The sequence below is a fragment of the Muscardinus avellanarius genome (genome assembly GCF_963383645.1).
Source record: "Muscardinus avellanarius genome assembly, chromosome: 6".
Taxonomy (NCBI): Eukaryota; Metazoa; Chordata; class Mammalia; order Rodentia; family Gliridae; genus Muscardinus; species Muscardinus avellanarius.
In genome coordinates, this window is record NC_137791.1 from 82,467,036 (window position 1) to 82,539,124 (window position 72,089).

General features: G+C 36.3%; 1 protein-coding gene across 1 annotated transcript; it reads right to left on the reverse strand.

Annotated features, from left to right (window-relative positions):
* Window positions 1-13,288: 13,288 nt before the first annotated feature.
* LOC308264091 (odontogenic ameloblast-associated protein-like) lies at window positions 13,289-52,394 on the reverse strand (the record flags this gene model as incomplete). Its single annotated transcript, XM_080697226.1, has 11 exons — window positions 13,289-13,459; window positions 15,270-15,302; window positions 44,048-44,209; window positions 44,640-44,711; window positions 46,168-46,209; window positions 47,954-48,049; window positions 50,152-50,199; window positions 50,880-51,110; window positions 51,650-51,697; window positions 52,213-52,254; window positions 52,344-52,394. The coding sequence occupies 11 exons, from the start codon at window positions 52,392-52,394 to the stop codon at window positions 13,289-13,291; spliced, it is 996 nt and encodes a 331-aa protein (XP_080553352.1).
* Between the last annotated feature and the right edge of the window lie 19,695 nt (window positions 52,395-72,089).

Consider the following 72,089-nt stretch of genomic DNA (forward strand, 5'->3'; position numbering starts at 1 on the left):
GTTGCCAGTCATATATCTGAAAAAGACTATTCATACCTTACTAAAGAATGAGCCTTTTATACTTTATAGAAATATAGAATTTTGAAAAGTATTACTTATATTTTTAATCAACTAATTTCACTAATTGAAATTAAATCTATTATTAAAAGAAAAAAGCCACAATGCTGTCATGTTTCATTTTTTTGTTATCGAATAACCTGTAATTCAAGTGAATCAATACCTAATATGGATTTCCTTCCAGAATTACAACTATTGCTTTTTCAAATTTAGAAAAATGACACCTCTTACATGCCAAAGTAAAATTCATATGTAAAAACTTTTAATTAATATATAGTAATTTGAATTTGAGCTAAAGCATATATTCTTTAGTATGCTTAAATTTCAGTAATGTATGTGAACCATTTTGGATGTATGAATTATTATTGAATTGGGAAAAATTATTATGTTTCTAGGACTTAGAGTTTGGATTCTGACTTACAGTGTGGATCATAAAGCCACTAATATGGTAAATGTTTTGTTAAGATGTATCCAAACAAATACTTTGCCTAAAAATTTCAGGACATAATATTTTATTTTACTTGAGTTTTCCTGGGAATAATGTGCACTTGGCTTCATTTTTTACTGTTGAAGGCATTAGCAGATTAAGATATTTACAGGAATTGATGTAGAACTGCCAACATATAAATGAAATAATATCATTATTATAGACACTTCTGTACTTCTGTCTGTTTCTTGGAACTATTTCCCAACTCAGAAAGTGGAACATTGTTCTGAATTCTAGAATACTTATTCAGGTTCTACAGAGTAAGACGAGTCTTTTTGTTTCTCAGAATAGATGGTTCCTGCTCTTCAAGGAGAGAAGACAAAGTTTCTAAACTGCTAAAACAAGCTGCAAGAAGACCAGCCATTCTGTCTGAGCTTTTGGGGCATGCTGTTTTCCTTTGGTTTTCAGGGTTAAGTAATAGAAGGTTAAGGTCTGATCAATTCCCAAATTATTGAGATGTTCTATTCCACATTGTAATTAGTTATCCATTAATTTATGATTGATACTGCTTTCCATCTGAGTGTTAAATTGTTGATTTCATTAATACCAGAGGCTAATAACATATTTTTTAAATTTATTTTTAATTTTTATGTGGAACATATTAAAAATGGCATACATTCAGATTGTGCTTGGTGCACTCTCTCCACTACATCCCTTTCCCTTCCAAAAAATGAGTGTTCATGTTAACCATGCTATATTCATACTTTTATACATATTTGGATGTAGATCCTCCATTAATCAACCTCAGCCTTCTTCCTCTCCTACCCTTCCTTACTAGCTTTGCTGAGGTTTCCCCTACATTATCTGGAGTCACTCTGGTATTTCTAATACTTTCTACTTTGGGTATATTAGAATATATGTCCCTTCTCTTTCTGTGCTTGGCTGATCTCACTTAACATAATGTTCTCCAGGTCTTTCCATCTTCTTGCAAATGACATGATTTTCTTCTTTATAGCTGAGCAGAATTCCATTGTGTATATTTCCCATAATTTTGCAATCCATTCCTCTGTTGATGGAGACCTAGGTTGGTTCCATATTTTGTCTATTATGAATTGTGCTGCTATGAACATGGGTATGCATATGTTGCTGTAGTTCTTTGCTTTCAACCCCTTTGTACAAATGCCCAGGAGTGGTATAGCCAGTTCATATGATGGATCTATTCCCAGTTTTCTAAGGAATCCCCACACTGATCTCCATAGTGGCTGAGCTAGTTTGCACTCCCACCAACAGTATAACATAAAATACCTAGGAATAAACCTAACCAAAGATATAAAAGACCTCTACAATGAAAACTATAAAACATTAAAGAAAGAAATTGAAGAAGACCTTGGAAGATGGAAAGATCTCCCTTCTCATGAATAGGCAGAATAAATATCATCAAAATGGCCATTCTTTCATAAGTGATCTACAGATTCAATGCAATCCCTATCAAAATACCAATGACATTCTTCATAGACCTAGAAAAATCAGTCATGAATTTTATATGGAGAAAGAAAAGACCCAGAATTGCCAAAGCAATCCTCAGCAATAGGTATGAGGCAGGAGGAATCACAATCCTGGACTTCAAATTATACTATAGAGAAATAGTAGTAAAAATAGCATGGTATTGGCACAACAAAAGGCAGACTGACCAGTGGAACAGAAGATACAGAAACAAACTCACACACCTATAGTCAACTGAGCTTTGACAAAAGGGCCAAACTCATGCGCTGGAGAAAAAACAGCCTTTTCTACAAATGGTGTTGGGAGAACTGACTATCCATTTGTAGAAAGATGGAACTAAATCCTTACCTCTCACTGTGCACAGGAATCAACTCAAGATACATCAAAGAGTTAGAAATTAGACATGAGACTGTAAAGTTATTAAAGGAGGGCACAGGCTCAACACTACAACATATAGGCACAGGCAGTAACTTTCTCAACAAGACCTCCAAAGCACAGAAAATTAAAGCAAGAATTAACGAGTGGGATGGCATCACACTAAAAAGTTTCTTCTCATCAAAGGAAACCATCAAGAACCTAAAGAGGAAGCCCACAGAATGGGAGAAGATCTTTACCAGCCACTCTGATAGAGGGCTAATATGCAGAATATACAAAGAGCTCAAAAGATCTACACTAGCAAAAGAAATAACCCAATCAAGAAATGAACAACTGAACTGTATAGACGCTTCACAAAAGAAGAGATACAAATGGCCAATAGATATATGAAAAATTGCTCAACATCATTAGCCATTAGGAGATGCAAATCAAAACTATGCCGAGATTCCATCTAACCCCAATCAGAGTGGCAAGCATAAAGAAATCAAGTAACAACAAATGCTGGCAAGGATGTGGGGAGGCTAATAACATTTTAAACAATATTATTTTATTTTATTACTTTATATATTTTGTTGGTGCATTGTAGTCATACGTTTTAATGGAGTACAAGATGGTAGAGGCATACATGTACACATCACTCATTTAGCCCTTCCATAATTCCCACCTTGTTCAACAATATTATTTTAGAAGGAATAAATATTTCAAGAATACATGGAATTGCTAGGAATCCTTTTCTCCAACAAGAGGAAAACATTTTTGCAGTAGAATAACTACTTCAAACACAAATCTGGCTTTTGTAGGAAATTCATAGAACTGGGCCTTATATTTTGGGCATGTACATTATTTCAGGTAATTTTTCAAACATTAGGGATAAATTTTTAAAGAAAGTAGGCAAACATCCCCGCCCTTGTGGCTCTTACATTCTACTACTTATTTGACTACTAGTGTCATTGGACATTTTTTATATATATTGATACAAGGCAATGTATAAAAGGTAAGTAGAGTTCTGAGTGACAGTAGCTTAAGTTTGAGATGAACCAAGTGCACTTTAAGAAGAAGCTATGCAGCCAGGCGTGGTGGCGCAGGCTTGTAATCCCTGCGCTTGGGAGGCAGAGACAGGAGGACCACGCAGATTCGAAGCCAGTCGCGTGCGCTGGTTTAGGAGACCCTGTTTCCAAATAAAAATGTAAAAATAGGTCTGGGAGTGTAGCCCGGACGTAGAAGGGCTTCCAGGAACCCCAGAACCACCAAAAAAAAAAATAAATAAATAAAATAAAAAGAAGGAGCTATGCAAATGTGCTAATGTTTTCTAAAGAAAAGAAAAAAATGGACCAGGACCCCCATACTTTTATCTCCCAGGAAAATGAGACGATGCTGAACAAATCCCCAAAGGCTTATGATTTTTGTAACCTGAAACAAATTAACCAGCATTTGTCTTGTAATATTTATTTTAGGAATCAAATTCAGCTTCTGAAACATCCTTGAATTATGAGAAAAGGACCAGTAGGGTTCTTTGGCTTGAAAGAACCAACAGTTACAGAAAGTCTTAGCATCATGTTGAAGAATCTTTACATAAGTTTTATGGTTTATGTCAAGCCTGAAAACTCAGGAATATTTAGATCCTGATAATAGTGTGTATTAATACAACCATTAACATAGTGGGGCTAGGTAGAAGGCTAATGCAAGTATAAAAATTCACAATTCAGGCAATGTAAAAATACTTTGTCATAAGTGAAATGAAGATTATTGACTTATATTCACTCTTTTACTGATAACAATCTCTTATATTCTATTAGCATTTCTAACATCTGATATATACTTATTCCTTCGAGTAATATTCATATACATGTATACATGGAGTTTTATTTTTGTTTCATTTTAATTTTCAGCCACCTCATTAATACCAGGCCAATCTCAAATATTGTGTTCTTGAAGTACAATGTTTGTGGTAGTAGTTGCCACATAAATGATGAATTTAGCTTTTTATGTGCTTAATTATTAAGGCATCAGAAAATTGACATTCTAGTGTAGACATTTGTATGTTTCAGAATCTTTGCTGTATGTGGAACTCATGTGAAAAATAATGTAAGATGCTCTTAAAAATTTCAATAGTAAGCCAGACGTGGTGGCGCACACTTGTAATCCCCGCACTTGGGAGGTGGAGACAGGAGGATTGCGCTGGTTTGAAGCCAGCCTTGCTGGCTTAAGAGACCCTGTTTCCAAAAATATATATAAAATAGGTTTGGGAGTGTAGCCCGGAGGTAGAAGGGTTTCCAGGAACCCCAATACCACACACAAAAAAATTGTCAATAGTATAGCAAACTAAAATACCAAAATTTTGATCTCCTGTAGCAAATTTACTTACATCAACAACATACAAGCATATCCAGTTCTTACTATGTATTAGACAACTTTGAGAATGTAATAAGTACAATCTTTGCTTTCAGAGAACATCTAAAGAGATGGTGCTTTTTCTTAAACACTTACAGAGAAATTATTTTGAGATTGTGAGGTGACATTTGATGTCATATGGAGCCCAGATAACATTATGTTTTAGCATTAGTGCACTCATAAATTCAGGATTTAGTAATTTTAGGGTCCTAAGTCTTCTGGGATCATTATAATAACACATGAAAGGCAAAGGATAAACAAAACAAACAACAGTACCCAAAACAGCAACAATAACAACACAATTTATGTAAAGCATTACTTCTTCAGCATGATGCTAAGACTTTCTGTAACTCTGTCTTATATTTATTTCAATATATTTTATGTTTCTCCAACATTACTCAAAATAAACTGGTCAATTATCTTCATGTAGCTCACTCCAGAGCTAATGTTCATATGCTCTTTTTTAAAAAATGCTTTTCTCTATCTTTCTGTTTGCTTTTTTGTACTTTTATTGTTACATTGTAATTTTACATTATATTGATCATTCAAAGTGAGACAAACACATATAGGTCACTGGGTCTATTCCTCAGCATCCTACTCCTCTCCCCATGCCTCCCTCCCCACACAACTTGGTGGGATTGATAGTGATACTACATATATGGTCATTACGTTATTGGAATTATTTCCTTCCTTAAACCACATTTTCCCCCTCCCTATCTTCTTCCCCAAGTCCCAACCCACTCTTCTACTGGTTTTTCTCTTTGTTAGTCTTAAGCCCCTTTTGTTTCCTATTTTCTTTCTTGCTCCTTCATTCGAGGAAAAAGTATTTTAACAGTCTTGGACATTGTGATTAGTCTTTCTGGCTTGTAATATTTTCCTTTTTGTCTGTTCAGCTCTTTAGCCACTCTTAATTTCTCTTGTTTTCTTCTGTTTTCCTCAAGCTCTAGGTTTGGATAGCTTCTGGGGGCTTTTTATAAGTCTAGCATCACTCTATCATTTTATTCTTTATTAGTATCATCCTTTCACCAATAATCCTCTTGCCTTATTCTACTCCTATTGCCTTAAATACTATCAACATACTGTTGACTTCATTTCAGCTATTTTAGCATCTCTATTGGTATTTGAAGTGGACATCCCAAATTTATCATGAACAAAAGAAAATGGTTATTCTCCAAACACATCACATTTCAAAACCAGTCTTTTTTCTGCTTTAGTAAGTAAATCTTTGATATTTCTAGTAGCTCAAGAGAAAATCTGATGACTAAACTTTTGTGTCTTTACCTCAACAATCCATTAGAAAAGTATAAGCCTTAACAACGATCCCTGAGTCTGCCACTATTTTCTAATCTTACCTTTGTTGTTCTAGTTCTAACCAGAGACATCTCATACCTGCATCTTCCCAGTAGCTCCCGTTTTGTTATTTTTACTCCTATTACCTTACAATAATTGTTTACAAGTTTGTAAAGCTTTAATTTTTGAACATATGTTTGATATGATCCATCCCCTGCTTAAGTTTTTTCAAGGGTTTTCTGTGGCACCTAGAATGCATTCCACACTCCTTATCAGGGCTTAAGTTCCTATGTGATTTTTATCTCACTATCTCTTACCTTGTGTTGTGTCTTCTTTCACCATATGGCAGCTTTGATGATCAATGTTTCTAGGATGTGTCAAAGTATTTCCGGAATCAGGAACCTCTCACTTCCCTTCACAATTTCTGGAATCTGCTTATCCAAGTACTTCTCATTAATATCTCCTTTTTATTATTTAGGCTTCAGAACAAATGTCTCCTTTTCAGAGAAGCTCCCCTTGGCCTCCTTTATAAATAGTTACTTCTCATTCATTAATCTTTTATTTAACCATTTTTATGATGTACTGCAATATGAATTTTTACTTTTATATTTCTTCTTCCTCTAGAAAACAAGTTACCCAAACTATGGGGAATGTATGGCACATGTCAGACACTAAAATATTTGTTGAACAAACGATTATATGGACTATTTATTTCAGTTAAAGATTCCTGCCTCACCCCACAGTACTGAGTCAGAATTTTGAGGGGAAGAATGTTTCTTGAAATCTACACAGTTAATAAGCACCCAAGTGATCTTTTATGCAAGATGAAAGTTTGGGAATCATTGATGTTCTTATAGGATGAGGCAGAATCTGGTCAGGAAGATGAAGGAAATAGTTCAAACAATCCTATGTACATTTGTGACACTATCAATATGAATTCCTCTATGATGAATGGGGAGGGAGAGGGATGGGACAGGATCTGGAGGGGAGCGGACCAGGTGATGTGCACATGTGTCTTTCTTTTCTTTTTTTTTTTAGAAAAGGAAAAACATTTTTAATATGAATCAAGTTACATCCTGTTAAACGAGCACTAAAAAAGCTCAGTTGTGATCACTTCTAACACCAGCAGCTGGACTGCACAGGCGCCAGGGGAAGCTCCTCCCCACACTCTGTTAATAGCCAGCGTAATGTAGCAGTACAATTATTTCACGTCACATTTAAGGAGTACAAGGATCAAGATTGAAAAGTACAATTGCAAATCCTTAAACCTTCTACACATACTGCCAAGACATACTGCACATACTGGGATGGGAGGACTGAAAATTATATATATTTTTTATTTTTTATATTTTTGCGGTCCTGGGGATTGAACCCAGGGCCTTTCTACCTCCAAACTACACCCCAGTCCTTCTTTTTATTCATTTTTGAAACAGGGTCTCACCAAGTTGCGGAGGGCCTCACATGTTGCTAAGACTGGATGCAAACCTGGAATTCTTTATACACTAAACCTCAATATGATGTATGGTTACGATGCACCAATAAAAGCATATTTTTTAAAAAAGAATAACTTCTTAAGGGGGCAGGAATATAAGCTATTTTCCCTGGAATTCTAATTGACTTCATACAAGGGTAGTGTATGTGGATGGATTTTTTGGGGGATCCCTTTTCCAGTGAGCACGTTAGATCTGGCCTTTGCTGACTGTTGGGGAATCTGGACTCTATCAGGGCTCTCATCTAGAGTAACTGTAGCTAGATTTCAGACAGCCCTCTTCGTTTATTTCATTCCTATACTGAAGATCTGCATAATGGAAGGAAACTCGCTGTCTTAAGAGAGGAAAGGAGGGCGCATGTCATTGCCTTGCCATCCACCTGGTTCTGTTGTCATTAGCTACCTTTAGTTGTCCTTAGCTGTTCCAAGGTGTTTGGCTAGAAGTTTCAACTTGGTCTGGGCATCATTGGATTGATCTAGATTTTTTGAATTCTACTATTTACTGGGTATATTAGCTGTTTGCATGAATAAATATCTAATCAGGTGATATTTGATTTCTATTTATGTATGAAATTGAGCAGAAATATTATTTACTAAATAAGAATATTAAGATATTTAGTCCTTTCTCTTTTGCTTCTCAGGTTGGTTGTTTCTAAGAGTAAGAGAAATAGAGTCTAAAGTATTTTGTTTCCATCTTTTGTTCTTTCCTACTTACCCAATGAAGATAAATGTCATTAAAAATACCCAGTGAAAGCCAGGTGTGGTGGTGCACATGTGTATTCCCAGCATTTGGGAGGCCAAGACCAGAGGATTGTGGTTTTTGGACCGCCTCAGCCTCTTAGTGAGGTCCTCTGAAACTTAGTGAGACCCTGTTTTCAAATAAAGAATAAAAAAATAGGGCAGGGGTGAAGCTCGGAGGTCCAATGCCCCTGGCAGAAAGATGTGACAAGAGGATCACAGGTTTGAGGACAGCCTCAGCAACGTAGTGAGACTCTTGGCAACACAACAAGACAACAAAACAAAAAACTCAAAAGGGTTGGAGTTGTTGCTTGAGGTAGGATGCCCCTGGATCCAATCTCTAGTTTGACAAATAAATAAAAGAAAAAAAGTGACAGGGTCTTCCCAACAGAAAACCACAATGACATAATGTATAAAAGTTCTAATCTTTAGACTTAAAAGCACAAAGACTTGAAAAAATGCAATGGAGAGAAGACAATAAGTGACTTACAAAGTTGGTCCTTTACATTTCATAACAGCTAACATCAGTATTTGGCCATTGGGGCTCTGACTACCTGCATCTCCGTGTCCTCCATTTTATATTTCCCATTGTCTGCCTTTCTCTGGTCATCCTATGGCTTTTAATACATCAACTGCTGAGTATGTACATAAACTGTAGAATTAACTTACTACATTATATTGAGGAATGTTTGTTCTTCTTGCTATCTCTCCCATAGTTTTAACTGGGGTAACTGACTTTAACACTAAGGAATCATTATTCAAAGACTTGAGGAAACTTCAAGTTCCCCAAATTGGCCAAGGGAGGCAGTGGTTTTCCTATTCACGTCACGCCATATGGTTCATTAGGCTGGTGTTGTATTTCAGCCAGTTTATGAAGGGATGATGGCAGAATTCCCATCATTAATGCTAAAGGTCTCACCTATAAACAATTTGACCTTATGACGGAGACGTGTAATCTTTGTTCAAAGAGAATTTTCCTGATTTCCTGATAGTGTGTGGAGTCAAAGGGATCCATTGTGTCACAATGAAAGGCTTATTGTACAAATAAATTCTTGTCGGATAACTTCTGTCATACACTAAATGGCAGTTCATTTTTGTCATCCCTGCTACCTTTTCCTCTCTCAGGGCTTTGCTTTCCAAGTGTTCATCATGGGATTTATGGGAACTGGTGACTGGGACATATTGTTCCTTCATTGTAAAGTTAATAAAACTTTGGGAATAAATATTTGACAAACTATAAACCTATGAACTTGGTTTTATTCAGAACTAATAAAAATGTTTAGTTCTTTAAAGACATATGAGTGTACGTGTATATATACATACATATACACACACGTACATATACATTTATATCTTTATAATGCTTGTATTATCTTGAGATTTAAGACTTTTATCCAAACTTGATATTTTATGTGCTCTACAATTTTTATAGCAGTTATAGCCAATAAATTACCTGTCTGGTTTTACTAATGCAAATGGATAGAAGAGAACAGAACTATTGACATTTGAATATTGATTCTAAGAAGGTTTTATTTTCTTACAAGAAGGAACATTTTACTCACCTATTGACATATGTCAGAGATATAAAAATGCAAATATTTTGAGAACTAAAAATTTGAAAATTTTATTGATATAGTCCCCATTAAGCATTCACTGAGTATTTTCAACTCTGTCAAGTACTATGGGAATAGTTATTTTGTGCTATTCCAGGAGCTTAAGTACAATACAGAAATGTAAGTGAATTATTTTATTAGATGGTAAAATATAGTAAGATTCATGAGCAGTGAAATTAAAATATTAGGAGAGGGAGTAAAATTGGTAAGTGATTCATTCTATTTGGAGAGATAGGAGCATTTTTCATGAAGATCATGACATTTAATTTGAGCCTTGGAAGATAACAGAGAAACTGAGGAAAAGACACATCCTTTGGAGCAGGCACTATCAGTGAAGGCACAGCTGCATGAGATGAAGGCCAGTGGTAGGGTGGCAGTGTGCCGGTGTCTGTGCTATGGCTGTACGGGGCCCCGGGGGGTTGCAGAGAAATTTAAAAAGAAGCTTGAGGTTAGTATGTGGAAAGCCTTGGTCGCCATGTGGAGGCAAATTGATTTTATATTGCAGGAGAATAGAGCCTTGCAGGGCAGTTGACTAGATTGGAAAGAGAGTTCCCCTTATATTTTGAATGATAAATTGGGTGGCAATGTGGCAGTTAGTTTCCCAGAGGAGGAGATGGGTGGCAGTTATTCTTATTAGTGGAGGTTTAATTTTTCTTTCTGAAATGAAGTGAAAAAAGCCTAGTCTTTGAACTTGTCTCTGAGAGTTCTCGACTCAAAATTTCTTTCTTTTTTTTTTTTTTTTTTTGGTAGTACTAGAGATGGAACCCAGGGGCTTTTCTACCTCCAGACTATACTCCCAGACCTCTTTTAATATTTTATTTGGAAACAGGGTCTCACTAAATTCCTGAGAGCCTCACTAAGTAGCAGAAGGCTGGCTTCAAACCTGTGCAATCCTACTGTCTCAGCCTCCCAAGCTCTAGGATTACGAGTGTACGCCACCACGCCCAGCTTCAGAATTTATTTCAATAAGTATTTTGCTGAAACGGAAGCATGGGAGTCAGGTAGACCTGAATTGGCATTTTTCTGTTATGCATTAGATCTATGACAATGTAGGTCCATAACACTTTTTTGATCTTCAATTTCCTCATGTATGAAATACAAAAGACAGAACCTATGTGAAGATTTGGTGATTACTGACTTGAAAAAGCACTTCATAACCTGTAAAATGATATAAATGTTGTTTTAAGGATCTCACCCATTATCAATTTCTTGAAGTTTGAAATAATTCTTTTCCTCCTCCTTCTTTTGTGGTACTGGGGATTAAATATAAGGCTATACTACCTCTGAGCTACACCCCAAACCTATTTTATTTTATTATTTTTGCTGTTACTAGGAATTGAACCCAGAAACATTCTACTTTTGAGCTACATCCACAGAACAATTTTATTTCTTATTTGGAAACAGGGTCTCACTAGGTTGCTGGGAGCCTCACTAAATTGCTGAGGCTGTCCTTGAATCTGCGATCCTCCAGTCTCTGACTCCCAAGTACTAGGATTACAAGCATGCACCACCACACCTGGCTCTACTTTACTTTTTGAAGCAGGTTCTTGATGACTTGTTGAAGGCCTTGCTAAGTTGTTGAGGCTGGCTTTGAACCTGAGATTTGCCTGTCTTTGCCTCCCAAGTACTGCAATTACAGGCATGTGCCACTACAGCCAGCTTACTTCTTTGGTTATAACATTCTTTACCATGATATCAAGGTTAATGTCCCATTGTATATAAGTACAGAATTATTAAAATGTTTTTGTGATACTGGGAGTGGAACCCAGGGGCTTTCTACCTCTGAGCTATACTCCCAGACCTATTTTATACTTTATTTGGAAACAGGGTCTCACTAAGTTGCTGAGAGCCTCACTAAGTAGCTGAGGCTGGCTTCAAACCTGTGTGATCCTCCTGTCTCAGCACTGGAATTACAAGTGTATGCCACCACGCCCGGTTTATTCAAATATTTTATTTTATTTTATTTTTTGGTGGTACTCGGGGTGGAACCCGGAGGCTTTTCTACCTCCAGGCTATACTCCCAGACCTTTTTTATATTTCATTTGGAAACAGGGTCTCACTAAGTTGCTGAGAGCCTCACTAAGTAGCTGAGGCTGGCTTCGAACCTGTAAGATCCTCCTGTTTCAGCCTCCCAGGCGCAGGGATTACAAATGTGCTCCACCATGCCTGGCTTATTCAAATATTTTAAAAATTAAATTAAATTAACCTCTGGTTCATGCCAATACAATCAGTGCAACTACACAACATACACTGTGGAATAGACTTTTATTCAGGATATTTCTAGGGCTGCTTAATTTTGGTTACCCCCATCTCATGCTTATTCTAGAATGTTTAAAGATTGAGACATATACATTAAAACCTGCTCAATTTTAAATTTCATTACAGCTGATAATGCACATTTAGAAATTAAGAAACCAGGATTTTTCTTTTATGTCAACTAAAGAAGACAACTAAAGACATTAGAGAATATTATATGCTACTTCAGTTACATTTATTTTTTATTAAAACAGTAATGTTGATTCCTCAAGGAAGTGGCTCACATCCAATGCTACAGTAATCTGAAATAAATGACAGGGATATGGTTACTAATCCATTGGGTCATTTTGCAGGGAACTTGTATTTTGCATTTTAATGACAAATATTGGCATAAAACTTTTATCTAGTTCACGGACTGGGAAATTTTCTGATCCAGATTCAGTAGACGGAGGAAAAAGGCAGAGGCTTTGTAGTAGGCATTAGTTGAAAGTTTTTGCTTCTTAAGGCAGTCCTACAGGGTCTAATTTAATCTATACTTCCTCAAACCATCTAGTAATTGACACACCATTTATCTGCTTTGTTTTTGAAATGTTGAAATGACAGGGTGTTTTTATTGTCAGAACATGTGGCCTTTAGAATTTTATTATAATGTCACATTCAAAAGATGGGTTTGGTGTTTAATATTAGAAAGTTATACTTTCTCCTAAGGAATGAGATAAAGTTTACCTTAGACTCCAGGTCTGTGATCATCTATTATGATCTCTAACTTAATTACAATTTTGCCTTTTTTAGCCCCCCCCCCAAATCAGCCCAATGTATGCAATTGTTGATAATAGTAGAAAACTTAAAAAATACTATGTAATATTTTTTGATAAGAAAATTACATCACAGGAAATGAGCTATGCTGTTTGGATCATGAAGGGACCTTAGCATATATCTCTGAGAGGTATCATCTCTGCAAATGATTTTTACCAGAGACAAATATTAAAACAAATTGGGACTTAGTGGTGCTAACTGGGAATATTGTAACATTTATTTTTTATAGAACAATGCATTTTAGTTCATAACCAATAAATGACAACAACAAAATGGTTTTAATATGCATACCTTCCTCTTATTTCTTCTTAAATTGCACGGTGACTTTTCTCTCTACTTTCCGTTAGGAGCGGCAGTCGTAGTGCGAGGCACAGGTATTGGGATGGGGAGTAAAAAATATCTAAACCATGGATACTGTTGATTTGGGAACGGTGAATATGGGCCAAATGGATATCGGTAAGGGGGCACATAAAACTGTGAAGAGAATTCATCACTATCACTGATCTGTTGAAAGAAACAAAAAGACTTGTTTTACCCTTTTGAAGAAGAGAAATAAAACATCGTTTAAGCATAAGGGTCTTTTACATTTTAATGTATTTTTAGTGGTGCATTGTAATTATATGTCACAGCGAGGTGCAGTGAGATATAAACAAACATGCTCACAGTACTTTAATTTTTTTTTTTTTTGGTGGTACTGGGGGTGGAACCCAGGGGCCTTCTACCTCCAGGCTGTACTCCCAGACCTTTTTTATATTTTATTTGGAAACAGGGTCTCACTAAGTTGCTGAGAGCCTCACTAAGTAGCTGAGGCTGGCTTCGAACCCACGCGATCCTCCTGTCTCAGCCTCCCAAGCGTGGGGATTACAAGCGTGTGCCACCACTCCCGGCTTAGTACTTTAATTTTTAAGAAGAAAGTTCAAAAGATCTAAAGTAATTTACCTTTTCTGTGTGCTATTTGATTAATTTGCTTCATTTTAGAAAAATATTTAGAGATAACCATGTTCCTGCATCTTTCTATTTAACGTGATATGTGTATATATCTTTTGGTGGTACTGGGGATGGAACCCTTCTACCGCAGGGCTACACTCCCAGACCTATTTTATATTTTATTTGGAAATAGGGTCTCTTAAGCCAGCGAGGCTGGCTTCGAACCTGCACGATGCTCCTGTCTCCGCCTCCCAAGCGCAGGGATTACAAGCGAGCGCCACCACACGTCTACAGTAATATCTTTTGATAGTCTCTTCCAGAAGTATAAGGTCAAGATGAGGGGTGTTTAGATGCCATACTTTATCTTCCTTGGCCTTCATACAAGATCTTTACTCAAATCACGTGTTAAAACAGTCTCTCTGTAACTCACTTATTTCTCTCTCCCCCTTATCTGTCCATATCTCTATCAATCTCTGTATTCTTAACACTCAATAGTTTAGGTCTCAAAACCATGTTTGTCAGATAACAGAATTTTCATAAAATTACGTCTCTAAACAAAACTTTTCCTTTTCTTTTTTTGAAAAAACATTGTGGTTAATTTTTTTAGACAAAATAATCCTTCAGTGAATTTGCTACCTTTAAGTAGGATCATCAAAGCTGGTCTGCTGCTGTATCTGGAATCTGAAATGTCCCCCAAAGGCCCTTGTGTTAAGGGCTTGTCTTCAGCTTGGTGCCATTAGAAAGTAGAGCCTAGTGGGAGGCTTTATGTCACTGGGAGTATGTCTCAAAGGGGACTGGTTTCTTCCTTGCTTTCTTTGGTACACAGTTACCATAATGTGAATTGTCCTCCTCTACCATGCTATTCTGCCATGATGTACTATCCTGCCATCACAGCCCAAAGCAATTGGATCATTTGAATAGAAACCTCTGAAATCATAAATCAAAACAAATATTTCTTCCTTTTAAGTCAATTTTCTTAGGTATTTGTTATAGAAATGAAAAACTGACAACACACCCACATCTCCTAATTCTCAAGTTTTATTTATTTTTGCATTTTTTTTTCTGAGAGGGGTTTGTAGACCTAAGGCAGAGCAGAAGCATGCACATTCATACATTTTCATTAGGCTAGATCATCCTAGTAAATATCTAACTCAATTTGTTACATATTATTTCATATTTTAATGTGTGTGAGTCACTCTTACATGAAATGTGAAGATATTCTCTTTGCACCAGCCAAGCAAATAGCTCTGAAATCTAAACCTCTGTCAAGTGCTAATACCCGAAAGTCTTTAAGAATCTCTGTAAGAAATAAGTGAGTATCTTTAACCACAGTTATAAATATTTCACATAGAAAGAATTCATATAAAGTAGGAAAAAATTAACTTACACTTCGTTTTTCTCGTTCCAGGTCTTGAGAGACCTAAAGTGCAAAGAGTGGGATTATTACATGCTTATGAAAACATACAAGGAAACATGTATATATGCATGGGGGAAATAATTTGACTATCTACTACCCAATATTTTTTCAAAATGTCCATTTTAAAATGTAGTATTTGTCCAGAAAATATCATGAAATAAATTTTTCTGAAAAATATTCATTTCTTTTTATTTTATTAAAATTTATTTAAAATGTATTAAAATAAGAAGAAATGGCCGGGCGTGGTGGCACACGCTTGTAATCCCTGTACTTGGGAGGCAGAGACAGGAGGATTGCGCAGGTTCGAAGCCAGTCTCGCTGGCTTAAGAGACCCTGTTTCCAAATAAAAATATAAAAATAGGTATGGGAATGTAGTCTGGAGGTAGAAGGGCTTCTAGTATCACCAAAAAAAAAAAATAAAATAAATAAAATAAAATAAAAATAAATAAAAAAAAGAGAGAGAAGAAATGTGTATTTATTTTGATTTTATTTTACTAATATTTCATTGGCACATCATAATGAGATTCATATTGATACCATAATTGCATATATAATATACATTTTAACTGAATATGTATTTTAACTGAATCATACACTGGACAGCGTATGATTGGTAAAATTTCTTGGAATTCAATGCTGAAAATGAATTTTTTAGATATCTTTATAAAATATAGTATCTGGCTAGAAGAAAACAACAGCACTGAGATTCATGAATTAGAACAAAACGTACATGAAAATTCTCGAAAGTAGAAATGAATACTTACCGGGAAACCAACAGTTACTGCCAAGATGGCAGCGATCAGAAGTAGAGTTCTCATTTTTATTCAGAAATATCCTAGCAGTCAGAAGAGAGACTAAATATTAACAGAAGTTAATAAAATGCAGTTCTGGTACAGGTTATGTAAGTAATGGCTCTTTGACTTGGACAATCATTTACAATTTTAAGGAATCAAACTATTTGTTAATGAATAATATATGGGGAGTTGGGGGGAGTCAAAGGTGCCTTGCAGCTTTACAGTGTTATTACATCAATTCTTTTAAAGATAAACTTTTACATATTACATAATAATAATACATCTCTGTAACTGGTAATAAAACTTTCTGGAATTAAATGATACATTGGTTTGCACAGAGTGTTATTGTGGGGGTAAGCAGCTTTTTAGCTATCTCAGGAAGTTCATAACAAGAGTATATATAATAAGTCCCATGAAATTAATTTAGGTAATGCAACATATTTATTTCAGGCAGTTTTTCCCAAATCAATTTTGTATAAAAATATCTATCTTTGGCATTTAAAGATGGGCATTTCCAAAGCATTTTTCCCTATTTTAATTTTCTTTGTAGATTCCATATTTTATTATACACATATACTTAAAATGTATCAGTTACAGTTACAGTACTGATAATAAACTGGGAGAACAACTAAATAAGATCTGTTTTTTGTGTGTGGTACTGGGGATGGAACCCAGGGACATTCAACCTCTGAGCTATACCCCCTGCCCTATTTTTTATTCTTTATTTTGAAACCGGGTCTCACTGAGTTGCGGAGGGCCTCACTAAGTAGGTGAGGCTCTCCACGAACCGCCATCCTCCTGTATCAGCCTCCCAAATGCTGGGATTACAAGCATGTGCCACCATGCCTGGCTGAAGTTGACCATTTCTTTAAAAGCATTTCTTGGTAACTATTGTCAGACATCCTAGATTGGAGAATATATCTATATCTATATCTATCTATCTACCTATCTATCTATCTATATAGTTGTTCAGAAATTTCCTATTTCTGTACTTAGTGAGTACCACTTATTGACCAATACATTCTAAAATTTTCTAAGGACTATTTTAATGGTTTTTAAATTTTTAATTATTTATTTTGGGAATTGGTGCTGAACCCAGGGGCATTGTACCTACAAGCTACACCCTCAGCCCTATTTTTTTTTTTATTCTTTATTTTGAAACAGGGTCTCGTTAAGTTGCAGAAAGCCCCACTAAGTAGCTGACACTGGCCATTAACCCGTGATCGTCCTATTTCAGCCTATCAAGTACTGGAATTACAAGCATGTGCCACCACACCTGGGTTTATTTTATTTTTTACTGGTGCATTGTTGTCATCCCTCTTACTGGGGTAGAAGATGGTAGGGGCACACATGAAACATCACTCATTTAGTCCTTCCTTACTTCCTACCCTGTACCCGCCTCCCTCCCTCCTTAGTGATTGACTTTAGTATGTTTACATTGAGAAAAATGTCCATTTCTCATGTCATTATTATTGTTTGGGTATGGCTTTGAGATGACTAATGGAGATTCTAGGGAGATTTTACCACATTTCCTATAGATCAAAGAGAGAGGATATAATATAAAAAGAAAAATATATAGAAAAATTCTGAACTCTATTTTTATTGTATTATTCAATTAGAATTAAAAATACCAGATTATGATGCAGGCAAGGTGGCACATGTTTGTAATCCCAGCCTTTGGGAGGCTGAGACAGGAGGATTGTGGTTTGCAGACAGCCTTTGCTACTTAAAATGAGGCCCTTTGCAACTCAATAAGACCCTGTTTCAAAATAAAGAATAAAAAAAAATAGGGCTGAGGGTGTAGCTCAGCAGTAGAATTCCCCCGGGTTCTATTCCCAGTCCTGAAATAAAAAAGCCAGATTATGTAATGATTTTGAAAAGATAGAAATTTAAAATTCCTATCTAGTTCATATATATACATACATAGACATAGACACACACACACACACACACACACACATAATGGTATCTTAAATTTGTAAATTTAGCAATTAGAAAATTATTTTGAGTATTTCTGTTTGCAAAACTTTTTTTTAAAGTCACTAATCTGCTATAGAAAGTACATATTTTAGAGTGTATATATATGAATATATATATATGTATATATATATTTAGAGAGAATATCTACATAAAGATAGAAGAGATATATAATCTTCATTTACAATGTTACTGAAGTCCTTTCTTACCTCAAACTTTCCACTCAGTTCCTTGTCTCTGATGCTGTGTTGAGAAATGGTAGCTGACTGGCACTGGGATATTGCAGCTATTTTATACACTCAGAATGCAGTGGAATGGAGAAGTCTGTGGCTGGAAGGCCGCTCCCCTGGGATCAGTTGTTATTCCACTGAATCATCAACTATCAATTGAGGAATAAGTGACATTTGCAGTTTCATGGAAACTTTGGTTGAGTGATTACAAAATACATTATTTTGTGGTTTTTCAGTCCAAATTTTGTGTATCTTGTGCATTGCAAGCTTATCACTGCACAAACATAAGTGCTTTGTACATATCATGTCCTTTAATCCTCAAAAACACCAACTCTAAGAGCAAAGCATGACTACCAAATCATCCCATCGTACAGATAAAGAGACTTCAATGTACAGAATGCTGGCAATTAGTTTAAGGTAGTATCAATAATACTCTGACAGAAATTGTTTTGAATGCTGGAAATTTGGTTAAAACTCACATGTTTACCTAGTACCTTATTCTGTTACTGTAGCAGGTAGTTAGAAATATCTGCACAAATCAGAGAAACACATTTCTTACCAATAACATTTAGTTGTGTCTCAGTGACTTAAAAAGAACTTCTTGCATTGGAAATCTAATTTATTAAATCTAGTACATTACTGTATCTTGATTTTCATTTTGTCCAATCTAGAGTCAAATACATTTCCCTTGGTCTAGGGTGACCATCATGTGTATGTATACCATACTTACCATACTATGTATCTCTTTTCTTAAACCTTTGTTTTAGCTTGTTTTGTTTTGTTTTGTTTTGTTTGGTGGTACTGGGATTCCTGGAAGCCCTTCTACTTCTGGGCTACACTCCCAGACCTATTTTACATTTTTATTTTTGGAAACAGCGTCTCTTAAGCCAGCACGGCTGGCTTCAAACCAGCTTGATCCTCCTGTCTCCGCCTCCCAAGCGCAGGGATTACAAGCGTGCACCACCACACCCAGCTGTTTTAGCTTTTTATATCTACTGAAGTTACTCTAACAAATGTTTCTGATTGCCACTTAACTGTAAAAATCATAAGTGCTTTTCTATCCTCATGTTATTTCACATTTTTGACATTTGTGATGAGTATTCTCATTTCAGAAACCGATTTTCACTTCCTTTGCTTCTTTTTGTTCAAAAGATCTTATTTATTTATTTTTATGTGGATCATATTGAAAATGGCATATAATCAGACAGTGCTTGGTGCCCCTTCCCCCACTTTCCCTTTTTCCTCTCCCAACAATGAGTGTCCAGGTTGACCATGCTACATTCATACTTTTACACATATTCAGATGTAGCTCCTCCATTATCAGCCTTGTTCCTCTCCTATCCTCCCATTCTAGCTTTGCTGAGGTTTCCCCTCCATTATCTGGAGTCCTTCTGGTATCCCCAATACTCCCTAGTTTGGGCATGTTAGAGAAAACATATGTCCCTTCTCTTTCTGTGCTTGGCTGATCTCACTTAACATAATGTTATCCAGGTCTTTCCATCTTCTTGCAAATGACATGATTTTGTTCTTTCTTGCTGAATAGAATTCTATTGTGTGTATTTCCCATAATTTTGCAAACCATTCATCTGTTGATGGAGACATAGGTTGGTTCCATATTTTGTCTATTACAAATTGTGCTGCTATGAACATGGGTATGCTTGGCTTCTTAAAAATATTTTTTCCTATTCTTTTTCTTCTAATAGGCTTTTGTCTTCTTTGCTAATACTTTTTCCCCAATAATTACTGCACTGAATAATAGAATCTCCTTCTGATTTTCTGTGCCTATAACTAAAGCTCTTTTCCTAGTACCCAGAGTCTTTTATTCAAACGCATAATTCATTTAGGCATCTTTTGCTCCACCAACTGAGCTGGCCAGGCACTTTGATAATCCCTCTAGATGTCTGATGGGCATGTCACATGCAACCTACCCTAAACTGTGATCAGTATTGTTCTATCTATATCTGCTCCACAGTTTCATTTATATCTCATCTGGTGGTCATCAATCACCTTAGATGAAACTGAGATTATCACATTCTTTCATATCGAATGATCATTAACTTTTGTCTTCCTGTGTAGGATGGGAATTATTCTCTTCTATCATCATTACTATTTTCTTAATTTAGTTCCTCATTCTCTCCTGGATGGTTATACCCCATCTCCAGAACTTTCCCTTTCCAATCTATCTTTCTCAGTAACATCATGATGATTTGTCTAATGTGGCTCTCAAAGATTTTTAAATGGGATATATAGTAAAAAAAAGTATAATGTCACAACACACGCACACACATGCACACACACGCACACACACCTGAGGTGAGGGTTTTGTACACCATTTTGCACACTGCTACATGCTGAAACTTTCTATTCCATTATACTGTCAGGTATGTGTGTGCTACTGTGTTCTATTTTCTTCCATTCTATTTTATTTTATTTATTTTAAATCTTAGTAGTTATTTACAAAGTATATTTTATAATGGAAAGAGAAAGATTTAAAAATTAGCTTGATGGTAACAATTGTTTAATTTAGGTTAAATATAATTAGTTATTTGGTATAGTATCATCATTCAAGTTTAAAATTCTCAAAATAAAATATTAGAAAAATTATTTTCTGAAACATTTCTTTATTATTGGATTCCAACCTAGAGAAAAGATCAAAATAAAAGATGCGCTGGGCATGGTGACAAATGCCTCTAATCCCAGTACTTGGGAGACTGAGATGGGACGATTGCAGGTTTGAGGCCAGCCTCAGAAACTTAGTGAGATCCTTAGCTACTTAGGGAGATCTTGTTTGAAAGTAAAAAAATAATTTAAGTCTTTGAGTGTAACTCAGAGGTACAACACCCTTGGCTTCAATACCCAGTATTGTGCTTACACACACACACACACACACACACACACACACACACACACACACACTTGGTGGGGGAGAGAGGAGAAACATAGAGGGAGAGAGACAGAGAAAGATAGAGAGAGAGAGAGAGAGAGAGAGAGAGAGAGAGAGAGAGAAGAAGAAGAAGAAGAAGAAGAAGAAGAAGAAGAAGAAGAAGGAAGAGGAGGAGGAGGAGGAGGAGGAGGAGGAGGAGGAGGGGAGGAGGAGGAGGAGGAGGAGGAGGGGGAGGAGAGAAAAATGTTGCATTTTTAATTTCTAGTTTCCAGTATCTAGCATATTGATTATCCATAGTATGTAGATAATAAATATTTGTTATTCAAAGTATATGCACTAGACTAGAACCTGAGGAACTAAATTGCTGTGTGGAGGGAAGAAAAAGATCAAAGGACTACTGCAGAAGGAGAAAGTCTTATTTCTTTGAAAATATAGGATGTTGACAAAAAGAATTTAGTAGGAAACTATGTAATACATTCTGATGCTATTTTTGACAACATAATTTTGGAGAAATTGATCAAAAATATTATTTAATATGGTAATGCCATATGTTTTTAACCCCAGAATAAATATATGGAAGTACTTTTATTCATTTACATTTAAAAATAGATTTGGGCATAGTGCTGTATGCTTGTAATCCCAGCACTTGGAAGGCTGAGACAGGAGGATTTGGGTTTGCAGCCAGTCTCAGCTACTTAGTGAGGCCCTCCACAACTTAGTAAGACCCTGTTTCAAAATAAAGAATAAAAAATTGGGCTGGGGTGTCGCTTGGAGGTAGTATGCCCCTGGTTCAATCCACAGCATCACAGAAAACTATACAAGTAAAAATAATTTTTATTAGTTAATCCTAATACTATATATGTAAATATATAAAGGTGAATTATGTGACCAAGTTTATTTTTATATCTTCGATATGTAACAATTTCCAAATTCTTTAAACTGAGCATGATGGATCATATCTGTAGTCTCAGTAGCACTTGGGAGGATGAAAAAGGAAGATTGCAGGTTCATGACCAGCCTCAGCAATGTAGCAAGATCCCCCAATACTACAAAGATAATAAGTTCAAAATTTTTCTCTGCCAAGACTTCAGTACCTTCTTGTTCTTGTAAAGTAAGTACAATTTTCAGAATGGCAATTAGAACTCTTTTTGGCCTGGAAAGAGATGTTTGAGAAGATTCATATGAAAGAGGTTGGACAAGTCATATGAAAGAGGTCTTGAAGCCAGGCATGGTGGCGCATGTTTGTAATCCCAGTAAAACAGGAGGATCCAGGTTCATGGTCAGTCTTAATTACTTAGTGAGGCCCTCCACCACTTAGTGAGACCCTGTTTCAAAATTAAAAAAAAAAATAGGGCTGGGGTTGTAGCTTGGAGGGAGAATGCTTCTGAGTTTCATCTCCAGTACACACACACACACACACACACACACACACACACACACACACACACGGAGATCATAAGCTTATTTCTGTAACTTAGATGGCAGATACACATTCATATATTAAGATATAAAAATATAAGAAAAACTATTTTAAAAATTACTAACATCCATCTGTGCACATTCAAGAAGAGACTGGGTGACCACAGGTTGAGAAATAGCAGAGGGAGTTTTTGTGGAGCCAATGGAATTGGTTAGGTTACCTCTCTGTAACCTTTCAACTGGTATAATATTAGACTGGGTGGAATAAGAGTGAGATTACCTCGTGAAAAATTTGAGCAATCAACTAAATAAAAAAGCCCTATTATTTAATGGATTAGAATTAGTGGTAGGAAGTACACATTGTAAACCACAATGTACAAGGCCTTAGCATTGGATTAACTGACTCCTACTTTCATAAGAGAACAGAAATATCCCACATTTTGTGACCTGCAGAGTCTGTAGAAATTCATTACATAAACACTCTTTTTGGCCATCATCATTGTCTTCTCTGGAATGAAAACTATAGGAAATATGAATTTATGGCAATTTTATTAATAATTTTATATATTTCACAAAGGTCATATATATGTCAATACTGAGGGGGAATTTTCTTATTATTATAAGAAATCTCTGATTTCTTCTTTTTTTTTTTTTTTTTTTTGGTGGTACACACACTCCTCCAGGCCACACTCCCAGACCTATTTTTATATTTTTATTTGGAAACAGGGTCTCTTAAGCCAGTGCGGCTGGCTTCGAACCTGCGCAATCCTCCTGTCTCCGCCTTCCAAGTGCAGGGATTACAAGCGTGCGCCACCATGCCTGGCATGATTTCTTCCTTCTAAAAGCATGGATGGACACAGATAAATTTACACCAAAATTCTCTTCAAAGTGACTCCAGAAATTATATTTTCAAGCAGAGGCAAATTTATTAGCTGCAATTTCCTGAAAAAAAAATTAGAACTATATGATAGTGTTGCAGAATCTTATTGTCAACTCTTAAATTTCTTGGCTACATGGCTCCCAACTATTAAAAAGCAAAGTAGTCCCAGAGTTCTTTTGCTTGGGTTTAGAATGAGCAGATGCTGGAATCACTGCCAGACAAGCCCATGCTCACCCCCCTGTTAGGTGGAACAGGCCTTCTTACCCTGTTGTCAAATATGTGCTTAATAAGTACTTATTAAGTGAATTAATTAAGCTTTTCAGGTCCACACATTCATCAAATGTGATTTTGCCAGTACACTTGGAATTTATGGCAATATATTAATAATTTCATGTATTTCATATGGCTTAAATGATAGAAATTATCATTTTAGACATATATTCCTAAGACCTTATGTAGTTCATTACAAAAATTTAATTTTCCACTGAAAAAAATATATGTACATGTATGAAAGTTCTTTAAAGAACCCCTTTTATGTACCATCATATATATAGATGTATATTTTTTTCTTTTAAATTGCTTGAGAAGAACCTATATATTTTGGAATAAACATTGCTTATGGTGCTGGGACCTTATCTGGTTACACAGAGTTCTTTAGACATTCTTCCTGTGACTTCTTGTGAGTAGATAATTTCCTTCCCTGAAGCATGCTTCTCTTGCAGAGGTGTAGCAGAAGTTCTGTAGATTCATGTACCCTAGTCTGAATCTGCATTTATTCCCAGTGAATTTAATCTTGATAACTTTTTTAACCTTTGATATCCATTCAGGTATTCAGCATTGAAATACAATAATTTTTTGGCTTGTCACAGAGCTTTAAAAATTTAAATAAAAATGATATTTTTATGTAAAAATTAATTGTATAAAAATTTTGTACTTGAACTGATAGTACCATTTGTGTATATAGCGAACCTTTCCCACGTTCATGGTCCACAATTTTAAGTTTTTCCCTCTTGTTTTTATTTTTGAATTATCAAAATATGACTATTTCGGATTTAACAAAGACTAAACATACTAAAACATAAAGGTTTATTATAATTAGAAAATATATTAGCTTTATATTATTAAGGTAGTGCCAAAAGGTCTATGTGCTAAATACTGGCAATGCTTTATACCATTTACTATATATGTAGTAATATCATAACTAACCTAACACACACACACACACACACACACACACACACACACACACACACGAATTAAGCCCTGTGGGATAAACTATAAGATTATCTATATTTTGCAGATTAAGGAAATGGGCTTAGAGAGTTAACCACCTAAGATTACAAATATAGTAAATTGGCAGGAATTCAGAATTAGTTATATCCTAACCACAATACAAGGAACATGAAATGATTTAGGGAAAAAATCCACCTAATGAATCATAGTCAGGCTATAAAAGTTTTAAATCATTTTTTAATCTGTTATTTTAAAATTATTTTTTATCTGGGAGTGGTGGCGCACACTTGTAATCCCAGCATTCGGGAAGCTGAGTACAGCCTCAGCGACTTAGTGAGGCCCTTCACAACTCAGTGAGAACCTGTTGCAAAAATAAAAAGACTAAAAAATAGGGCTGAGGGTGTAGCTCAGAGGTAGAATGCCCCTGGGTTCCATCCCAAGTACTGAAAAAAAATTTATATTACAAGAGGTTATATTAAGACTTGAACAAAACACTAACATAAAATATAGATAATTTAAAAATTTTAATTTTATTTACAATATAATACATTTTGACCGGGACAGGAAGGTTTTGAAATCAACCACAAAATGATTTTTGACATAATGGGACATTGAGAGGGCAAATGTTGATTTTATTATTTTCAAGATATATCAAATATACACAATTCTAAACACAATTTGACTAAGTATACCAAGTGTATTGGTAGTGTTTTTATGTCTTATTGAGAAAATAGTAAATAGGGCTGCTCAGCTCTTAGTCTAGTCTTGTAAGTTGTAATATTGTTTGTAAGGAGATTCAGGTTATTTACAAAGTATTTTATATGTAGTAGCTTATTAATAATTTATGAAAACCTGAATTGCAAATACTATGTGAGTCACCTTATAATGGCAATCTGGGAAGACATTGTCCATGCCTCCTTTGAGATTACAGTTTATTAGAAACAATAAAAGCAACAATATAATTTATATATGAAATGACTGAGGAAATACAGGTACTCAGAAGAATGGGAACAAACTTACCATATGATCCAGCAATACCACTTCTTGGTATCTACCCAAAACAATGGAAACCAAACTACCAAACTAATGCATGCATATCTATGTTCATAGCCACACAATTTACAGTTGGTAAACTATGGAACCAGCCAAGATGTCCATCAGCAGATGAATGGATTACAAGAATATGTGATATGTACACAATGGAATTTTACTCAGCTATAAAGAAGAACAAAATTATGTCATTTGAGAGAAAATGGATGGAACTGGAGAGCATCATGTAATGCTAAGTGAGATTAGTCAGTCACAAAGGTAAGAAAATTGGATGTTCTTCCTAATAATCAGAAGTTAGGGAAAAATGGTCATAGGAGAAACTCTAGATGAAGAAGGAGAAATCATAGATGAACAAATAAGGTGACTTAGCCGAGGGGGATGGGAGGAGTGAAGAGGGAAATTCCCTAATATAAATGGTGTACATTCACAAACACATCAAAGTCAATTGGTACAGCCAAACATGAGAAGGAGGGAGGGAAGAGGAAATGAGTAGGAATTGGGGAAAGGTTCAATAAGTGATGTGTGTATGTATGTTTCTACTATTTTGTATCCCAATTAGATGTATGAATACAATGTACCAATAAAAAATTAAAAACAAGATACATTGCATATAGGGGAACATTAATATGAATGATAGCTGGCTTTTAATCCAAACTAAAGGAGACCAGAAGATAATGTAATAGCATCTTTAATGTGTGGAAAGAAACTAATTTTGTGTTCAGGAAAAAGAATTGATAAAAGTATGGACATAATAAAGATATTATTCGGAGACTTCCGGGAAGATGGCGACTGAGAAAAGCGGGGCTTAAGTGCCCCGCTAACAACCAATCTCCATTACCACAAAATCAGCGCCTTTCATAGCCAGAAAACACCATCACCAGAGAAACAAAAAAATCACCAGGCTCCAGAGAGAAAGCGGACTGAGAACAGAGCTCAGAGCCACAGAGGAGATACACCGGCCTCACGCCCGAGGACGCGGCAGCAGCGCCATACTGCCGGTGGCAGCTGCGACTTCACCGGACGGCTACAGCAAGCCGAGGTGAGCCACTGCGGAACAGCCAGGTGGGATTTCTCGCCGCAGGTAAAATCTAAAGCTCCCAGTGGCTGAGCTCAGCACACGCTGCAGGGAATCAGAGTCGAAATCAAAACCAAGAAGAAATATGCCAGCCTCACGGCCGAGGGCATAGTAGTGGCGCCATATTGCCACCAGCGGCAGCAGCAGCGAATTCACCGAGTCCAGTATAGCTACATCTGCGTACTCAAGAAAAGTGAATCAAATTGCGGGTCACAGAGGAGAAATCCCAGTACTGTACTCCCTGGGACTTGACCCAGTGTGGGAGTGGTGGTGGCAGAGATATCACACCATAGGAGAACGTGCAACCTGGCACACCCCACAGTCTAAAGCAGCCTCTATCGACTCTCTGGGTCAGAGACTCTGTGATACAACACAGTAAAGGAGTAGTAGGGTCTGAGATACTACTGACTCGAGATCCAGAACACCTTAAGTGAAGTCATAGTGACCCAAGGGAAGAAGCCAGAGAAGGCACAAACTTCCGAAATCATGGGAAAGAGGAATAATACTGGAGCAATCAATGCCCACAACCCCACAACATCAGAACTCGATAAAACAGAAAATCAGAGATTTCTAGAAGATCAAATCAGGAAAATAACTGTAGAAATAATAGAGGTGCTTCGAAAAGAACTCAGAGAGAGCCAAAAAGAGATAAAAGATGCAATTAATGAAGTAAAGGTCTCAATTCAAAGCACAAACAACCGATTAGACCACATGGAGAACAGAATCTCGCTCTTAGAAGATGATCATTCCAAAAATGAACGCATAGTTTCTAATCTAGGAAAAAATATCCGACAGCAGGAATCTGATATTGAAGAAATATGGGCCCATTTTAAGAGAGCTAACCTAAGAATAATTGGAATAGAGGAGGGAAAAGAAAGTGAAACCAAAGGGATCAATAATCTCTTCAAGGAAGTAATAGCAGAAAATTTTCCAAACATAGAGCAAGAGGTTGATACACAGATCCAGGAAACTTATAGAACTCCCTTTAGACAGGATCGGAGAAGAGGATCCCCATGCCACATAATTGTCAAAATGACCAATGTGGAAGCCAAGCAGAGAATCTTAAAGGCAACAAAAACAAAGGGCCAAGTGACATTCAGAGGCAAACCAATTAGAATCACTCCAGACTTCCCAAACCAAGTCATGAGAGCCAGAAGGGCTTGGAGTAACATGTTCCAAACTCTGAAAGAAAACAACTTCCAGCCAAAAATTTCCTACCCAGCAAAACTTTCTATCAAATTAGATGGAGAAATAAGAAGCTTCCATGACAAACAGAAACTGAAGGAATTTATGTCTTCAAAACCAGCACTAGAGAAAATACTCAAAGAGATTAACTACAAAGAAGAAATAGGTAACACACACCAGAACCAGAGAAACAAGAGTTTCCATCCAACAGTCAACTAAGATTGGTTATCTGTGGAGATTCATTACTTATGTTAGTCTTTTACCTATCTCTAAATGGTATTGTTTGCCTTTATTGTTGTTAATTTTTAGGATTTCTAGTTGGAATATTAATATACCTTCAGATATAGCATTTGGAAATATTTTATCCCATGCTATTAGTAACTGTTAACTCTGTTTACATTGTCTTTGGATATACAATATTTTTTTTTATTTTTTAGGGAGTTTGTATACTCTTCTGTTGCCTGTGCCATTGAAATCATATCCAAGAAATCACTGCCAATTTCAATGTTGTGAGGTTTTATGACCCAGATTTTCTTCTAAAAGTTTATAGTCTTAAGATTTATATTTAGGTCTTTTATCTATTTTGAGTTAATATTTGTATATGGGATTAGGTAAGGGTCCAACTTTATTCTTTTCCATGTAATTATTATGTTTCAACAATATTTAGTTAAAATATTATTATTTCTACCACCAAATGTTCATGGAATCCTTGTCAAAAATAACTTGACAATATAGGGAAGAATTTAGCTCTAGGCTTTTATTTAACTCCAATGGTTTATATATCTGCCTTTAGAATAGTACTACACTGTTTCAATAATTGTAGCTTTATATTGTTTGAAAGCAGAAAATATATATCTTCTAGCTTTGTTCTTTTTCAAGATCGTTTTGGGTATCTAGAGTCCATATTCCATATTAGGATAGATTTTTTTTCTGAAAAATAAATATATAAATATATGATAGTTTCACCTAAAAAAATAGAAAAAAAATATTCTCTGGTAAGAAAGAAAGTAAAAAGAAATATTGAAATGTTATCTTTAAGTCATCAAAAGCTTGGTATCAGACAAATGAAACTGTTATTTGAGATTATTATTTTTAATTTTGGATAAATTGCTATACTTCTAGATGTCAACCACTAAGCCAAGCATGGGAGGGAGAGATGGGGAGAGAATGGGGTGGGGATCGGGTGGGGGCTGACTTGGCGATGTTTGCATGTATGTCTACAAAAGTTTGTATTCCACTATGATGTATGAATACAGTGCACCAATAAAAAAAAATTAAAAAAAAAGATATTATTCCACAAAAACTGAGGGGATTCACAGCCGTTAGACATAAGCTAAATAACTTTTGGAGAAACTTCTTTGTAGTAAATAGAAATATCAGATGAAAACTCAGACCTATAGAAAGGCAGTAAGAGCCCCAAAATTGGTAAATATGTTAGTGAACATAGAGTATTTTAATTTTTCTTGAATATCTAAAAGTTAATACAAAAGTAGTAAACTTCCCAAAAACCTCATAAATATATATGAGGACTGGAGGTGAACTCAGTCAAAAAGGCTTGCCTAGCATATGAGAGGCCCTAGATAAAATTCCTAATAACCCTCTACCCCCTCCACACACATACCTGGTGTACAAATGGCCAGTAAGCATACCCATAGACAAATAAAGTAACATAATCAGCATCAAGAAAATGTGAATTAAAATATACATTTTAGGAATCAGTTATTACTTATGAATACTACTAAAGTCACAAAAGAAATGTTTATGCTAAGCCTGGCATAATTGTCTGTAATCCCAGTACTTGAGAGGCTGAGAAAAGAGGATTGTATGCAGATTTGAGGCCAGCCTCAGGAATTTAAGGAGATGCTAGCCAATTTATTAAGACCCTATTTCAAAAAAAACAAAAACAAAAACAAAAACAAATTAGGACTAGGGGGTGTAGCTCAGAGATAGAATGCCCCTGGGTTCAATCTTCAGGAGCACACACACACACATACACACACGCTGTTCATGCAGTGATTTTTTTTTTAGAGAGAATTTAGAACCGAGGTCACTGCAAAGGTTAACATTTAAGGGATGTGTGGTAGAAGAGGAACTCATGAAAAAAAATTTAAAAGACAGACAATTCTACAGGTTGGCTAGAAGGTAAAAAAAATTGGAAATTTTATACACTGCGGATCAGGGTGAGAAATGGTAAAAATATTTAGCAGCCTCTTATTACATGTACTTATCCTATAATTTATTTATATTAATATTAAGATAAGTGTTTATATAATAGATGTATAAGAATATTCATAGCAGCATTAGGGATGAATAATGGTCAAAATTTGGAAACAACTCAAATGTACCTAAAGAAGCTGTGATATAAATTCATGCAATGTAAAAACCATTTAAACAATAGCATGCATGAATCACAAAAGCATCACGTTGAGTAAAAGAAGCTATGCAAAAGGAAATAGATAGTATATGTCTTAATTGACATGAATAACAGAACAGGCAAAATTAATATATGCTGATAGAAATAAAAAAGGAGAAATGGCTTACAATAAGAGTAAGAAGACTAGACTGACTTAAAAAGATCAGGGAGAAATTTTGTGGAGGTGTTGGTAATGTTCTGTCTCTCAATGGGATGGTTATTAAAAGGTATATATAATATATATATTTATATTATATATATATCAAGACTCATCAAACCATACCCTTAAAATTTATGCATTAATATATTATTAGTCTATGATGAGATATTAGATATGGTTGTGTTAAAAATTAAACTGAAACCGGGCGTGGTGGCACTCACTTGTAATCCCCGCGCATGGGAGGCAGAGACAGGAGGATCGGGCAGGTTCGAAGCCAGCCGTGCTGGCTTAGGAGACCCTGTTTCCAAATTAAAAAATATATATAAAATAGGTCTGGGAGTGTAGCCCGGAGTTAGAAGGGCTTCCAGGAACCCCAGTACCACACACACACAAATTAAACTAAAGCACAATAAAATTTTAGAGTTTATTTTAGCAAACAATGACTCATGAATTGGGCAGCTCCAAATTACAAGTGGAGTGGGAGCTTTGCAGAGGGAGCACTGCAGAGCTTTTTCACGATGGCACAGAACTAAAGCAAAAGACTTGGTTACCATTACTCAGTTACCTTGTTTTGCCTACTCTGTCGCAGAGTCCCTGGTCATATATGTTTGTAGGATGTTCTGGTTGGTGGAGCTGGAGTTTCTGTTTTCCTTCAGTATAGGCATTTATAAGAACTATCTCAAGTTTTGCTTGTGTTTGTAAATCAAGCAAAATTTAGATCACCTGTAAGGCCTAACTTGCTTTGTCTTCTCAGTGATTCTTCAGGCCTCATCTCCATTTTAATTCAATATCAGATGTAAGATTGGGAGGTAAGTCCATGCGTGGATTCTGTACCACAGTCTAGAATTAATGCCGCTAAAACACATGTAGATAGGAAAAATCCAGTGGGGAGTGGTTGGCAGGGAGAATTTCAAAGTTATATTGTGGGTTACCAGATGAAAGTGAAGTTGGTTTTAGAGAAATTATTCTACATAGAGCGATTCTGGTCAGATTGGTTTAAAATCTAATTGCTTCTGTTTTGTCTTTCTCTGGGCTCAGAGGAGGATTGGGATGCCAGAGTTAAAACAAAGAAAATCCAGAGTTTTTGCATATATTCTGGGGCTTTTTTCAGAAGCTTCACACTCTTGTATTCCTAACCAAAATAATAGAATTTTAAGCTCTTTCATAAACCATTTTAAAAATAAAGAATACCTCACTTAGAGTGATTATAGTATTCACCTATACAAACATAGATGTTGCACATGAATACCTAAATAAACCTTAATATCCTTCTATAAAAGAATGGGGAGACTTCCGGGAAGATGGCGACGGAGGAAAGCGGCACTTACAAGTCCCGCTAACAATCCAACTCTACTACCTCAAAACCAGCGCCTTTCAGAGCCAGAAAACACCACAGCAAAGAAATAAAAACGGTAAATACAAGGGACAGAGAAAAAGGGCTGGAAAAACAAGTCACCGGAAAAAAACCAGCCCGAAGTGCCGCGCCCGCGCGGCGTGGAGCGGCCGGAGCCGCAGCGCGGATTGGGGGGAGCTGCGGAGCTGAGCGGCCGGAGCAGCCGGAGCGGCCAGAGCCGCAGCGCGGATTGGGGGAGCCGCGGAGTGGAGCGGCCTGAGCAGCCGGAGCAGCCAGAGCCGCGGCGCGGAACGGCCAGAGTGGCCAGAGTGGCCAGACCTGCGGTACAGAGCAGCTGGAGTCGCGGTTCCGAGCAGCTGAGCAGAGCGGCCAGAGCAGCCGAGCAGAGCGGCCAGAACAGCCGGAGCAGTCAGAGCTGCAGCGCGGATTGGCTGGAGCGGCGGCGCGGAGTGGCCGGAGCCGCGGAGTGGAGTGGCCGGAGCAGCCGGAGCAGAGTGGCCAGAACAGCTGAGCGGAGCGGCCAGAGCAGCCGGAGCGGAGCGGCCAGAACAGCCGGAGCAGCCAGAGCCGCGTCGCGGAACGGCCGGAGCGGCCGGAGTGGCCAGACCCACGGTGCAGAGCAGCCAGAGCCACGGTGCAGAGCGGCCGGAGCAGCCGGAGCGGCCAGAGCTGTGGTGCGGAGCAGCCAGAGCCGTGGCGGAGCGGCACGGCCTACATCTCCCCTAGCAACACCAGGCTCCAGAGAGGAGGGAGACTCAAAACAGAGATCAAATCCAGAGAGGAGGTACTCTGGCCTCGCGGTCTAGGATGCAGAAGCAGCTTCTTACTGCTGGAGGCAGCGGCGAGTTCACCGGACGGCCCTAGACCAACCCACTCAACCAGCCACCAGGCGCCTGAGAGAAGGGGTGGATAGCGAGCCGAGGTGAGCAGGTGCTGAACAGCCGGGCGGCAGTCAGCAGTTTTGTTGGTGCAGGGAACATCTAAAGCTCCCAAGGGCTGGGCGCAGCACAACTGGCAAGGACTCAGAGCAGAGTTCAAAACCAGAGAAGAAATACGCCGCATCACGGCCGAGGGTGTGGCAGTGGTGCCATATTGCCAGTGGCAGCAGCAGCGAATCCACCAAGTTCACTACAGCTCCATCAGCGCACTCAACAACCGTGAGTGAAATTGCGGGCCCTAGGGGAGAAATCCCAGTACTGGACTCCCAGGGACTTGCGCAGATAGTCTCCCTGGGTCGGAGATTTTAGCAGTGCAGCCCAGTGGGGGAGTGGCAGTGGCAGAGATATCATACCATAGTCACAACTCCCCACTGGAGAACGCCCAACTTGGCACCCTCCACGGTCTAAGCAGCCTTGATTGACTCCCTGGGTCTGAGACTTTGTGATACAACACAGTAAAGGAGTAGTGGTGACTGAGATACCATAGACTAGAGATCCAGAGCATCTTAAGTGAACTCGTAGTGACTCAGGGAAGAACCCAGAGAAGGCACAAACTTCCAAAATCATGGGAAAGAGAAATAACAATGGAGCAGTGAATGCCAACAACACCACAACATCAGAATCTGATAACACAGAAACCCAAAGATCTCTAGAAGATCAAATTAGGAAAATAACTTTAGAAATAATAGAGGACTTTCAAAAAGAATTTAGAGAGAGTCAAAAAGAGATAAAGGATGCAATTAATGAAGTAAAGGCCTCAATTCAAAGTATAAACAACAGATTAGACCACATGGAGAATAGAATCTCGCTTCTTGAAGATGATCATTCTAAAAATGAACACATAGTTTCTAATTTAGAAAAAAAAAACCCGACAGCAGGAATCTGACATTGAAGAAATATGGGCCCATTTCAAGAGAGCTAACCTAAGAATAATTGGAATAGAGGAGGGAAAAGAAGGTGAAACCAAAGGGATCAACAATCTCTTCAAGGAAGTAATAGCAGAAAATTTTCCAAACATAGAGCAAGAGGTCGATACACAGGTCCAGGAAACTTATAGAACTCCCTTTAGACAGGATCAGAGAAGAGGATCCCCACGCCACATAATTGTCAAAATGACCAATGTGGAAGCCAAGCAGAGAATCTTAAAGGCAACAAAAACAAAGGGCCATGTGACATACAGAGGCAAACCAATTAGAATAACTCCAGACTTCCCAAACCAAGTTATGAAAGCCAGAAGGGCTTGGAGTAACATATTCCAAACTTTGAAAGAAAACAACTTCCAGCCAAAATTTCCTACCCAGCAAAACTATCCATCAAATTAGATGGGGAAATAAGAAGCTTCCATGACAAACAGCAACTGAAGGAATTTATGTCTTCAAAACCAGCGCTAGAGAAAATACTCAAGGAGATTAACTGCAAAGAGGAAATGGGTAATTCACGCCAGAACCAAAGAAACAAGAATTCCCATCCAGCAGACAACTAAGCAAAGAAGAATAAACAGTATCTCAAACAGAAATAAGATCTTAACATGTTGGGAATTAAAAATTATCTCTCTATAATCACACTGAATGTAAACGGCCTCAACTCCCCAATAAAAAGACATAAAGTGGCAAAATGGATTAAAAACCAGAATCCATCCATCTGCTGCTTACAAGAAACACACCTCACAAGTAAAGATAGGAACAAACTCAAGGTAAAGGGCTGGAGCAAGTTAATCCATGCTAATGGTACTCGAAGACAAGCAGGAGTAGCAACTATGATATCAGACAAGTTAGACTTCAAACCCAAACTTATTAGAAGAGACAAAGAAGGTCACATTTTACTGGTAAAAGGAATAGTCCAGCAAGAGGAAATAACAATAATCAACATCTATGCCCCAAACATAGGGGCAGCTACTTTCATAAATCAAACTCTTTGTGACATGAAGCCACACATAAATCCCAACACAATAATACTGGGAGACTTCAACACACCACTCACAATACTAGACCGATCTTCCAGACAAAGGGTCAGTAAAGATGTCTCAGAACTAAAGAACACCATTAACCAAATGGACCTTTTGGACACATATAGAATATTTCACCCAACTACAGCAGAGTTTACATTTTTCTCAGCTGCTCATGGAACCTTCTCCAAAATAGATCACATCCTGGGACACAAAATGAGCACTAGCAAATTTAAAAAATGTTACATACTTCCCTGTGTCATTTCAGACCATAATGGAATGAAACTAGAAATCAACTATAAGAAGACCCAGAGAAACAACATAAACATGTGGAGACTGAACACCACACTTCTGAATGAAGAATGGGTCATAGAAGATGTAAGAGGTGAAATCAAGAAATTTCTAGAAACAAATGAAAATAAAGAAACAACATATCAAAACCTCTGAGACACTTTGAAGGCAGTATTAAGAGGAAAATTTATAGCACTGAGTGCTCACATAAGAAAAACAGAAAATCTTCAAATAAATAGCCTTATGACACACCTCAAAGCCCTTGAAAAGCAGGAACAATTGAACCCCAAAGCCAGCAGAAGACGGGAAATTATTAAAATTAGAGCAGAAATTAACGAAATAGAGAATAAAAAAACAATACAGAAAATCAACAAAACCAAAAGCTGGTTTCTTGAAAAAATTAACAAGATTGATAAACCACTAGCCAACCTAACTAAAAAAAAGAGAGAATCAACCCAAATTATGAAGATAAGGGATGAAAAAGGAGACATTACTACTGACAGCGTAGAAATCCAGAGGATTATCAGAAACTACTTTGAAAAACTATACTCCAACAAAATGGAAAATCTGGAGGAAATCGACAACTTCCTAGATAAATACAACCTTCCTAAACTGAGTCAAGAAGATATAGAACACTTAAACCAACCAATAACAATCAAAGAGATTGAAATAGCAATAAAGAGCTTACCATCAAAGAAAAGCCCAGGACCAGATGGTTTCCCAAGTGAATTCTATAAAACCTTTATAGGAGAACTAATCCCAATACTACTCAAACTATTTCGGGAAATAGAAAAAACCGGGACTCTCCCAAATACATTCTATGAAGCCAACATCACACTAATACCCAAACCGAATAAAGACAGTTCAAGGAAGGAAAACTACAGGCCTATATCTCTGATGAACTTGGATGCAAAACTATTAAACAAAATACTAGCAACACGCATTCAAAACCACATCAAGAAAATCATTCACCATGACCAGGTAGGGTTCATCCCAGGGATGCAAGGCTGGTTCAATATACGAAAATCAATTCATGTAATTCATCATATAAACAGAATCAAAGACAAAAACCACATGATCATCTCAATAGATGCTGAAAAAGCATTTGATAAAATTCAATATCCATTTATGATAAAAACACTGCAGAGAATTGGAATAGAAGGAACATATCTCAACATTATTAAGGCAATCTACAATAAGCCCACTGCCAACATCATATTAAATGGGGAAAAACTTCAAGAATTTCCCCTAAAAACTGGAACGAGACAAGGATGTCCACTATCACCACTTCTCTTCAATATAGTACTAGAGACTCTAGCCAGAGCAATAAGGCAAGAAAAGGAAATCAAAGGAGTACAAATAGGAAAAGAAGAACTTAAGCTCTCACTATTTGCAGATGACATGATACTATATTTAGAAAACCCAACAAACTCAACCAAAAGGCTTATAGAACTGATCAACAAATTCAGCAAGGTATCTGGATACAAAATCAATCTTAAAATATCAGAAGCTTTCCTGTACACCAACCATGAATCCACTGAAAAAGAAATTCAGAAAACACTTCCACTCAGGATCTCCCACAAAAAAATAAAATACCTAGGAATAAACTTGACCAAGGAAGTAAAAGATCTCTACAAAGAAAATTATAAAACACTGAAAAAAGAAATCGAAGAAGATCTTAGAAGATGGAAAGACCTTCCATGTTCATGGATTGGCAGAATTAATATCATTAAAATGGCCATCCTCCCAAAAGTGATCTACAGATTTAATGCAATGCCCATTAAACTACCAAGATCATTCCTCACAGACATAGAAAAATCAGTCCTTAAATTTATCTGGAATAACAAAAAGCCCAGAATAGCCAAGGTAGTTCTCAGCAACAAAAACCACGCAGGAGGAATCACAATACCTGACTTTAAACTATACTACAAAGCCATTGTAATAAAAACAGCATGGTACTGGCAAAAGAACAGATATATAGACCAATGGAGCAGAATAGAAGACCCAGAAACAAGTCCACACACTTTCAGCCAATTGATTTTTGACAAAGGGGCCAAAAACATACACTGGAAAAAAGATAGCCTCTTCAACAAATGGTGTTGGCAAAACTGGTTAACCATATGCAGAAAATTGGATGTTAATCCCACTTTTTCACCCTGTACAAAAGTCAACTCACGATGGATCAAAGACTGGAAATTAAACCAGAGACCTTGAAGCTCCTTGAAGAGGGCATAGGTCCAACACTACAACACATAGGCACAGACAAACATTTCCTCAACAAGACCCCAAAGGCACAACAAATTAAAAGGAGAATCAATACATGGGATTGCATGAAACTGAAGAGCTTCTGTTCAGCAAAGGAAACTATCAAGAACCTCAATCGAGAGCCAACAGAATGGGAGAAGATTTTTGCCACCTACACCACTGATAGAGGACTAATATCTAGAATATACAGAGAACTCAAGAAACTCAACACTAAGAACACAAAGCATCCAATAACAAAATGGGCAAATGAACTAAATAGACACTTCACAAAAGAAGAAATTCAAATGGCCAATAAATGCATGAAAAAATGCTCAACATCACTGGCAATCAGAGAGATGCAAATCAAAACTACCCTGAAATTTCACCTAACTCCAACTAGAATGGCCATCATTCAAAACACAAACAACAACAGATGCTGGCGAGGATGTGGAGAAGTGGGAACTCTAAGACATTGTTGGTGGGATTGCAAATTAGTGCAACCACTTTGGAAAACAGTATGGAGAATCCTCAGAAGAATGGGAACAAATCTTCCATTTGATCCAGCAATACCACTGTTGGGTATCTACCCAAAAGAAAAGAAACCAAACTACCAAACTAATGCATGTGTATCTATGTTCATAGCTGCACAATTCACCATAGCCAAACTATGGAACCAGCCAAGATGTCCATCAACAGATGAATGGATTACAAAACTGTGGGATATGTACACAATGGAATTTTACTCAGCCATCAAAAAAAACTCAATTACATAATTTTCAGGGAAATGGATGGAACTGGAGGACATTATGCTAAGTGAGATTAGTCAGGCACAAAAAATAAGAAATCAGATGCTTTCCCTAATATGTGAGAGTTAGGGAGAAATGGGTCATAGGAGGAACTCTTGGAAGAGGATCAGTTTCTTTTAACTCTGTTTACATTGTCTTTGGATATACAATATTTTTTTTTATTTTTTAGGGAGTTTATTTACTCTTTTGTTGCCTGTGCCATTGAAATCATATCCAAGAAATCACTTCCAATTTCAATGTTGTGAGGTTTTATGACCCAGATTTTCTTCTAAAAGTTTATAGTATTAAGATTTATATTTAGGTCTTTTATCTATTTTGAGTTAATATTTGTATATGTGTTAGGTAAGGGTCCAATTTTATTCTTTTTCATTTATTATTATTTTTCAACAATATGTAGTTAAAAGACTAGTATTTCCTCCACCAAAAGTTCATGGAAACCTTGTCAAAAATAACTTGACAATGTATGGAAGAATTTATCTCTAGGCTTTTATTTAGCTCCAATGGTTTATATATCTGCCTTTAGAACAGTACTACACTGTTTCAATTATTGTAGCTTTATATGGTTTGAAATCAGAAAATATACATCTTCTAGCTTTGTTCTTCTTTGAGACTGTTTTGGGTATCTAGAGTCCATATTCCATATCAGGATAGATTTTTTCTGAAAAATAAATAAATAAATGTATGATAGTTTCACCTAAAAAAAAAAAAAGAAAAAATATTCTCTGGTAAGAAAGAAAGCAAAAAGAAATATTGAAATGTTATCTTTAAGTCATCAAAAGTTTGGTACCAGACAAATGAAACTGTTATGTGAGATTATCAATGTTAATATTGTATAAATTGCTATAATACTAGATGTCAACCAGTAAGCCAAGCGTGGGAAGGAGGGATGGGGAGGGAATGGCGTGGGGATCGTGGTAGGGGCTAACTGGGCGAGATGTGCATGTATGTCTACAAAAGTATTTTCTTTATACCACTATGATGTATGAATACATTGCACCAATAAAAAATAAATTAAAAATAAAATAAAATAAAATTAAAAGGGTTGGGATAAAAAAAAAAAGAATGGGTATTGGATAATGATTTGGCAGTTTATTTTAAAGCCTGAATCATTCAACTGAATCAGGTAAAAGTATCCAGGGTTGTAATGCCCTGTTAATATTGCCTGGAATAAATAAATTAATTTTTCCAGGCATGGTGACACATGTTTGTAATTATACTACTGGGAAGGCTGAGACAAGAGGATTGCAGATTTGTGGACAGCCTCAGCAAGTAAGAGAGTTTCTGTTTCAAAATAAAAAGTAAAATAGGGCTGGGGGTATAGCTCAGATGTAGAAGGCCCCTGAGTTCAATCCCTAGTACCACAAAAAAAGAGCAATATAAAGAAATTAATTCAGCATATTTAGTTTGGCATTAATGTTTTGAATAAATATTTTATTAACTTCTTAATTTTACTATAGTATTATTTACATAGTACTTATATATTTTAAGACTACAAAATTGACTTTTCAGAATCTCTCTCTATATTAGACAATGTTCTCAAAGAATCGGAATCAATTATATATAGATATATATCCATATCTATAGATAGATATGGATACATAGAGATTTATTATGAAGTATTGGATCACATGATTATACAAACTGAGACCCATAACCTCCCCTCTGCAAGTGGAAAATCCAGGAAAGCTGGTTGAGTAGTTCTAGTTTAAACCTAAAATAAGTCCTGTTCTAGTCTGAAGGCTTGAAAACCCAGTGTTCCAATGTCTAAAAGGAGAAAAAGGTGCAAGTCCCAGCTCAAGTGGAGAAAACATATTTTCTTTTCTTCTACCTTTTGTTCTGTCTAGGTACTCAATGAGTTGTATGATGCCTGCTCATGTTGGTAAGGGTGATCTTAACTTGGTCTACTGATTTGACTGCTGATATCTTCCAAAAACCTTCTCATAGAAACACCCAGAAATAATATTTCACTAGCTATCCAGCCATCTCTTAAGTCAAATTACTTATATAACAAACCATTGCACTCTATTTCCAAAGTATTTATTATTGTACCTATATTGCCAAACTTTCGAGCTGTGATTACTTGGTACTTGGTTTTGCAGTTTTTCATGACTCCTCCACTGTTCCATCTTGACAGAAAAGGTATGTTGTACTCATCTTTTCTTTTTAGTCTCTGATCACTCCCTTTCCTCCTTTTTTCTTGAATGAATATGCTCCAGGATATATTTTAAGCACTTGACCTGAACTCACATGTATTTTAAAAATGATTTAAAAATGATGCTCTGAACTATTGGGATTTGGGGTCATGGTGTTTGTAGCTTTTTTCTAATTATTTATTTATTTATTTATTTTTATTTGTGCATTGTATTCATACATCTTAATGGAGTACGAAATGGTGGAGGCCTACATGCACATATCACTCATTTAGCCCTTCCCCAATTCCCACACTATTCCCTCCCCATCCTCTTCTCATATTTGGCTTGTAGCTTCTGAAATGAATTCCATTAGACATATTTGTGTTCAGGTTCTTTATCGTTTTCCATATTAAGACATCAGCCAATGACCTAGAATCACACTCACTTGACATATGAACTTAGGGAAAAGGATGGAGACCAAAGTGATGGTATGATACATAATTATTGTATTACTCTTCTATTAGAGCAAGTAGTAGACTCCAGGGTTGTGACAGTACTAAATGCAGGAACAAGTAGGATTTTAGGAATTCTAATGAACCATAAAGCCTGGAATATTTACCATGTTCGTTTGAAGCCACTTAATACATATTTATTTATTAACTTCCACACTCACACACAGCAACACACTTCCACAAATATGTAATGAATACTGAATGTCAATTTTTCTATTTACTCAAAGTTTCATTAAAGGTCTGGATCTGGGAAAATAGATAAAAAGTACTCTACTATTCATACACGAGAGGGAAACCTAATACTTTCTGAATGCTTCATATGAGGTAGGCACCTGATGTGTGTTATCTCAAGTAGTTCTTTTGAAAATTCTGAAAGTTAAATTTTGTTATTTATAATTTATATCTGAGAAAACTGAGATTCAGTTTAAGTACTTCCCTGAAGGCTCAAAGCCAAATATGAGGAAATCCAAAATCTATTCCCAGTTTTTTCTAGGATGCTGCCTCCCAAACAAGCACACATCCCCCTGAGAATTTATCATTTTGGTGAGGACAGCTATTTCTTTATATAGCCGTGTCATATCAAGAGCATGCAGTTCACAGTATCAGTCTCCAAATAAATATGATTTTAATGAGGAAATCATCAGAAGGAAGCTGACTGAATGGACCTGGGGAAATATTTGTTTGTAACTATGCAATACATATTTGTATTATGTGTATTGTGACATATGCACTTATGGTATAGTTATTTCATGATGCTATGTGAAAGCTGGGGATATATTTTAATCCATTGGTCCCAATAATCACACTGACAGATCTATTGACAGTATATCTTTATTCTCATGGATGACATAATTTTGTAGAGACATCCTTTGTTAATATAGTTATCCAATTGATTTAATTGTATTAGCTTTATTCTTTGTGTAACTAGATATCCTAGATTATGCAATGAGTATTTGAAAAGATACATTGTGTAAAAATAAGACATTACATGATTATATTCTTTTTCTATGACATATTTAAGGAATATAATACCACCTATAAGTAAGGACAATCAGAAGAGTGAAGGTATTTTGTATGAACAAAAGACTAATATTAGCATTGAGGAAACAAATAGCCTAAAATGATATCCAAGGCACTGCCATATCTTTTTCTCTGAAAAATAAGATTGAAGAGCATTTTAGTATCATTAGATTTTTGGTAAATTTTCCTAGATATTTTGAAAATTTCTTTTTGTGGGCCTGGGGGTGGGACCCAGGGGCATTCAACCTCCGGACTATACCCGCTGCCCTATTTTTGTATTCTTTATTTTGAAACAGGGTCTCACTAAGTTGCAGAGGACCTCACTAAGTAGCTGAGGCTGTCCGCAAACCTCCATCCTTCAGTCTCAGCTTCCTGAGTGCTAGGATTACAAATGTGTGTTACCATGCCCAGCTTGAAAATTTCTTATTAAAGAAACAGAAGCTTCTACGAAAGTTGATTTTACATTGAGCAAGGGTCATACTATATCAAACTCCCTTTAGTATAAATGACTTGAGTTGACTCATATTGTACAAAATAGTGCATTTAATAAAAATATTTTTCTAAAGAGGCATGGATACTACTCCTGTTTGTGCTTTCATAGTCTATTTTCATCTAAAGAATGTTGAATATTTTTTTTCATAGAAGAAGGAGGGATCAGAAGAAACTCTTAGGCAGCAGGGAGGAGATTTTGAAAACCTTTGTCATTTAGTTTACCCTTCAGGTCAAATAGTTTCCTTTTTCATGTGTATTTTTACTTTTTATTTTTATTCTGTTCTTGCCCTTCCATCAAACTTCTTCTATACTTTCTACAGCCATTAAACTTCATGCTAAATGAGTTCATTTAGACAGATAATTAATCAGATTATGTTTGATATAAAAGCCATTAAAATTTCCTTGCCATAATGCAATTTATTATTCAGAAATTTTATTTCAAGCTAATACAAATATATTGTCATTGTTACAATGTTTAGCTTGCAATGTGAAATGATAATTTGGGAGAACTGATAAAGTATGCTCAAAAGTTAATTTTGATTTTTAAAAATTGCTAAAATTAAGCTGGGAGTTGTGCATGCTTGTAATCCCAGTTCTTGGGAGGCTGAGACAGGAGGATTGTAGGTTCATGGCTAGCCTCAGCAACTCAGTGAGGCCTTCTCCAACTTAGTGAAACCCTGTTTCAAAATAAAGGGTAAAAAATTGGGATGGGAAAACCTAAGTCCCTTCTCTTTCTGTGCTTGGCTGATCTCACTTAACATAATGTTCTCCACGTCTTCTAGCTTCTTTCAAATGACATGATTTTGTTCTTTTTTATAGCTGAGTAGAATTCCATTGTGAGTATTTCCCATAATTTTGCAATCCATTCATCTGTTGACGGAGACCTAGGTTGGTTCCATATTTTGGCTATTACGAATTGTGCTGGACTTATATTTTCTCTAATATGCTCAAACTAGGGAGTATTAGGGATACCAGAGGGACTCCAGACAATGGAAGAGAAATCTCATCAAAGCTAGAATGGAAGGATAAGAGAGGAAGAAGGCTGAGGTTGATTAATGAAGGAGGTACATTCTAATTTGTGTAAAAATATATAGCATGATTAACCTGGACACTCATTATTGGGAGGGGGAAAGAGAAGGGGGGAGGGTACCAAACATAGTCTGAATGTATGCCATTTTCAATATGATCTACATAAAAAAAAAATAGGACTGGAGATGTAGCTCAGAGTTATAATGCCCCTGGGTTTAATCCTTAGTAACACACACACACAGTGCTAAAGCCTTGTAATTACTATTATTTTTGTACATATTTATAGACACTAGCTTCTTTCATCATAATCATTTTGGGAAGAATTCTCCACTAGTTCCTTTGACAATATTTTTCTTTTAAGAATTATTATGGCAATTAATGCATGCTTTTGGCAAATACCTACCCCAGACTGTACGATTAGGACAGCATCTTAAGGTTCTCTTAGGCTCTTAGTCTTGGCCTAGTGAGAAAAGGGTATTGACAAGCAGCTTTCAGTAAATTAAAATTAAATTACATCCTGACTAATTATCAAAAATAATTACTGGTCATGTTATCAATGATCAAGATCACCTTTTCTATCATCAGTTGTATTTTATTTTCATGACTGAGTTCTATATGTTAAGTATTACCTTTGTATTTTCCATTAAATGATTTTGTACATACAGTGGCCCTTTGGTTACTTTACCTTCTCTTCCAGAAGCACTGGAGCAACAGTTGGGTTCATAGTAGAAGTGAAAACGTTGGGTGTGCTGGGTTTAGGCGAGGTGGAAGGCACGTAAACTCCTGCATTGTCATGGATAAAGCTGACCACTTCTTTTTGTAAATGTGGCATCGCTCCTCCTGCTGGCTATAGAGGATGAGGCAGAAAACAAAGTGGATCAGGCTCAAGTAGTTAAAAATTGCGAAGAATGTCAAGCCACAAAGTTGAGATGAAAAGCAAGCATTATATTCCAGAAGCAAGTGCCTTTATTAGTTTTCTATTTCATTAGCTATTTTAAAAGAAAGTTATGAATATAGTTTACAAATATGGTTGTTTCTTGCTAACTGCTTTTAAATAAGGGAACGTAGAAGAGAATCTGGAATAGTGTAGTTCCTCAATAAATATCTGAAGAACGGAGGGAATTAAATCTTGATTTAAAAAGATTACAGAAGGAAGAAACAATGGTTGTAGAGAGAATCATAATAAAGTTTACGCTGAAGACAACATCAGTGAAGGAACTTACACGTTGTCGGTTGTTGATACCATGTTGCTAACAAAGTGTCCTAAGAAATCTTACCATCACAACAACTTCTGGATTTGTGCCTAGAAGGGTGTCAAAAGCTAATTGCTGTTGTGCTTCTTGTACACCCTGAAAAAAACAGAAAGTTAAAAATCCCAATTAGTTGCCAGGCATGGTGGCGCACGCTTGTAATCCAGCATTTGGGAGGCAGAGACCGGAGGATCATGGTTCACTGACAGTCTCAGCTACTTAGTGAGGCCCTTTACAACTCAGTGAGATATTGTTTCAAAAATTAAAAATGTCTAAAATATAGGGCTGCGAGTGTCACTCAGAGGTTGAATGCCCCTGGGTTCCATCCCCAGTACTGCAAAAAAAAAAAAAATCTCAATTAGTGATATGTAAACATATGTTTTGCCACCCAAAGCAAACAGTTCCCAACTTCTTTAATTATTTTCTTAAAAGCATCAAAAGGAGTTTATTTATTTATTTATTTATTTATTTATTTGGTGGTACTGGGGTTCCTGGAAGCCCTTCTACCTCCGGGTTATACTCCCAGACCTATTTTATACTTTTTTTTTTTAATGTGGAAACAGGGTCTCTTAAGCCAGTGCGGCTGGCTTCGAACCTGTACAATCTTCCTGTCTCCGCCTCCCAAGCGCAGGGATTACAAGCGTGAGCCACCACGCCCGGCTCAAAAGGAGTTTAGATTTGAGAAAGAGAAAAACAAATCCTGGTATTAGAGACATGGCTGGACACCCAGTTCTATAATCGCAGCTTCCTGACATTCCCTGCTAGGCCTTGGTATTCTCTTGTTGAGCATAAATAACCTCACAGAACACCTACATCAGAGAAGGTTGTCAATGCATATGATGAAATTAGAAAATTAGAAACACATGACAACATTATTATTTTGTCAAAAGCAAGCTTACTGTGCAAGTTACCAAAGTGCCAAGTATCCTCACATCCTGGTATTAGTAACTACTGCTGCTTCATCAGTTGCAGGCTTTGCCTTGCGGCATCATCCTGACCTTCCAGATGAGCATCCTTAAGATGCTCAATCATAGAGCTACTCTTCCTTCCTTCCTTCCTTCCTTCCTTCCTTCCTTCCTTCCTTCCTTCCTTTGTTCCTTCCTTGTACTGGGGATTGAATCCAGGGATATTCTATATCTGAGCCACACCTCAAGCCCTTTGTATTTTTATTTTGAAATAGTGTCTTCTTAAGTTGCTTAGGCTGGCCTTGAGCCTGCGATCCTCCTGTACTGTGATTACAGGCGTGTGCAACCACGCCTGGATTACCTCCACTTCTTGAAAATACCTACTCCAGAGCCAACCATTACTTCACAGAAGTCTCTCCAAAATCACCTGATGCAAGCCCAAACACTGTGAGAGAATATTCTAATACTTTCTTATTGATACATCTCATGGTTTCCTGGTATGTGTTCTTCCTATAATATGTGTGGATAAATCTGTCTTTGTTTAGCTAGAGAAGTATGCTTGGTGTTTAGCTGACATTTATATATTTAATAAAGAATTAAGCACATAATTTTAAATGACTTTTAAAAAGGAAAATAATACATTTACTCACAGGTTCTTGTGGAATGTATCCAAATTGAGTATAGAATGGCATCTGTCAGATTTTGAAAAATGCATTAGATTTACTCTGATAAATTTTGTCACAAGTTTGTGATAAATGATTACTTAAAATACCTTTTATATTAATTAAATGATTTTTAAAGTTCATGTTTCATTTAGTAAAAATTATTATTACATTGACAAGAATCCTTTTAATACCATATAATTTCTAGTTTAAAACTTCCATAGTGGTTGTACTAATTTATGATTCCACCAATGGTGTATAATGCAAACCATAACAAGAGTGAGAGCATACGCTTGTAATCCTAGTACGTGGGAGGCTGAGACAGGAGAATCTCAGGTTCATTGCCAGCCTCTGCTACTTAGTGAGTCCCTCCACAACTTAGTAAGACCCTATTTCAAAATAAATAATAAAAAATAGGGCTGGGGATATAGCTCAGAGGTAGAATACCCCTGGGTTCAATCTCCAGTACTACAAAGCAAAACAAAACAAAACTACACTGAGATTAAGGTTCCATCTAACTCCACTTTGAATGGCAATTACCAAGAATACAATAATAAGCCGGGCACATGTTTATAATCCCAGCATTTGGGAGGCTGAGACAAGAGGATCACAGTTTGCGGACAGCCCTTGCAACTCAGGGAGACCCTGTTTCAAAATAAAGAATAAAAATAGGGCTGAGAGTATAGCTTGTAGGGAGAATGCCCCTGGGTTCAATCCCCAGTAAAGCAAAAATAAATAAATAAATAAATAAATAAATAAATAAATAAATAAGAAAGAAAAGAATACAATAATAAATGCTGACAAGGATGTGGAGAAATAGGAACAGTTATCCACTGTTGGTGAGACTATAAATTAGGACAACCATTATGGAAATCAGTATAGAGGTTCCCCCAAAAAACTAGGAATGGAACCAACAAATGACTTAGCTGTACCTGTCCTTGGTATTTTTCTAAAAGAATTAAAGTCAGAATACTCTAGTGATATGTGCATACCTATGTTTATAGCAGCATAATTCACAATAACCAAATTATGGTGTCCATCAACAAATGAAGGAATAAATAAAATGTGCTATACATGCACAATGTAATTTTACTCATTCATTAAGAAGAATAAAATAATGTTATTTACAGGAAAACGGATGGAACTAGAGAGTATTATGCTAAGTAAGGTCATCCAGTCTATGATTATGTATAATGAATTTACATCAAAATTCTAAATATTCATTGCCAGTTCATAAAATTCAACATATTTTTATCTGATTGTATCTGAAGATATAGTGAGTGGCCAAGGGCAATTTTCATCAAGATAGCTATTTTTTTAAAGTCTTTCAGTAAGAACTGCATGCATGGGTATATAAATAAATATGAATATTGATATGTTTTAAATGGGAGAAAAATTCATTTTCAGAAGTGATTCAGGTTTTTGGCCTCTGATTTTATTAGAATTCATTCATTGATTTCACTCTTTTAAAATCCAGACTTGGAGTATTACCAAATTAGCCCACACAAGGGATTTATAAGAGAAAGCTTTGTATCTTTTTATGTCTACCAGGTCAAGCTGTTGAGCACTCACGCTAAGTATATTCATTTGCTTTTTCTTCTGAAGTTTACTTATTCTCTATTTTCAGATAAAGTTACTCAGATAGGGCTGGGAACATACCTCAGTGACAGAGTGCTTTCCTAGCATGTATGAAGCTCGAGGCTAAATCCCCACCACCATAAAAACATTTTTAAAAGTAAACAAAATAAAATTAAAAATAGAACGCTCACAGTACCTGCTCCTCAAACTGTTGTTGCCCTGTTTGTGGGGGTGACTGTGTGAATGTTTGCTGAGACTGTTCCCAGGGTAAGACCATGTAAACTGGATAATACTGAAAATAGAAAAATATGTGAAAGACTCCCTTAGATCAGCATAGACCATACTTTTTGATCTTCCAATGTTAATATTTTAAATCCATTTTATATAGCAATTTTACATTATTAAATATGGACATAAGAGTAGATAACTTTCTCAAACTTCAGAAAACTTACATCCTATGTGATCCTGAATATTGATTTTAAGGTATTTCACTTAGCAATTTAAGATTTAACACATTCAACTATGGAAAAGAGGCTTAAAAAAAAGATCACCTTGGAGATTTTATATACAAATTACTTTGCAAATGCCTAAGATAAGTACAGCCCATGATGCATTTTTTCTATATATTTAAGACTCATTGCTTTGCGGGACATGGTATTAGAAGTCCTATCATCATGAATGAAAAAAGAATTCATTCTTTTAAAAACTATTAGGAAATTTAATAATAACCATTTCATTAGAATAACCCATATAAATTTTTAATATTAGAAAAATCTAGAAATAAGACAAGCAACAAAGCCACTACTACTTGACTTACCATGTATTAGCTTCCATTTATATGTCTGTGTATGTTTATATACATACAATGTAGTTATAGAAAATGAGCACAGTATTACATACCTAAAGTTTTCTATGCTCTTTTGCTTCTTTGATTCATTAAGTAACTATGTTAGACATGAAATTTCAAAACAACAGCAACTGTGGTTCCAGAAGGATATATGTGTTATGGTTTTTAATCTTGGTTAACACTCAAAATCACCTATCAAACATTTTAGATGATAGTTTGTCATCTAATTGTGGGTTTTGGTTTATTAGGCCTAGGGTAGGTCCAGGCATTTGTCATTTTTAAAATGATCACCAGAGATTTTGGTGCAATCAGAATGGATTGCTGGCTTAGTCGTTACAGAAGGTGGAGAATTACATTCCAGCTCAGCTCTTTACTTTCATTGGGATTGGAGATTTATTCTCATTAAGGCTAATTTTCCTGATCCTTAAAGTAAAATAATTCCACTTGTCACATATCGAACTCTAAATGTTTCTGGCATAAAATGAGATAATGTCTAGAAGTATGTTTTGTATTGTAATGGGAGTGGGAAGAGACAAAATTACATAATTATAATTTAATAAGACAAGTGGTATAACTTTTTGTGAAAAGGTGAGTATTCTTCGGATAATTCGATTATAGGCCTGTTTCTTTGAATCTAGACTATTATAAAAATATTATCATAATATTGATAGGAGTTCCCAATTTAATTAATTTCTACCATTTTTTCATTTATTTTTTAAAATTATTTTATTTAGCCGGGCGTGGTGGTGCACGCTTGTAATCCCTGCGCTTGGGAGGCGGAGACAGGAGGATCGCGCAGGTTCGAAGCCAGCCGCGCTGGCGTAAGAGACCCTGTTTCAAAAATATAAAATAGGTCTGGGAGCATAGCCCGGAGGTAGAAGGGCTTCCAGGAACCCCAGTACCACATATATATATATATATATATATATATATATATATATATATATATATATATATTATTTAATGGAAGTCATTGACATTTAACATATGATGGAGTCAAATAGGAAATATTGCAAAGACCTGGAAATGTTTTCAGCAAAATTTCATAAATGCCAAATAATGTGAGAAAGTGTTTTTTTAACTCTTCATAATATTATATGTTATCAATATTATCAGTTTAATAGACAATGGATTTTTATAGCTGTGCTTTGGAGAACTAGAAATATAAATGCACTGTCCTCTGAAACAAAATTTAGGATTGTACAGTGTCATCACATGGTATTTCTCTTCTTTTGCTCCTAAATGTCAGCACTTTAGATGCAGTGAGGACCTTGGCCTGGGGCTTAATGAACTCATTTAACCCCAACATGGCAGTGTCCAGGAAATTCAGGGGTCCTGGAGACTCTACCGAGCTGCCTGTTGTTAGAGAACTAAGTGAGCCTAACACCAGTACTGATGCCAGCCCTGCAATGCTGTTATCTAGACAGTGATACCATAGGTTGGGTCTTCATATTTCTCTCACTGGAGAGCCAGGAGAATAAAGGAAAGCATATGGAGAGTATAAGTAGCCACCAGTTTCTATTAGCAGTGATATTCTACTCATTTACCTGTGTTTGTTCTTGAGGCATTTTGAAGGAAAATACATAAGGCATCACCTGCCAAAACAAACAAACAAACAAACGTAGAGAGAGAAAATCATATAAGAAAATATTTGATTTTGTTATTTAAAATTCCTGAGATTTTTATAAAGCTAGCAATGTAACTTTACCATTTGTATTTGCAGACTCCACAACAAAGTCAGCTATTACAGAAATTAACATTAGCAAAAAAAAATTTTTTTAAATCTTTTTTAAAAACAAATTTTACTTTTTTTTTTTTTGGTGGTGGTACTGGGGTTGGAACCCAGGGGTCTTCTACCTCCAGGCTACACTCCCAGACCTATTTTATATTTTATTTGGAAACAGGGTTTCTTAAGCCAGCTGAGGCTGGCTTCGAACCTGTATGATCCTCCTGTCTCAGCCTCCCAAGCGCGGGGATTACAAGCATGCGCCACCACGCCCGGCTACAAATTTTACTTTTTAAAATTAAATTTACCTAGTTTGTCCAAAATTCATTTGACTCTGATTTCTGGCTATGTTCAGAATATGTCCTGATTTGAATGGTATTTTTATGTTAAAACAAGAAAATATGAGGAAGTATTTTCAGTGATGATTAAGTAAATTATGAAAAGAAAATGTCTTGGGTAGGAGTCTTATCTTATTTAAAATCTTCTTCATATTCATTTTCACATTTGACCTGCAGTCTCTCTTCTCAGGATAGACGGGTGAAGACTTACTTGATTAGGGCCCTGTTGGGTCTGTGATGGCGTTTGAGGTTGTGAAGGGTCCAACTGACCAGCCTGAGCTCCTTGGGCAAAGCTGACTTGTCTTGTGAATGGTATCTGATTTGGGAAAAGTCCAGCAAGCTGGTCGACATTCAGCAATGGGAACTGGGGGCGTCCTGGAGTTTGACCCTGCTGCTGTTGTACTAAGCGGGAGAAGGGAGGAATCCACGAGTTAAATGGACCCTGTGAGGATATAAAAGAAGGGAAATGTTTCTCTTTTATTGGCAAAGACTTAAAATCAGTTCTGAGCAAGAAAGAGACAAAATACAAACAGTTTCTGTATTTTCAGTGCTTCATTATAAAAAGAGACAGCATCTTGTTCACTATGAGGCACACTAATAAAGTTAAATTCTGAATTATCACGAGAAATATAAAGCAGAAAAAGGTTGACAAAAGAGCACAATTTCTGCAGTTGTCAGACTGGGTTCATATATTTGTTTTTGTCTTCCTACCCACTGCTTAGCTGGATATGACTTTCTGTGAGATAGTTAACTATCTCATAGTTGGATGAATTAGTGCCTAGCATATCCCAAATGTTATTTTTACTACAAGTTTTTACTCTGACTTTCAAATAAATGGTCATTAAGACAGGTACAGGACACATTTATAACTTTAAAAATAGAGATTTCTAAAATGAAATCAGAATACATTTTGTTATCATGCAAAATACTGTTAGAAATGAGCAGTAAAAAATGTTCTTAAACTGATTGAAAGGTGGATACCTGAAACTGAACAGGCAAAAGTTGACCATTATTAAGATTCAGAAGTAACTAGAAAAGAAAAGATAATATAAAGCTGTTATGCTAAAATGACTAAGAACAATGTTTACTACATATATAGCACAAGTCAGAGCTGGTTGATGAGTTTCCTGTTAGAAATGAGACATTATTCCCACTAAGCTTACATACATTAAATTACAGTGATTAGAGGTTAGAGTTGAAAACAAGGCTGAGATTAAATAACGTCATCCCTGTTGTATATTGCACAATTTTAGCCCATCCCAGGGGTTCATGTAGTAATTTTATATATCCATCTGTGCCTGTATTAAGTGTTATTTGAACAAATTATATGGAAGATGTTTCTCTGGCTTTGAAAAGCTTACAATCAAACAAAGAGGGCAAAATAACTTTTGATAAATCTGGTATAGAAAATAAAGCTTAGAATTTGTTTGGATATGCATAAAAGATAGTAGATATGATGCAGACTAACTCAAGAGAAAACTTTTGTCCCTTCCCACTGGGTTTTCATTTTAAAAATTGAGATTATTTTCATTATTTAAACTAACCTCATTGCTGTTGCTGGCAGACAGAAGGCGTGGTGAGATAAGCTAAAGCCAAAAAAGAAAAAAATATATGGTGAAAAAGGGACTGCTGTAGGTTTTGAGAATGAGGTTATGAATACCATGAGAATACTTACTGGAGCTGACAGAGTAGTTCCCAGGAGTCCAAGAAGAATTATAGTTTTCATTTTCAATTGATATACCTAAAATGAGTTATAATACTTAATTTTAAAATAGACTCTCTACTTAAAATCATGACAAAATAAAGTCATGACAAAAATAAGTTGATATTATTTAATCAGAAGAGTAGTTGGCAAAGTCTTTAATATTTTAGGATTTCAAATAAAAAGCTTTATTTCTGAATCTTTCTAACTGAATTCTATCTTTTCTCTAAGAGCAGCTATTTATAGAAACCAAAATTGCTGATTTTTTTTTTTTTTTTTTTTTTTTTTTTTTTTTTTTAGTACTAAGATGTGAACCCAGGGCATTCTACTTTTGAGCTATAACCCCAGTCCTATTATATTTATTTTTAAATTTTGAAACAGATTCTTGCTAAGTTGACAAAGATCTCACTCTAAGTTGCTGAGGCTAGCTTCGAACCTGCTAACCTCTTATCTCAGTCTACCGAGTACTAGGATTACAGGTGTGTGTCACCATGCCCAGCCAAAAATTGCTTGCTTGACCAAAAAATTCATTTGGTGGTAAACAATGTAATTGAATGGGGGAAGTGAACAAGATGGTCTCATCCTTGTACTGCTGTGCACTTAAGCAGTGTGTCTACCAGACTGTGGGAGGCCTGCGACTGGAGTCAACTGACTAGGTCCTTAGGATTCAAACAATCTTCATGTTTATGTTGAAAAAGTGCTATAATGGAAATATAATATCAGTTCAACATAAGATCATTATTTAAAATTCTAATAATATTAAACTATTTTAAATATAGCAAGTCAGTCAATATTTTTATGATTTAGGGAAATGGAATAAAAATTAAGCTATAATATTGATTTATAGTGTAACCTATAGAAAACCTATATGTAAAAGTTATTTCCATAGTTCATATCACTGACCTAACCAAGCGTTTGGTAATTGACCCCACAGTGTTCACCGAATTTGGTTAAGTTATGAAAGCAAAGATTTGATATCTTACCTTGCTCCTAGGCCTAAGAAATTTAGAACCACGCAAGATCTGTGTTCTTTCTCTCAGTTCTGCTGCTTGGAGTTGCTCTTAAAATTTAAAACCCATCTTTAAAAGAAAGGACCAATCATTTTTCAAAGGAACCAATGATTCAGTGGGTTTCAGACAATGGCTTAGCTAATGACCCCTTTCCTAATCATCTATGTGGTATATGGCTTCCCACACTTAGTAATGGTATTAAATCATCCCCTGTGAGATGTTTTGCTGTGATCATCCCTGGTTCTGAGTAACTTCTAGAATAATTTTATTCTATTTCTTTTATCATTTTTAAAACAAATACCCTAATTGAATAAACTTGAAAGCCTCTATTAAATTCAATGTTAAATGTATAGTTATTTTTATTTTAGAGTAAAATACATAATTATAAGACAGAGGGTACAGGTTTAAAAACAGAAATTCAAAACCTAGTATTGGCATTAGGGGTTCTTCAGTGCTTCAACACAAGGGCAAGTAAATTGAAGCTAGTTTATTTTTGACCCTGAAAATACGGGTAAAATAAAGTTCAAAATGCTACTGCGTATATATCATCATTATTTAAATTTCCTTCTTAAAATCCACTATTTTGTGTATTTGTTGTCACTAATACTGACAACTCTATTAATAGTTCAGGCTCACCAATGTTATGATAATGTATTATTAATCTATTTCCATTTTGGAACAGTTATTTAGCCAATTTAATCTTGACAAAATGATGGCAGCCTTTATGTAGGAAAAATAGGGCATTTCAATAAATGTGTGTTTCTTACTAGGATGGGACATTTAAAATTTGTGGGCACAATCATACTAAAATAATTATACTATTTATCGAGTAAAAAAGGCCATAAAACCCAAACCACTAGTGAAAACAGAACTTTTTTTTTCTAAATTAAAAAACCTACTACTAGGATTTTTATATGTTAGAAAGGAATTTTTCCAAGTTGTCTTTTTGGATTAGCTAGTTTGACCAGCCTAGATGTTTATGGCAGATTTAACTAAAGCTTGGTGGCTAATGTAACCAAATTATTTTCTGGAAGATACAGCATGTTGATTGGGTGAACTAAATAGATATATATTTACGATAGGCAGATATATATTTACATACACATATTTATATTACATATATAATATGGAGAGAGATTTATAATTATTAACCTTGATCTAATATGAATAGTGTCAAGTAAAAATTACTACACAGTAAGTTATCAAACTTTTGAGATTTTCTATTGTATTCTGCAAGTTCTTAGGCAGCTAACACCACTACTAAGCCAGAAAGTTATCAGAGTCAAGCACTGAACAGGCCAGGTAACTGTGTAACAGATCCAAAATACACAATTTAAAAATCATCCTGATGATGAATAATTTCATATGTCTACATTCTTCATATTTAAAAGTAATTGGGATATTTCTGACACTGTTTTTCTTTTCTATTACTTAAATACTTTACAGGAAAATGTTTAAAATTCCTCATTTATACAACAGTTGGAGTGGAAAAGAACAGGATGTACTTTAAAATCGGATAGCTTCCAAGTCCCTGTGTCACAGATGAAATTGTTTCTGGTTAGAAGGGGACATAGCAAGGGGCTCTAGTGCAGTTTTTTTTTTTAATTTTTTTTGCACTGTAATGTGCGTATTGTAGTTGTCTTTTTCTTTCATTTAGATATATCAAACTTAATCATTTTTATTCCTGTGTCAGTTACTCACTGGATGTTTCATTGAGTTTTGTTTAAACAAATGATTTACTTTAGGGGAGAAAAAGTTGGGACAATACGATGGCAATGTCAGAGCAAGGTCATCCTGTGTGGATTAAAGTGCAGGTACACAAGATGAGGATATCCTGAACCAGATATTGTCACTATAATTTCATCATTTTGTTTTAGTTCAGTTTTCAGAACTAGACAACCCTTCATTCAGATAAAAGTACAAAAACACATCTCATTGCCAACTGTGTATGGCTGTTGAATCATGTACCAGAGAATCTGTTCATATCAATGCTTTGTTCCAATAACATAAATGATGAAGAATAAACAATAATGGCTAACAATGTTAGCCCTTTAGAAATGTTATCTCTACTTTTGTTTTTCCTTTGAAAACATCCTGAAAAACCAATGGAGAGGCTTACAGAGTACTATTGTAAAATAGACTAATATTTTCTGGATCATAAAAATTGAATTTGAATTTTACCACTGCTCATAGTAAAATAAATTTCTCACACATAAATTATCATTCCCAGAAACTTCTAATGACATATAAAGGTAGGAAAAATACACACATCACCTCTCTTTCAATCATAAAACTGAGTTACAGAGGTTGAGTGACTTCATTCATTAACATATTCATTCATACAACAAATAGTTATGTGTCACCTCGTCAGCATGTGTTATTGTGAGGCATTGAAAACCTGGTGTCAATAATGATGCAGTTTTTGCCTCCATGGAAATTATAATTTTTCCAAAGTCAAAAAAACTATTAGTTTTGTAGTTAGAATGTAGGTCTTTTGATTCTTCATCAAGTACCTCTTCTAGGTCTCTAAGATGGCTAACTAGAAGGGAAAGGACATTGTGCCATGAAAAAGATAATTAACAAATAAAATGTTGATGATTAATGGCAGTGTTTTCACATACTGCTCTAGAAAAACTATAAATTTCAACTCAATGAGGCCAGTAAGTTTTCACCAGTAACTCATAAAGCGAACCAGAAAATAGATAAGCAAACATTCAACCTAATCTCTTATATTAGGTGGGTATTTATGTTTAACTTCTATGATACTTTACTAGAATACCCCCTTTGTTTGAGAGTAAGCTACTGGACATTTATCATCACAAGTCCACATAATATAATACTTTCTAGCTTAATTGCTCTAGATGTATTATGAGTTTGATTTTGTCCTTTTTAGGATTTATAGGTATATACATGCAGATTATGAGTATAAAATATGATTTTTAGGAACCAGACATACATTGAGTAAGATTCAATATATCTAATATAATAGGTATAAAATTGTTAAACAGAAAAATCTTAAGGCCTTACCTGTAGAGTTCATGGTAAGAGATTTTTGGTGCTCTTTTTTTTTTTTAATAAAGTGGCTTAAAAAACTTGCTCCCTGCATTCTTGCAAGGAATTTGTGACAAAAAATGCTCTACCTTCAGACAGACAGACAGACAGACAGGCAGACAGACACACACACACACACACACACACACACACACACACACACACACACACACACTTTCTCTTGGTGAGAAGTACCTGACAGTTTTGTAAATTGTTTTTCAGAAAGTTTAGTTGTGTGCATTTGTAGAGTACCTAGTTAGGAACAGGATAAACCTTCAGAAAAATCCTACAGTTTATTTGTTTCCAGCTTTTGTCTCTTTCTTAAAGAAGAGAGGTGGATAGAGATTAGGAGTGTGGACTCTGGAATCATTGTAGCAACTGTTAGTTCTTGAATTGTGAGTCAGCTGTAAGCCTCTATAAGGCACAGTTTCCCTTCCTGTAAAACAGGGATACTGTTTTAGGGTTGTTGAGATGATTAGTGTTTTTGGCACTAAATAATAAGCACTGGATGATAATTATGTTAGCTTTTAGACTACAAACACTTTGATCATTCCCAGGGCCTGGCATAAGTTAGGTAATAAATATTGAATGAATGAGTGAATAAGCATAGTGCTCAGAAATGGCTGTTCTTAAAAAGACCTGTGAGGTAAACTGATTGGAATTTTCTGCAGAGGAAGAAAAATGAAAAGCAAGAAGCCAGTGTGCTATCATGAAGAGAAGACCCACAAACCACTGTCATGGAGGTAGGTCTCTGAGCTAAAACTATCTCTAAGCCACTTTCCAGCCCTATTTTTATTTTTTGGTTTGAAACAGGGTCTTATTAGGTTGCTGAGAGTATCACTAAGTTGATGAGGCTGTCCTTGAACCTGTGACCTCCCTGTCTCATTTTCTTAAGCACTGGGATTACAGGCATGGACCACCATGCTGGCTAACTTGGTTGCTCTTGTCATATGTATTTTTTATTTAATATGTTAACATTTTATATTTACATATTATATATTATATATTTTTCATATTACTAACAACTATAGTTTATACTAAGAATCTAGATATTTAGATATATGTAAATATTTACATACATTTAGATACACTTTTTGATTGAATTTTTTTCATTTCTTATAGATTTTACAGATCTTTTGAGTAATATAAGCCTTGACATGTTCTGGTTTAATCTTTCTCAGTTTATGGATTTTCTGTGGCACATTTTAGATCACTGGGAAATTTTTAAGGCAGAAATACTTAGCTAAAAAAATGTCTCTTTGCTTTTCCAGCAGCCTTAAAAACGTCTGATAAGAGGAAATAAATTCCAGGATTGTCCCAATTGACAGTTCGAGTATCCTCATCTGAGATTACAGACCAGGAAGGTCACCTAATAATAGTGCTTGTTGTTCAGGTCATAATTTAATGAAAGAAGTTTGATAATCTGTATTCATTTTTCAAGGAGATTTTTCTGCCTGCAAAAACAATCACTTAAAGCAATAAAAAAAAAAGCTAAGAACTAGTAAATAAGTACCATAGACAACTTTCCTCAACAGGACTGCTTTTAGAAATATAGAAACACGGCCGGGCGTGGTGGTGCACGCTTGTAATCCCCGTGCTTGGGAGGCGGAGACAGGAGGATCGCGCAGGTTCGAAGCCAGCCACGCTGGGGTAAGAGACCCTGTTTCAAAAATATAAAATAGGTCTGGGAGTGTAGCCCGGAGGTAGAAGGGCTTCCAGGAACCCCAGTACCACCAAAAAAAAAAAAAAAATATATATATATAGAAACACTGAAAACACCAATATTTACTTTCATGAAGTATCTATTACACTGGATATGGTTTTTTTTTTTTTTTTTTTTTTTCCGATACTGGGGATGGAACCCAGGGGCATTCTACCTCCAAGCTACACTACCAGCCCTATTTTTTATTCTTTATTTTGAAACAGGGTCTCACTAGGTTGTGGACTCCTTCACTAAGTTGCTGAGGCTGGCAGCATACCTGCAATCCTCCTGTTTCAGTCTCCCAAATACTAGGATTACAAGTATGCACAACCATGCCTGGTTTACACTGGATATTTTAGGTTCAGTAGCCAGAATCTCTTAAAATTACAAGTCTATTTCCACTTTTATCAAATAACAACTTTCCATGATTTCTTATAGATGATAATATTACTAACAAAAGTCCTACTTTTGTTTGGACATCGAATTTATAACTACAAAATTTTTAAACATGTGTGCTATTATCTTTCAGAGCTTATTCTTACTCTCACATTCTCAATTCTTCCATATAGGTAATGTGTTCCAGACAGGCAAACGATTGCTTGTACACTCCTATAAATTGTCACACTCAGCGTCATTTTCTGTGATGATGATAATTAGGACAGAAATAATCTATTGCTCATCTAAAATTTTGACTGTGGCAAGCATTTTATAGTTTTTTATTTACAGTGAATCAATTCAATTTACTTTATGAGTTAAATTGTTTAATCCTCACCATTTTGAGATTTATATAAGAAATTGATACTTACTTTATTGGTAAGAAACATATAGCTAATTAATATTAAAACACCTTCCCAAAGTGTCAGAATCTGAACTACAATCTACTTGAAAAATCCTTTTATCATGTAAAATATACAATTTAAAATATTTATTCAATTACCTTCCTGTTTGTGTTTTCTAGTATGTGCACATTTATTTTTTATTTTTATACTTTTATTGGTGCATATAGTCTCAGATCAGAATGTAGTTTATAGTGATGGTGACAGACACGCACACAGCACTTGGTGGGCTTTCCTCCAGCTCCCTCTCGACTCCCCTCCTTTCCCATACAGGGTATTGAGATTGGCCCTGTATTCTCACATAGGTACACAATGTCAGTGCAAGTGATTATTTCATCAATTATTTTCCTTCCTTTACTACCTCCCTCATGTCACCGGAGTTTCTCCCATTATCCAAAGTTTCTTTTATATCCCAATTGGTCCCTAGCTTTTGTATATGAGAGAAAATATATGACCCTTCAGTTAGTATAAGTCCATCCATTTTCCTGCAAATGACATAATTTTCTTTTTCTTGATTGCTGAGTAAAATCCCATCGTGTGTATATCCCATAATTTCATAACCCATTCATCTGTTTATGGACACCTAGGTTGGTTCTATAATTTGGCTATTGTGAGTTTTGCTGCTATAAAAATGGATATGCATATATTACTATAATATTCTGATTTCAGTCGCTTTGGAAAGATACCCAGGAGTGGTATAGTTGGATCATGACGGACCCATTCCCAGTTTTCTGAGAAATCTCCACACTGATCTCTATAGCAGCTGTACTATTTGCAATCCCACTAACAGCATTGAAAGGTTCCTATTTCCCCACATCTTCATGAGCATTTACTGATGGGCTTCTTGATGGGTAACATTCTAATTGGGGTTAGATGGAATCTCAGTAGAGTTTTGATTTGCATCTCCCTGATTGCTAATGTACTTTTTTCATGTACTTCTTCCTTTTTGAAGTATCTATTTATTTTAATTTCCCTTTTCTTGATTTTTTTATTGTTAAGTCTTTTAAAATTCTGGACATTAATCCTTTTTCAGAATAGCTGGGAAAAGTCTTCTCCAATTCTGCAGGCTCTCTCTTTAGATCCTTGATGGTTTCCTATGATGAGAAAAACCTTTTTAGTTTAATGCCATCTCATTTATCAATTCTTGTTTTAATTTCCTGAGCTTTGAAGGTATTAATTAATTAATTAATTAATTTATTTTTGCAGTACTGGGGATGGAACCCAGGGGCATTCTACCTCTGAGCTACACCCCAGCCCTATTTTTTAGTCTTTTTAAAATGTTTTGAAACAGGGTCTCACTGAGTGGCAGAGGGCCTCACTAAGTAGCTGAGTCTGCGAACCATGATCCTCTGGTCTCAGCCTCCCGAATGCTGGGATTACAAGCGTGGGCCATCACACCCGGCTAGCTTTGAGGGTCTTATTGAGAAAGTTTTTACTTGTTTCCTATTTGCTAGAATGTTGGGCCTCTGCCTTCTTCTAGTGATTTCAGTCTCTGGCCTAATTTCTAAGTCTTTGACCCATCTCAAGTTGACTCTTGTGCAGGGTGAGAGGTAGTGATTTACAAAGAAAGCACATTTGTCAAATGGTACTTTAGTATGGCTCCGATGTCCATGAACCTATATTTTTTTTCTCCTTTGTTATAATATCCACACATGAGTTTAAAAACTTCTAAGTTTTATTTATGCATTTTATCAGAATATTTCTCTGTTGGGATGACTACTTTATAATATTCTGAAAAGTATATTCTTATGTTGTAATTCACTAGTAAAATATTAAAAAATACTGTTTGGATATAAATCAATTCAAAGTGCTATTAAACAAGTTATATCCCAGAAAGGTGAAAAAGTATTACTAAGTACTTTCTATAAAAAAACTAAAGAAGCCCATGAATAAACATTATGTAATGATTTGCGAGATGTCTGAGGATGGCTTATCTGTCTAAGTCCGGACTTTGAATAAGTGTTAGGTTGGGATGAAATGACTCTCTTCAAAACCGTGGCTTGTGGGTTGCACTTCTGAGGCAGCATGGTTGGTCTGTTTGGTTGCAAGGTTGACCGGAGGTACCTGACTACTCAGGTACTCACTGCTCATTAATTACTCATTTTGATTTCTAAGGAACACAAAATTCGTCATGCTAATTATTTGCCACAGTAAAGTATGCTTATTGGGTGTTTTAATTGTTGAAATAGTAACTTATACTTGCTAGGGACCTTTACACAAGTATCTAAGTCTAGGATATCATTGCAAATGGAAACAAATGAGTAAAATGTCTATTCTAAGTAAAGTTTATTCTTTTTTCTTTGAGTACTGGGTATGGAACCCGTGGCATTCTACCACGGAGCTACACCCCCAGCCCTATATTTTATTATTTATTTTGAAACAGGGTTTCACTGGGTTGCAAAGGGCCTCACTAAGTAGCTGAGTCTGGCTGCGAACAGCGATCCTCCTGTCTCAGTCTCCCAAATGCTGGGATTACAAACTTGCATCACCATGCCCGGCCTAGTAATTTTTTTTTTTTTTTTTTTGGTGGTACTGCGGGTGGAACCCAGAGGCTTTTCTACTTCCGGGCTATACTCCCAGACCTATATTTATACTTTATTTGGAAACAGGGTCTCACTAAGTTGCTGAGAGCCTCACTAAGTAGCTGAGGCTGGCTTCAAACCTATGCAATCCTCCTGTCTCAGCCTCCCAAGCGCTGGGATTACAAGCGTGCGCCACCAGGCCTGGCTCCTAGTAAAATTTTTGAAGATACTTTTAATACCTTTCTATAAAAATGTCTGTAAAGTAGTATAGAATTTAATGGCAGGAATAAATTTCTTTATTTTATATTTTATAGGAACTTCAGAGAACTGTATTTTAGATTAAATGATTAGATGAACCCTCAGATTAAAAAATCTTTTGGCACAGTTAGGTTTGAGTCCACAAAGGAATGATTGTGAAGACCTGACATGGGACTAAGTATATGTATTCATTCAGGAAAATGTATTTGAAAATTTTCTGTAAGAGTCCTTGTTACATTAAGAAATTCTTGGTGGGAGGAGTTCCTAGAAACCAAATGTATTATATCTTTCCTTTAAATTTTATACCAAAGAATTCAAGGACATAATTATACTCAGTGATGAATGCAGATCCGAGTGGGTGGGATGGTTATGAGATTTCTGGATCCGTAACCACTATGCAAAGTCAGGATTCGCATAGGCTCAACACTGGCAAAAGTGGCAGCTACTTGGGAATATGACTTCAGCAAAAATTATGAGTTTAAAACCCCTGCCTGTGGGCCAGGCATGGTGGAGCATGCTTGTAATCCCAGCATTTGGAAGGCTGAGACCAGAGAATTGCAGTTCTCAGACAGCCTTAGCTACTTAGTGAGGCCCTTCACAACTCAGTGAGACTCTGTTTCAAAGAATAAAAAATAGGGCTGGGGTGTAGCTAGGAGGTACAATGCCCCTGGGTTCCATCCCCAGTACCGCAAAAAACAAAAACAAAAACAAAAACACCAACCGTGCAAGTGGAAAAGCATGGCATTTATAACTTGTAAATACTCTTCGGATAAAAATACTGTTAGGGCTGGGCGTGGTGGCGCATGCTTGTAATCCCCGCGCTTGGGAGGCAGAGACAGGAGGATCCCGCAGGTTCGAAGCTAGCCGTGCACGCTGGCTTAGGAGACCCTGTTTCAAAAAAAAAAAAAAAAAAAAAAAAAAAAGCAAAAATAGGTCTAGGAGTGTAGCCTGGAGGTATAAGGGCTTCCAGAAACCCCAGTACCACCAAAAAAAAAAAAAAAAAAAAAAATACTGTTAGGAAAAACTCCTGGTGAAACATGGGGTAGAGTGATTTGTTAGGACATTAATTCCTCAATGCATGAACACTATAAATTTTCACAGTTTATTACATCCATCTGTATTTATTGTGTAAGTGCCATGTTGATAGTATTAGTCCACCTTTAAAAAGTTCTTGGAGCCAGGCGTGGTGGTACATACTTGTAAACTCAGCATTAGGGAGGCTGAGACCAGAGGATCGTGGTTCGTGGACAGCCTCAGCTACTTAGTGAGGCCCTCCGCAACTTAGTGAAACCCTGTTTCAAAATAGAGAATAAAAAAATAGGGCAGGGGGTGTAGCTGGGAGGTCAAATGCCTCTGGGTTCCTCTCTGTAAAAGGATGCAAATTATATAGGATATCTACAGAAAGTAAAGCCACTAAATGAGAGATGCATGCACATAGTAATCACATAATCATTACTAATGAGTTTCATTAAGGCACTTTAGGGGAAGTGTAGCATATCTTGATCTTCCAAGGAGAAATATACATGAGGTGGAGTTTGAAAAAGCCTCCAAACTGATTTATGTATATGTGCTCTTCAACTCCAATTTAAAATCATTAGGTTGAATTGAAAATAGTTACTTAGAAAAAAATCTTAGCTTTATCGGTACAGGAACAAAAACTAAAGTCCTTGTGCCTGTTCTCCTGCTTTCCCTTTTCCTTCAGCTTTCCTTTTCTTATCGGTGTTATACATTTGCTAAATCCTGCTGTGCCTTATTAAGTGTAGATGACTATCCAAAACATTGTTTATTGTGTACTAGCAATGATCCAGAAATCCTGCACTCAGCCCTTCCAACCTAACAAGTGAGAATTGCATATGAGCAAGTGAGTTTGATTCCCTTTGGTGAAGAAAGAGAGAGGTGAGGCCATGGGTACATGAATCACTTATACCGTGATCTGATGAAAATTACAGTGTGGAGAATCCCTCAGTTTGGCCCGGAAGGAAAAATACGATTTTATTAGTCAATAGAGGTGGAACGAAAACTCCAAGCAGAGTGTCATCATGTGCAAATGAGTGGGGTATGGCATAGCTAGGTAACTTGGAGTATAATTACTAATTCAAGATAATTAGAATATAGGCGATGAGATAGAGCAGGTACTTAGAAGCCACAGCACAGGGTTTTCTATATTTTATCATAGGCAAATAAATATGATTGAATTTCATCCACTTTGGTAGCTGGCATTTATCAATTAAACAAAGAAATGTGCCACTCATTAGTAATGCCTACCAAATATTTCCTTTTCTTCTTTTGGGCAAAAGTAAATTTCTAGTTTCTAGCTCTTGAACTTATTGACTTCCATTAGTTAAAAATGAGCAAGAAATAATAGCATGTGCCACATCTGGCTGAAAGCTTTAAAATGATGCACCATTCTCTCTTTGCTGTGGCTACTGACAATGATTCACATGATAGCTTTTTCACTAACTTCAGATTTTTAGTTTAGATTCCCCAGTGAGAACAATGTGGAACAGAGCTATAAATTGACCAACAGTGAAAGTGTAGTTTAAGGAAGACATATATATCCATAAAGTCCTTGAGATTTAGGAGTTATTGTTACTGCATATCAAGTTTGTCTTTATTTTTTGTGTCACACTTGTATTTCTGCAAGATCACTCTGGCAGCAGTGTCATAGACTTGAGCAAGGCAAATGTAAAGGTCATACACCACGGTGATCATTATGTTTGGTGATGGCCCAGACCCAACCTGTGTTCTTTTTCCAAGGTTGCCATTTTACCACCCATAAGGTCTAGAAGACAGCTGACATTTTTAAGGAATTATTGATTTCATAGGCTAGGGATGTATATTCTGACTTTTCCAATTATGATATTTTGTTATGCAGTCTTGGAGACTAGAACTTATAGATAACTGGAATAAACATATTCTAATTTATATTTAGTTAAAATTTTGAGTTGTGGATCTCAATAAATGTTTTTATTTCTGCTTTTAGTTTTCCTGGCCTCTACATTTTCTTCTTTTCCAACCCAAATACTTTTTTCCATAATCCTATTAAATCTTTGTCCTAGGATTTTTCCTCCCAACTTGCTTTCCAGAGCTGCACTGTTATCAGACCATCCTGGCTCTGTGATATTTTATCTGTGGCACTTCTTGTAGGATACTTAACCTTTCTAGGCCCTGTTTTTCTAATCTGTAAATTATAACTATACTAATTATTTGATAATTATAAGCATATGGTAGCATTTTTTGGTACTGGGTATTGAACCTAGGAGCATTCTATCTCTGAGCTACACCAATATCCCATATCTATTTTTTGTTTTGAAACCAGGAATTTCTTTTTTTTTTTTTTTTTTGGTGGTACTGGGGTTCCTGGAAGCCCTTCTACCTCCGGGCTACACTCCCAGACCTATTTTTACATTTTTAAATTTGGAAACAGGGTCTCCTAAGCCAGCACGTGCAGCTGGCTTCGAACCTGTGCGATCCTCCAGTCTCTGCCTCCCAAGCGCGAGGATTACAAGCGTATGCCACCATGCCCGGCATTGAAACCAGAAATTTCTTACTGGGTTTCTGAGAGTCTTTGATGAGGTTGTCCTCGAACCTGCGATTCCTTCATCTTAGCCTCCCAAGTACTGAGATGATAGGCGTGCTCCACCATGACTGGCGTGCTGTAGAATTTAAAACATATTCTAGGAAGTACTTTGTACACTGTCTGACACATAGTGAGTGCTCATTAAATAGAAGCTCTATGCAACATTATTATTATTATTATTGTTGTTACTAATATTTCCTCTTCATTCATCTCAGCCTCCAAATTCCTGGTGTTCTTTAATGCAAGAGACTCAATTTCCTGAGTAGGTACTATATTTATTGATCAAACAGTCTCTCTTTTGAACTTCAAGTCCTGTTGCTCTGTTATCAGTGTCTCAGCACTTCTTTGCACTGCACTGTGCTAGTCGTAGGCTCAATGCTATCAGTCCAGTATGATTTCTAATGACAATCTTACTCCTAAAATAATACTTGAGAATATACATTAACAAACACAGGTTATACATATTGAATCAATAATTTTACTTTGAGATGCAACATCTTCAGGTCTATGAACTAACTGTACAGATAGCCAGCCAAGTTCACAAATTGTATGACTCCATTTGTTTATAGTTGTTTGATGGAATGACCATAGAATACATATTATTAGGTGGTCTTGATAAGTGATTTACGGGTAATAGGCCAAGAAATTCCCTAAGTTAAATGATCCACATGTGTGTATGTGTGTGTGTGTACATGCACGTGTGTGTACATATGTGTGTTTGAAAGAAAGATATCTTCTTAGTAATATGTATGCTACAGTAGCAGGCTTTTTCTTCTAATCTGCTTGTTTTTGTCAATTAAGTCTGTCATATAAAATATTAAAATTAAAAAATATTTAAGTAAAATGTGAAACCAGAGACTTGAACAAACAAGTCTATTTTCTGCTGAATCTGATTAACTTAACATTGGGTATTTTAACTGAATGCTTCTGTGGCTAAAGGAACTATAAATTTTATACTAAGTACCTGCCACCACTTATTGTATGTAGCTACTTACAATGTTTTACTAAGATGGACTTTAAGGTTAAATCAATTTTAGTGGCTGCAGTGGGCCCCAAGATAAAATAAAACTGTCAACCATAACTCCAGTCAAATATGTTGATCAAGGCAAACTTGGTACAATACCACATGAGGGCGCTGACTCCATTAGCTACACGTATTTTTTTTCCTAATAAAAATGTGAATGGCAACTTACCATGCAACATTCTAAAATTTACATGCATTCCATAGAAAATGCATTTTCTAATAATTGTAGATAAGTCAAACTTAAAGTTAGTAAAGCAGATATGTTGAAAAAATCTGAAAAGCTATAGCTTTTAGGGCTAAAATAGAAATTATTCTGGGTGGACCTGCAGTTATGATCTTCATTGGTCATCATAAATTTTTTTGTATGTGTGTATGTATAGATTTTTTGTAAATAAAGTATAAAAATATAAAAATCAGAAAATATTCAAAGCTTGTCTGAAGAGCTCTGTCTCTATTGAAATCTAATTATAATATTTTATATATGATAGGTATCTTTTTTTTTTTACTGTTTATGAAGTAATTCTAATACAAAAGACTATCTGAAAGATATGGTGTCCCATATAGTACAAATTAGTTAAAATACAGCCATAGTTCTTAAATTTTTTAAGTGTATAGATTTTAAGAACATTAAATGCTAGAAGAAATTCAGTGCCAAGTTGAAAGCTTGCAAAGTGATCCCTCAAGTCCCATGAAAACATTAGTAGGTGTATACAGCTTCCGTAGGATTTCCATTAAAAAGGGCATGGACTAATAATTCATTACAGCAACAAAGGACACATTCAGCCAAGACGTATACCAGGGATTAACATTTAGTACAAGGAAAATAGGTGTGACAATATAAATCAATAAAGACATTCACAGACAGGAAAGGGGCACCTTGTTTTCCAAACAAGAGAAAAGCCAAAGGAAACAAAGACAGGAAGAAAAGCCAGGAAAACTGAATCTACCCCCAAATTAACGCAATAGCTCCCTCATAGTATCTTCTAGACAATGGTATTTATTATGGGTACAGTAGGGCTTAAAAAGACAGGCCAGATCCCAGCCATCTATGGACATACCCAAAGGCAAAACTGAGCAGCAATTTTGCCAGTTGTTTAGGCGCTTGGCTATTTCAAGGGTCAAATTATTTTCCATCCGTCTTTCCTACTTAGCACGTTCTTTGCGATGCCAGAATTTTCCCCAGAAGTGTGTGATTTCATTGTTATTGAAACTTTTGAACTCCACTGTCTTAAAGCTAGAGTTTCTTAGCCTAATTAAGTGCTTCCTTTTTTAAAAAAAATAAATGTTTATGCATTTACTTAAATGACCATATGCTAAGGATTTAGAACCTCAGGAGGTTAGAGGTGAAAGTGTAGACCATACGCAGAAAAAGTGATTTGTAAGGATCACTAGTATTGTGAAGGTATCGTTGAGAGATCAGATGTAGACAGGATTAGAATAGAAAGAGAATAAACATATTTAGGTATAGAAGGAACAGATTTGTGGGTTTGGGAACACTAAAGACAGCATTTGGCCACTTATACTTATTTCTGGAGCTGATATTATTGAAAATTGTCCTTTGTGGAGGGCATGGTTGTGTGTACCTATAATCCCAGTACTTGGGAGGCTGAGACAGAAGGATTGCAGGTAGAGGGCAGTGCATGGTAACTTGAGTATTTCAAAATAAAAACTAAGCCGGGCGTGGTGGCGCACGCTTGTAATCCCTGCGCTTGGGAGGCAGAGACAGGAGGATCGCGCAGGTTCGAAGCCAGCTGCGCGTGCTGGTTTAGGAGACCCTGTTTCTAAATAAAAATGTAAAAATAGGTCTGGGAGTGTAGCCCCGAGGTAGAAGGGCTTCCAGGAACCCCAGTACCACCAAAATAAATAAATAAATAAAAATAAATAAATAAAAAAATAAAAAATAAAATTGGGGTGGGGACATGGCTCAGTAGTAGGAAACCCCTGGGTTCAGTCCCCAGTGTCACACATGAAAGAAAGACAGAAAGAAAGAAAAAGCAAGAGACAGAAAGAAGAAAAAGAAAACTGTTTTTTGTTCTTATTGTTATCTTCCCTGATATGTTTAACTGTTGGAGTTAAAGATGAACTTTTCTGAGACAGGAAATATTTTGTTTAAGAATTTTTATTACTGTGTCTAGATTTGTAACTTGAGGTATGTGAAGTATTTATTAGAAATTTAGGGGATATAATTAAGATAACCAAATGTCTGGGAAAGCAATTTCTGCATAAATTAAAGGACTGAGATCTTTTGACCCATGTAAATAGAATTTCTGCATTTCATAAGTATTTGAAATTATACCCCATAGAGTTCAAGAGGTGGCCTGCACTCTACCTTGAGCTCCTCCCAGGGCTGAAATGTGAATGCTGCTTTGAAACTTTTCTGGAGCCACCATTGTTTCCTTTCTTCAGGAGGAACTTAGGATACAATCAGAACCTCTAAAGGGGCTGCTGGCATTGGAATTAGACAGTACAGAATACTTTTCATATACTTTCAAATGGTGTTTTTTTTTTTCTATCTATGGAACTTTGGTAATACATTTGGAGGGAGATGAAGTGTTTTCACAAGAAACTTAACTCTTACAATAATTTCAGGTGTTAATTCTTTTTATTTCATCAAATATTTTTGGATCCTGTTTTGAATAAAGTCATACAATGAACATTTATAATAGTATGGAGAAGAGGGATAATGGTCCAAGTAATTGTAGTTGTACAGGTGTGTGTGTGTGTGTGTGTGTGTGTGTGTGTGTGTTTGTGTGTGTAAATGAGAGGAAAGAGAGAGAGGGACAGAGAGAGAAATCAAATCTTTGTGTAAGCATGTCTTCTTTACCTGGATACTTGGATAAAGACAGTAATCCATATAAGTTGTGTGTACTCTGTTTAAATCATTAATGGATTATTTTAACCATAGAAATATAGTAAGAAGCTAGTTTCCCTTCCTTCTCTAAGGATTCTAGCTAACTTCAGATAAACAACTAATAAATGTTGGGTAAAAGATGTCCCAAACATTATACGGAGCAACCTCATGCTAAAAATATTCAGGTTATTTGAGATTAAAATATAACTGGATCTCTTGCTTTCTATTTTTGCTAAATCTGGCAGCTCTGCATATGAGCCAACACCTGGAGAAGGTGAGATAGCAATTTGTAGGAAAAGTGCATTCTAGGCAAAGGAAGCAGCAGGTGCAAAGGTCTTGGATTTGAGATATGCCCAATTCTTTGAAGAATGGCAAGGAGGCCAGTGGTATTGAGTAGAAGAAATCTGGGGAAAAACTAGGAAACATAGCTAAAGAGTGTAGGAAACAACATTTCAAGGGAATTTAATTTTTATTTTAATGTGGAGATCTCTTGGAAGAGTTTTGAGCACAAGAGTGAGGTTATGTGGCTAATATTCTGAAAAGATCAGTCTCGAAACAATGTTGAGAAGTCTCAAAAGGGGAAGGATGGATGCAAGGAGTCTGGTTTGGGAGTTTCTGTAAAACTAAGATGAGAAATGATAGTGGTTTGGGGTCACTTGCAGCACAAAGTGGCTAATTCTGAGCATATTTTGAAGGTGGTGCTGTTTTGATTTACTAATGAGCTTCTGTGTGGCATGTGATAAAGAAAAGGGGTAAAGGATGGTCATGATGTTTTCATTCTGTGCAACTAGAGTAGTTGTGTCTTATTTACTGAGAGGCAGGAGAGAGTATATACAGGAGGTGTGTGTGTGTGTGTGTGTGTGTGTGTGTGTGTGTGTGTGTGTTCAGGAGAACAGAGGGAGCCAGTCAGAATTCATCCCAAGAATAGAATAACTTCTCTGTAACACTTATCAAGCTACAAAATTATACTAGGTTGTATGACTTTTTGTATTGATGTGACAATTAAATAAAATGTTACAAGTAAATAGGAATAAAACAATAATGAAAACTCAAAAATAAGAATCTTAAAATATGTAAGTTCTATAAATAGGATCTCAGACCTTATCAAATATCTAACAACAAAATAAAAGTTCTTGTAAATTTGGCAGTAAAATGAATGTAGATCCAAAAGCCATGTATATTTTAAATACCCCAGTGAGTTTATATTTTGAAATTGGACTAACAGCAAGGGGGATATTGCTAGGAGCACAAATTTTTTTTTATTTATTGCTTGTCCCTCTGAGAGGGACAAGACATCATATGTGAGATGTAGCAGCAAAAATAAGAGAGGAAAGATAGGAAGCCTGAAGAATAGACAATAGGTGGCCACTAGTGGGAGCAAGGAGGAAGAGAAAGGGAAGTCAAGCTCCTAATGTACCTTGGACCATTCTGAGATGATTATGTCTTTCTGTGACAGGTGAAGTGCAGGTGGGCATACAGGAGTGTGGAGAGTCGCCACTGATGAATTTTTTCTCTATAACTACTTTCCTGGCTGTGCAGGGCTCCCTCTGATACGCCCCAAACACCTTTACCACTTAGCATGTTGTCCAGAATTCCCGAGAATGTGTGGCAGGAGCAGTCTACTTTTGGGGAGATTTCCTCAAAAGTTCAAGGTGGATTGGACTGGATCTGTCTGTCCCTCCAAACACTGGTCACCGCCACCATCACCGCAGCTGCCACCACCATCTTGGTTCTCTCCTGAACATCTTTCCCACATAGCATGTTTTCCAGAATTTCTGAGCATGTGCAGGAATAGCAGCCTACCGTTGTGGAGATTTCTTCTAAATTTCAAGGTGGATTGGACTGGATCTCTGCCTTTCCCAAATACTGGCCGCCACCGCTCCTGCCATCTCTGCCATCCTCTTGGTTCTTCCCTGAGAACCTTCCTTAAATGGTATCATGTCCAGAATTCCTAAGCATGTGTGGCAGGAGCAGTCCCCCTTCACGGAGATTTTTTTTCCAAAAGTTCAAGGTGGATTGGATAGGATTTGTCTGCATCTCCTGAAAACTGGCTGCCACCGTCTTGGCCTCTCTACAATGTTTTTAATAAAAGAAGACAGTATGTGTGTTTTGAAGAGGTTGTAAGATCGAGCACTCAGCAGCAATAGATTTTATACCCCCTCCAAGAGCAGAGGCCCACAGCCTCACCACGTAGAGCAGGATCTGATGTTCTGAGTGCACCATGGCCCCCAGCGCAGCATAGAGGAGCGCGACGGCCAGGTGCACTGAGTTCCCCGGGAAGCACGGCTGGGCTTCTAAACTGGCATTGCTGGGCTCCCTCCACTACGCCTGGATCATTTTTCTTGCAAGGTATGTTGTTAAGAGTTCCCCAGCATGTGTGGATGAAGCAGTCTTTTCTCTAATCTCTTCTGGGATGTTCTTCCAAAAATCATTTTTCTTGCGTGGCGGGCACCTCCTTCTCATCTTGTTCCTAATTCTGCCATTATCCACTCTCTCTCCTGTATTCTAGATAGGAAGTCACTGTTGGAAATGTCTCCTTAAGTTGTCCCAATCAGATATTAAACCAAAATCTGGTGTCCAGGGCTTCTCCGGGGAATGCAAGTCCTATTCGGTGGCTGCCATCTTAATTCTTCCTGATTTACTTTTTTTTTTTTTTTTTTTTTTTTTTTTTTTTTTTTGCGGGTCTGGGGATGGAACCCAGAGGCATTTGACCTCCGAGCTACACCCCCTGCCCAATTTTTTATTCTTAATTTGAAACAGAGTCTCATTGAGTTGCAGAGGGCCTCACTAAGTAGCTGAGGCTGTCTGCGAACTGTGATCCTCCGGTCTCAGCCTCCCAAATGCTGGGATTACAAGCTTGTGCTACCACACCTGGTTCTGATTTA